The sequence below is a fragment of the Orbicella franksi genome, chromosome 8 (assembly GCF_964199315.1).
Source record: "Orbicella franksi chromosome 8, jaOrbFran1.1, whole genome shotgun sequence".
In the NCBI taxonomy this organism is placed as follows: Eukaryota; Metazoa; Cnidaria; class Anthozoa; order Scleractinia; family Merulinidae; genus Orbicella; species Orbicella franksi.
This window is the reverse complement of record NC_138152.1, coordinates 11,793,904-11,854,851: the sequence shown is the minus strand read 5'-3', so window position 1 is coordinate 11,854,851 and position 60,948 is coordinate 11,793,904. Positions and strand designations below refer to the sequence as shown.

At 39.4% G+C, this 60,948-nt stretch overlaps 6 protein-coding genes and 2 pseudogenes across 7 annotated transcripts; all 8 read left to right on the top strand.

Moving 5' to 3' along the window:
* Positions 1–3,810: 3,810 nt before the first annotated feature.
* Positions 3,811–5,403, top strand: LOC145495389 (protein CFDP2-like). Its single transcript, XM_081475007.1, has one exon. The coding sequence runs from the start codon at positions 4,808–4,810 to the stop codon at positions 5,390–5,392; it is 585 nt and encodes a 194-aa protein (XP_081331133.1). The 5' UTR covers positions 3,811–4,807; the 3' UTR covers positions 5,393–5,403.
* A 121-nt stretch (positions 5,404–5,524) lies between these two features.
* Positions 5,525–6,007, top strand: LOC145495397 (uncharacterized). Its single transcript, XM_081475012.1, has one exon. The coding sequence runs from the start codon at positions 5,525–5,527 to the stop codon at positions 6,005–6,007; it is 483 nt and encodes a 160-aa protein (XP_081331138.1).
* Positions 6,008–9,619: 3,612 nt separating this feature from the next.
* On the top strand, positions 9,620–25,095 carry LOC145494163 (uncharacterized). Its single transcript, XM_081473625.1, has 5 exons — positions 9,620–9,728; positions 10,615–10,895; positions 16,346–16,723; positions 23,354–23,468; positions 24,215–25,095. The coding sequence occupies exons 1-5, from the start codon at positions 9,620–9,622 to the stop codon at positions 24,376–24,378; spliced, it is 1,047 nt and encodes a 348-aa protein (XP_081329751.1). The 3' UTR covers positions 24,379–25,095.
* On the top strand, positions 19,192–20,400 carry LOC145495394 (protein CFDP2-like; annotated as a pseudogene).
* LOC145495386 (uncharacterized) lies at positions 20,470–21,125 on the top strand. The gene has a single exon (XM_081475005.1). The coding sequence runs from the start codon at positions 20,470–20,472 to the stop codon at positions 21,106–21,108; it is 639 nt and encodes a 212-aa protein (XP_081331131.1). The 3' UTR covers positions 21,109–21,125.
* Positions 25,096–33,113: 8,018 nt separating the features above from the next.
* On the top strand, positions 33,114–34,705 carry LOC145495390 (protein CFDP2-like). Its single transcript, XM_081475008.1, has one exon. It carries the CDS (start codon positions 34,110–34,112, stop codon positions 34,692–34,694), a length of 585 nt encoding a protein of 194 aa, XP_081331134.1. The 5' UTR covers positions 33,114–34,109; the 3' UTR covers positions 34,695–34,705.
* A 121-nt stretch (positions 34,706–34,826) lies between these two features.
* On the top strand, positions 34,827–35,309 carry LOC145495398 (uncharacterized). The gene has a single exon (XM_081475013.1). The coding sequence runs from the start codon at positions 34,827–34,829 to the stop codon at positions 35,307–35,309; it is 483 nt and encodes a 160-aa protein (XP_081331139.1).
* Positions 35,310–38,921: 3,612 nt separating this feature from the next.
* LOC145494162 (uncharacterized) lies at positions 38,922–53,850 on the top strand (annotated as a pseudogene). Its single transcript, XR_014050241.1, has 6 exons — positions 38,922–39,030; positions 39,917–40,197; positions 45,453–45,830; positions 49,901–50,015; positions 51,126–51,501; positions 53,177–53,850. The product of XR_014050241.1 is annotated as an uncharacterized LOC145494162 (transcript).
* Positions 53,851–60,948: the final 7,098 nt, after the last annotated feature.

The following is a 60,948-nucleotide window of genomic DNA, read 5'->3' as shown; positions in this document are numbered from 1 at the left end:
AAAACAATTATTTTGAGACTGAAAAATGTTGAATTTTTGAAAAAATTAATCTCATAAACATTTTGCTTATTGGATTTGTTAAACTCGAGGCAGAGCAATGGTTTCTCAAATTGAAATAATATTGAAACTCGTTTTGTGTTTGGTTCACGCTCGATTGAGACTGCTCCAGCATTTTTCCTCGTCAGTATCGAAAAAGAAACGTCTTTTTTTTGTCTTTCTTCCTTCCGCTTCTCGAACCTGTTCACAGGCTCGACAAGACGTTTTACATTTTTCCTTCCCCAGTTACGCAAAATATTATCTAAATTCTAAAACCCATCGGTATTTAAAAAAAAAATAACACACACACAGGGGGAAAATGTTTCTCCTCCCGTGAATCATAGATCGTAGATACCATCCAGTTTTTCTCCTTTCATTGCCATTGTCACGTGTTAAGTATTTTATTTTTACACTACAAGTCCTTTTCCTGCTCGTAATGGCACACTCGACCTTTTATTGAGATACTAACACTCACATCCCTTTGTTTTTAGATATCAACGAGTGCGCTGCGAAGGTCAACCCTTGTGTTGCTGTTGCTAACTCTGTGTGCAAGAATGAGGTTGGATCGTACAACTGCGAGTGCAAAGATGGATTTGTAAAGAACGGTCGTAATTGTGAAGGTGCAACATAGTTTTTATGATTAGTAGTTTTACTTCCGTTTCTCAGTTGGTGAGCGGACGAAATCTAACAAATCCTGCCATTTGATTGGTTCCGGCAGTGGACTGAATTTTCCGATCCGGCTGCTCACGGCGGGCGGAATCGTGGTTTTTTGCGTGAACGAATTAGCGATAATCATCAATCTTTTGCCTTTTTTACTCTTCTATCGACGATAAATCAACGCAAGTTTATCTCTACTAACTTTTAAATGGCAAGGAAAGTCACTGTAACTAAATTCAATTGAATGTCTTAAAGTTGTGCGGATTTGTTTGGTTGTTTTTAGTTTGGCGCTATAAGGGCGGGTAATCCAGTGTTATTCTCGCCGTACAATTTTAAGTAAAAAATGAGTGAATTCAGTAGAGTTTACTTCTCTGATCGTTGCTGTATTTAAGAGAATTTCTGTGGAATACACTTAAAAAAATTTCCCCGCTTTTTGTCTTTCAATTTACGGTAGAAAAGTTTGATTTCAAGTGATTCGCCACGACTGACAGAAATTGTTTTTGTAGTACAACTTCAAACTTTGCATGCGCTAAATTTAACAACGGAAAAAAAAAATTGCGAGAGCTTAACTGTTGAACTAAATGCAACTAACATAAAGTAGTTCGAAACAAATCTGTTTTTTCATAATATATCTTTTTTGCCTAATATGTGAATTACTCGCTTGTTGTGAAAATTTGTTTTCGAGAACTTGTTAGTAGACGGCACGTAAGCCGATTGAATGACAAAGTGGCAAACCGTGATTTGAAACTAAAACCAATTTACCGCAGAAAAACTCAAAACCTTGGGCACAGTTTTTCCCGATACCGATCACTTGGCCGGCAAATTTGCACTTGAGATTATGTCGGAGTGCGATAGATATAATAGGGAGCTTAAGAAACCACGACGGCGACGCCGAGGACAACGTCGGTTAAAAAAATGATTTTATATTTTACCTCCGAATCTCGCGGTACCCTAAAGTCATTTACTTTTTCTATCGCTGTCAAAGCTATCACGAAACTGAATTTAAGACACATCGGTAAATTCGAAATAAAAATTTAAAAAATTGGCCGTCGTGGTTCACGTTCTCCAGACAACGCAGAATTTGGTCATTTCACGTTGTTTTCTTGGAGAGAACGGCAGAGAAATGTACCAAGAATTATAACGCACACGCACAGCCATTGCTCCGCTCATTAAGGTAATTCCCCTGAAATAAAACTGTCGATAGATTTTTGTTCAAACTTTGTCCACTGAATATTTATCATATGAGAACTTTAATTATAAAATAAAAAGGGAGTGTCCATGCTCGTTAAGGAGCAGTGAGGCGTTGAAAACGTCCCATTTTAGCATTATTTAGTGCTGACTGCAAGAACGCATTCCAATTTATTGTAAAATCTTCGTGAACCTAGACTCACGAAAACACGCCTCAAACTACAGTCAATACTTAGGTCGGACACAAATAAACTTTTTAAGTTTGATTATGACAGACAGCTGAATCCTTGTTAAAATATTGGAACCAAATTGCTGGCCACGGCTATCAAACTGCAAATAGAAAAGACTACAGTGCAGTTGCTATTTTCCTTATTTAGCAGTTTTCAACAATAGGAATCAGATCAGTCTTTTCTGACGTAAAGCTAATGATTAGTTGATTAAAACGACTGAAAAAAAAAATTGGGGTGCCCGAGCTCGTTAGTGTGCTATAGCCATTTTTCAACTGACAGAACTCAATATCTAAGCAAATCCGCCATGTTTTCAATGTGCGCGTGCGCGAGCGCGCGCTAGTGACGTCATAAATTATGCGCAGTATGGATGCGCAATGAAAATGTAAGGAATCACCTTAAACCTTTTGTTTAGCGACGTTGTCGTTGCCGTTGCCGTTGCCGTCGTGGTTTTCTTAAGCTCCTAGTAAGACGGCCCTAAGCTGTAGTGAGCCACACTGTTGTGCCCTGGTTTCTGACCGGTCGGCCTGGCATAATTGGGAAGCATCCCATAGAAGGTATGTTAACAGGAGGAGAGAATTTGGCTCCTCAGCTAAGGATTAGTTCGACTTCATATTTTGGCCCGGAAAAAACGAAACTGTTTGAATGGCTATCAGTCCGCTTTGCATAAGCTAATAGAAGTATGTTTACCATTTCTTGTTCTCTGGATCGTCTGTCATAGCCTCAGTTTCCTCCAACTATGCTTTTGAACGAGCAGCAGACATCCATATTGAAAAAGACGTTACGGAAAGCAATATTGACAGTGTTTACAAGTCGTCTCGTATAATTAGTAAGATGCCAATTTAAAGCGAATTTCTATATTTGAAATAAATTGACAATTCGGAACGAATTAAAACGAGGAACACGGACAATTCCTGAAAATTCCTGAAAATTCCGGGACATCAGTCAATCAGTCATTGAATGATTACTCTAAGGGTTTCTTGAGCTTGTGATACGACAAAATGCTTTTATTACCGAAAACCATTTTAGACTACTAATAGGGAAAGATAAATGTGAATATGACAGCGCGCTACCTAGGCTGTGTACGAGTAGCTTTATAAGGGCGTTGCCTCTGGAGAAGAAGTAATATAAAAATAAATATCTGTTGAAGGTTGTTTTTGCTAAAACTCTCGGCTTCGCCAATCGTGGAAATAAAAGTGAATATTTTTCTGAGCGAAATCAAAACCTAAACTCTCACTTCCGACACAGTAACGGACCCATTAGTTCATCGTCGATAGAGGGTGCAAAGAGTTTATGAATGACACGTGACGAAGGCTAAAATTAGTGTGACATGTGAAAAACAACTAAAAGACACATGTGATTCGTGAATTTATGAAAAAGGTTTGGTTAAAAGCAGCTAAAAGTATGGGTGATGGGTGAATTTTGTCAAAATTCGTGCGTAAAACGCGAATACAAAACCCTCCCCGTCCACCCCTTCCCCCTACCTCCCCTCCAAAGTTTTTTTCCCGCAATTGTCGATTTCAGTTGACCACGTTTTGAATTAATTTTCATTCTTCCGCCAAACGAGGAAACAGGTGTCCTAATAACGACATTTTTGCCTGCATTTTTGCCTGCCTCTGATTCGCTGTAGGGTTGAATACTAAGATTTAAGCAAATGTTTATTACGTGAAGTAATAGCAGCCTCATATTTTCAACCAGATGGGAACAGAGAAACCTCAAATCAGACCAAATTAGAAAACGCGAAACTGGTACGCTTTGTAAACATAAGTCATGATCAGGAGGCGGCGCTACGCGTGAGAAGTGCAGCATTGCGGTTTATCACTATATCCTGACTAATTATCACTTAAAATATATCAAGAAATATCTTCTATGGTTCTTGTTAGCGATGTTGCTAATATCACGATTTATCACCGGTTTTATAAGGGATTCCACCCTTATGGGATCACTACCTTATCGTGGTAGGGTGGTTTGCGTGTCCCAATAACCCGGAGAGCTGTGCCGGCTGTAGTCTTGTACTCCTGGTAGGGCCACCCATGCCGGACAGGTCGAAGGGTAGGGGCCTGACAAAAAGTGATCCCCTGGCCCTCCAGATTGGGGGTTTGGCACGGGGCCAACAACCCTGTCCTGTAAAAAAAAAACGTTATGTTACGGAAACAGCAGCAGAGGATACAACCACAACTGTGTGCCGTGGCCTTTCAGAGTCAACTCAAATGACACGGATGAATGGCAGTGGTGAAATCCGCAAGGAAGCCACTGACAGGATTATGAAAGTCCTAGGCACCAAGACTAAGACCAGAATAGGTTTTTGGAATGTACGAACCCTGTATCAAACGGGAAAACTGGCTCAAGTTACAGCTGAAATGAGGCGCTATTGCTTGCATATTCCAGGAGTCAGTGAGAGCAAGTGAACAGGTTCTGGAAGAGTGAAAACATCAACTGGAGAAACTGTGCTGTATGCTGGCAGGGATGACAACTAACACCACGAGGGAGTTGCCATCATAGTCAAGAAAGGATTGGAAAAGTACCTCTTAGAGTGGAAACCAATCAACAGCAGACTTATGACAGCTAGAATGCAGGGGAAGCATGTTAACCTGTCCCTTGTCCAATGTTAAGCACCAACGAACGACAGTGATGACACCACGAAAGACAGCTTCTATGCACAACTGCAAGCTGAACTGGAGAAACTACCGCGTCATGACATGCTGGTTATAATGGGTGACCTTAATGCAAAGGTAGGAAGTGATAATTCGAGCTATGACAGAGCAATGGGAAAGGAAGGCTGTGGTACTATGAATGAAAATGGTGAACGTCTTGCAGAACTGTGTGCAGCATACAACCTGGTCATTGGCGGAACAATCTTCCCTCACCGTGATATTCACAAGCTTACATGGTGCTCTCCTAACGGTAGAGATCGGAACCAGATTGATCACTTGATGATTAATGGCACATGGCGACGCTCACTTCTGGATGTTAAGGTGAGAAGAGGAGCTGATGTTGGCAGTGACCATCATCTTGTCACGGCGTATGTTAAGCTGAAGCTAAGGAGCACTGGTCGAAAGCCATCTTGCAACCAGCGCTTCGACACAGACAACTTGAAAGAGCCATCAGTGAAGAATGCTTTCATCACTCAACTCAGAAATCGATTTCAATCCTTGGCGGTTCTGTTTGATGAGTCCGAACCTGATGAAGTCAACAATATATGGAAGCAAGTGTCATTCACTTTCACAGAGAGCAGCAAGGCGTGTCTAGGTTTTAAGAAGGCACTAAAGAAGAAGAAGAAGTAGATAAAGCCAGCAGCCTTAAGAGCCATCAAGGGCAGACGAAATCTGAAGAAGAAACTACTTGACACCAAATCAGAAAGGTTGCTAGAACGCTATAAGCTCTAGTACAGAGAGGCTGACCGAAGTGTTAAGAGAATGGCAAGAGCCGACAAACGCGCATATATTGATGAACTTGCTAGACAGGCAGAGAATGCAGCTAACAGAGGAGAGCAGGGAAAGGCTTACAAAATCACAAAACTGGTATGTGGCAAGTATGGGGGCAGAAAGGTAGCCCCTGTTAAGGATTTACAGGGTAGACTGCTTACCACCGGAAGAGAGCAGGAGGCTCGTTGGGCAGAGCACTTTAAGGATGTCCTCAACAGACCCCCACCCACAGTTGAAGCTGACATTCAAGAGGCTGAGACCGACCTGGATGTGAACACAGATCCTCCAAACAAGCAGGAAATCATTGCAGCCATAAAAACCTTAAAAAACAACAAAGCTCCTGGCCAAGACAACCTGAATGCGGAGCTTTTCAAGGCTGACCCTGAACTTTCAGTAAGATTCTACAGCCCCTGTTTACTGCAATGTGGGAGCAGGAGAGAGTGCCAGATGACTGGACCAAAGGTACCATCGTAAAGATCCACAAAAAAGGTCCACTAAGCGACTGCAATAACTGGCGCGGCGTCACCCTCCTATCCACCCCAAGTAAAATCCTGGCAAAGATTATCATCCAACGAATCTCCAGTGCAGTAGATCAGCAGCTCAGGCAAGAAGAGGCTGGATTCCGCAAGGGTAGGGGTTGTGCAGATCAGCTATTCACACTGCGTAACATCATTGAGCAATGTACCGAATGGCAGAGGCAGCTGTACATAAACTTTGTAGATTTCCAAAAGGTTTTCGACAGTATACACAGAAACAGCTTCTGGCACATACTTCGAGCCTATGGTGTTCCCCAGAAGACTGTCCAACTTATACAGAGCTTCTATGAAGCCTTCACTTGTAGCGCAGAGAACAGTGATATCATTTTTGAGGTAAAGACGGGCGTCAGACAGGTTTGCGTGATGTCTGCACTGCTATTCAACTTAGCCATTGATTGGGTGATGCGCCGTACTACGGAAGACCATCCCAGGGGCATCAGGTGGACCCTCTTCTCCACCTTAGAGGATCTAGATTTTGCGGATGATTTAGCTCTGCTTTCTCACACCCACAGCCACATGCAAGAGAAGACCAGCCTTTTAAGTAAATATGCACACCAGGTGGGACTAAACATCAGCCTTACCAAAACAGAGGTCACGACCCTTAACATCTCCAACCCTCAGCCCATCAAGGTAAATGGAAAAGACCTCCCGATGACCGATCAGTTTAAATACTTGGGCGGCATCGTCAGGCAAGATGGTGGTGCAGGCTTAGACATCCAGAGCTGGCTAAACAAAGCCAGAAACACCTACAGGATGCTGAACAATGTGTGGCGGTCGTCACAGTACAGTACACATACCAAGCTCAAGATCTATCAGAGCCATCTTCTGTCTACCCTTTTGTATGGGTCAGAATATTGGCGAATGTTAGAAAGTGATCTGGGAAAGCTGTCAACCTTTCACACCAAAAGTCTGCGAAAAATACTTGGCATCTTCTGGCCTCAGACCATTTCCAACAAGGATCTGCTTTCGCGGTGCAAACAGGAGGTCATGGGCACTATTAATATGCAACGACGCTTGAGGTGGATTGGCCGTGTAATTCGAAAGGATAATGAATCCATCACAAAGACAACACTATTCTGGACTCCCAAAGGCAGGCGCAAGCGTGGAAGGCCTAAGAATACATGGCGTCGTACTGTAGAGACAGAATTGAGGGGCTTAAAACAGAGCTGGAACAAGATCCAACAGCTGGCCAAAGACAGACAGAAGTGGAAGAACTTTGTTGCTGCCCTACGTGCCAGTGGGCACAATGGGCAGTGAGTGAGTGATAAGGGATTGATTTTTTGATATTCCACATTATGTTTTCATCATATAAGCATGTTATCATGATATTACCAGAATATTTAACTAAGTAAGAATTTCTTCTTCCCCCTGTGATAGAGTGATAAATCATGATATTATTAGAATATATTATTAAGAATGGCCTCTTTTCCTGGTGGTAAAGTGATAACGCATGATGCAGTACAATGCTGTCCCTTTACAACAAACAAAAGCTAATCGCAAGCAAACAGCAGTGAAATTAACTGATTTGATATTATCATGATATATGAAATAATCACTGTTAGCGTCTGTTCTTCTTTGTCACACGATAAAATCACTGGACGGAGATTTGAGGATGAGAGTGATACATGATATGATAGCTTACTATTCTGAACTATACTTTTCCATGCTATTCCCATGATATGAAAGTGATACTTTGATATCTCAAGTTACCACTTTTTCAGGTAAATTACTATGATAGTGACAATTACAGAATTTGCGAGAGAAAATTATTAGGCAACTATAATGATAATCTCATATAATAATGATATTTCGATATTTGACATGCACATAGTGATGAAAATGTTTTCTCGATATTATCATTTTATTATCACCAAAATATCAATAAAATATCATAATATCTATTATCAGACTAATAATATTGTATCAATATATTTTGATAAACCGCAATCCCGCACCTTAGTGCGCTGCACTCGGTATTCTGACAAGTTATATTGCTTTTATGTGAACGTTGCAAATATTTCAGGACTGCAGCCCTCTCCTTTAATGCAGCAACATGAGGGTAAGAGGATCATATGTTAAATAAATTGTAGATTTGACTTCAAATGCGAAACAATTGAGTTTGCGTGTGAATGTGTACATCCCCCCTTTCCCCCGTCGAATCGGTGCATTTTATCCAACTTTCAAATTTGATAATGTCGCGTTAAATCATTTCCCCCAAAAAAATCCTTTGGAGATCGAAAAGAAATACCAATCGCCTTCCAAAAGCCAGATTTTCACACATTTATTTTGTGTAGCACATAGTTAAATAACGCCTTTCTTTTGACTTATTTTTAGTCTCGTCAAAAGTAGGCCGGATAAATTTGATTAGATTTTGTAAATAAATCGACGAGAATTGCTCAAATTGCTCTCAACATATGTTTTGATGTTGGCTTTCAAGCTTTGATAGTGTTTATTGGTCTAGGTTGTTCCATTTTGCGACGCGAAGCTTCGAGATTCGTCTTAAATTTTGAGCTACAAAAACGACATTTTGACGAAATTCGGTTATTCGAAATTCCGTTATTATCAATTTTCTCGTAAATAAATCGATATTCAGCCAAACGAATTGAAGTCTGTTGTGATTTGTTTCACAACCTAACCTAACCTGAGAATATGAGCCAAATGCGGATTTTTTGGCTGTTGCCGCCATATTTTGAAAATGCTCGATTTTTGCACACATTCGCTCTTAACTGGTGAACTAAATGCAACTAAATAACATAAAGTAGTGCAAATTAAATCTTTTCTTTTCATAATATATCTTTCTTTGTCTAGTCATATCTGAATTACTTGCTTGTTGCGAAGATTTTTTTTAAGTGGAATCGTTAATAGACGGCATATAAGCCGATTGAATGACGAAATTGCGTAAACAAACATTTTTGTAATTAAAACCAATCTACCGCAGGAGAAAAATAACCATGTTATTTGCCAGGCTAGGGCGGTCCATATTGGGAAAAACTGTACCTGAGGTCTTGAGTAGACGGCCGTAAGCTGTAGTGTGCTATAATTTGCTCGCTGTTGTCCCCTGAAACGAACTGGAACATCCGCGTTGGAAAGCAAACTTGTGTGTTTATTTTAAGAAGAGGTGTTGTGATGTTTCTTTCCTGACTCCAATCTGTGTAAAAACAATTATTTTAAGACGGAAGAAAGATGAATTTTTCAAATAAATTAATCCCATAAACGTTTTGCTTATTGGGTTTGTCAAATTTCAGGCAATGGTTTCTTATCTTGAAATAATTTTAAGACCCATTTTGTGCTTGGTTTAGTCTCGTTAGTTAGCTACAGTTAGTACATTTATCAGTTTCTCGTTATGCGAGGACTGTTAACAGGAAAATACATGATAAATAACCCATATGAAGTTCGAACCACCACGATGTTGGTTAAAATATCCCGCATGATAACCATCTAGCGGTTTATTGTACTTAGAACCAATAAATATCATCCCCTGAAGGACAAATCTATTCACCCAGGGATAACCTCTGTAAACATGGAGATCTCGGTTAAATAGACAAAAAAGATGGTAAAAATAAAGTACCTATTGCAGAAGCTATTTTTGGGTGGCGAGATCCTTTTACAACCTTGCTCCTTTAAGAAAGATGGAGACGAAGTCCAAATCATTTACAAATGTTTGCCGATACATATCCATAAGTGATAAACCAATATAAGATGGAAAAAAATGCATAAAGTAACCAAATTCAAACTACAACACACACCACGAAAGAGGCTTCCAAAGACGGAATAATTAATAAAGTGTATTATCGTTTGTCTCACGATGTAGTCACTTGAGATGTAGATGGCGACGTTTCGACTGCTTACTGCTAGTCTTCTTCAGGCGATAAGGTCGACTGATTGCACGGTATCATTTATATCACAAAGGTCAGCTGTGATTGGTGCATTTCGATCCTCCCATTGTTCCATTGTTCCGGCGAGTACCTGTTCCCTCAGTGGTCCGCTGTTGTACCGTTCTCCTGTTGATGTGTTCTTTTATCGTGGGCATCCATGCTTCAGGAATTTCAGTTCCACTATCCCGGTTGATGCTATTAGGGTGAAGTCTTATGTGAATAGCTTCCTTGACCCTACGTGTGTACCAGTGATATAACCGCCAAGCAAAGAACATGTGATATAACCCCAACAAAGATTTCACCCTAATAACATCAACAGGGATGGTGGAATTGAAATTCCTGAAGCATGGATGCCCACGATAAAAAAACACAACAACAGGAGAACGGTACAACAGCGGACCACTGAGGGAACAGCTACTCGCCGGAACAATGGAACAAATACACCAATCACAGTCGACCTTTGTGATATAAATGATACCGTGCAATCAGTCGACCTTATCGTCTGAAGAAGACTAGCAGTAAGCAGTCGAAACGTCGCCATCTACATCTCAAGTGACTACATCGTGAGACAAACGATAATATACTTTGATATTGCATCTACCACGATGAATAACAACAACCTTTTCCTCGACGGAATAATTATTTACGCATCTCTTTGTTTAATTTTTAGCTGACATATGCAAGAATTACAAAACTTTAAACGATAAAACAAGAAAATATAACTACGTAGCAAGAAACAAAAGATGTGACTACAACCTCAATGGCTGGTATCGCTTCAAAGGAGCCGCAGGAACAAAAATGGTGAGAAAATGTCCACGGCGGAGCAGATGTGATACAAACTTTCCGGCCTGGTTGAAGGAAGGTCATCCTACAGTGGCTCAGGGTACAGTCGCAAGAAAAGTCTGCATTAATAGGGAAGACGACTGTTGCTACAAATCCGTGTTCATTAAAGTAAAAAATTGTGGCTCCTACTATATCTACAAGTTGAATTCCCCACCCTTTTGTAATGTCCGTTATTGTGGGTACTGACTAATCCGACAATAGCACGTGAGATTTCATGGTGTTTCAGCTAGCTTCAGCTGAATAATAGTGGATACCTCCAGACATGATTACTTACAGTTCAACTTAACAAGGGCCTAGTTGTTCAAAGCACAACTAAGGTAGTCCAAAATTAGTGTTACTTAGTTTAATTTCAGTTTAATAATATTTTATCAATATTTAGTTTTCACTTTTATTTGTGAAAAAGTGGCGGAAAAAAACTTTGAACAGTTCCGTTTCTCATGGCGAGAGACTTTTCAAAGAAATCTGATTAGAAAGCGGAAGTTGCAATGTTTCTTGATTGCACGAAACAACCATAGCTTTGTTTTCTGTTGAGAACAGCTATTCCTATCGGTTTTGGCTGATTTGATTAAAAGTTATTAAACACTGTTTTCACCAATTTTGATTGAAATTGTCGATAAGACGTATGCAATAGGGATAACTCATTTTTCCCCAGTGTAGCTAAAGTTTTGTTTTCTATGTTTGTTTATTTGTTTGTTTTCGTTAGATTTGGTTTTATTAAAATGTATCCAGTTTAATTGCCAATCAGAAATGCCGAAAGTTCTTTAGTTAATTTTGTTGGCTATTATCCTCTTCAGTTAAACAACAATAACAAAATTAGAAATTTGCTGACATCCTAGACACGATAGAAGGGAAACAGCAAATGTAATCGGCAATTTTGTATAAAATAATAACTTCTCGTAAATTTAGCTGAGTAGCATAGCCTAGTCTCTATGGTATAAGCAGACAAAGGTGGCTTAACAAACCGGTTTAGAAAGAGAAGCTTAATAATTTGTTTTTGTTAATTTACAACTTTTCGTTTCTTTTTAAATTTGTCTTGATTTTTTAAATTTAAAATTAAATACTAAACCAGTAGTAGACTTCTTCAGAGTGTTTTACAAAAACGGACTAAGCACCTGTATTTAAGCCACACTAGCCGCTATTTCGAAGACACAAGCCAGTAAGGTTTGGTCGGATTTACGAAAGGGAACACGCGAAGCTATGAAATATTTACGAAAGGCGTGGCAAAGTTTTGGGGGCCACAGTTTTAGCCGTAGTACCTGTGAAGGCGATCCCGCAGGCGCCTGTATAGGGTGGGTAGAGAAGAGAGAATCAATTCCTTGCACGGCTGAAAATGTCAGCTGATATGGAATGAAGGTGGTGGAACTCTCTAGGTACAATATTATTAAATTACATTACGTACAATACAACGTTCACTGAAAGTGAAGTATGATCATCGCAGTAAATTTTCCAATTTAAGCAACTGGAAGAAGAAGCCTGAAAAAAAAATCAGGGCTTCAACGGGATTCGAACCCGTGACCTCCGCGATACCGGTGCGATGCTCTACCAACTGAGCTATGAAGCCACACATTGGGAGCGAGGTCAATTAATTGAGTTCATATCTTCCCGTGAGTGAAATGATGTGAAGTATATATGAAATAATTCATATTTGAACTGCGGTAGTAGATGAAAGTGAAGTATGATCATCGCAGTAAATTTTCCAATTTAAGCAACTGGAAAGAAGAAGCCTGAAAAAAAATCAGGGCTTCAACGGGATTCGAACCCGTGACCTCCGCGATACCGGTGCGATGCTCTACCAACTGAGCTATGAAGCCACACATTGGGAGCGAGGTCAATTAATTGAGTTCATATCTTCCCGTGAGTGAAATGATGTGAAGTATATATGAAATAATTCATATTTGAACTGCGGTAGTAGATGAAAGTGAAGTATGATCATCGCAGTAAATTTTCCAATTTAAGCAACTGGAAAGAAGAAGCCTGAAAAAAAAATCAGGGCTTCAACGGGATTCGAACCCGTGACTTCCGCGATACCGGTGCGATGCTCTACCAACTGAGCTATGAAGCCACACATTGGGAGCGAGGTCAATTAATTGAGTTCATATCTTCCCGTGAGTGAAATGATGTGAAGTATATATGAAATAATTCATATTTGAACTGCGGTAGTAGATGAAAGTGAAGTATGATCATCGCAGTAAATTTTCCAATTTAAGCAACTGGAAAGAAGAAGCCTGAAAAAAAAAAAACAATTAGGGCTTCAACGGGATTCGAACCCGTGACCTCCGTATATGAAGCCCTGATTTTATCATCTTATCATATCATCTTAGCGGAGTGCTAAATGAAATTACGTAAAATACAACGTTCAGTAATGACTTATCCAACAAAATATTATTAATATTTAACACATAGAGAAGCTTTTAACTAACTGTCGTAAAACCAGAACCAAGGTAGTCACCCTGACCATGCAATCAAAAAGGAAACAGACAATCCACTGAGCCAATATTGCACTCGCGGCAAGTACATGCCGACGGCATGAAACTCGAGAAAACATGACTGTACGTGCGAGCGAGTCTTAACTAGGGGCCGGTTTGAGAATGAAGCGCTAGGCTTTTAATCCTAGCAGTAAGCATAGCAAGGCGAATTCTAAGCAAATTAATCTGAATTAACTTAGGATTTTAGACAAAAAAAACCTCTGCGTTAGTAAAGGCATTCTTCCTGAATGCGTGATATAGTTACGACCTGTCGGTGTAAATACTGTTTTGTTGTTTAAATGTGCCAGCAGTCTGGATGGAACGTATGATGTTAACTCGAAAAGGATCGGGTAAGGTGTTTCTGTTGGGAAATCAAAACATGCCGCTTAATCATGGTTCGGTTTAAACGGATTGACTTGACGTCCCTGTTAAACATATAAGAAATACGGTGAAGAATAACTTCTCTTCATTTAAATTTTTCCAGTCTACCTATAGAGATGTGCATGGAAAACTTTGTGAGCTGCATGCTACTTGAGGGCGGATAAACACATGATTCGATTGATTAAATTAAAAGTACACACTGTAAACTCGATAGTTTAGAGAGTTGTTCCATACAGACATGAGTGCCGTATATCTGTTATTACTATAAATCTACTAGCGTTCTATCACGAATGCCGTTCTCTGATTGGCTACGCTACTCACTATCTATTCTGTGATAGATAGTGAGTAGCGTAGCAGTGTGCCCTTGTTAACAAAATGACGGCCGCTTCTTGGCGTTTTCGAAGTATCTGTGAAGAGGATTTAAATTAAGTTTTGAACGACTAGTAGATTTATACTAAAACAATTAGATTATTCGCTCTCGATTTCTATCACGCTATAGTTGACTCGGGCTGCGCCCTCGTCAACTGTCACGCGATAGAAATCTGGAGCCCACAATCTAATTGTTTAATATATGCTAATGCATTATGTGCAAATAATTTTTTACATATTATTTACATATGACGGCTTTCGACATTGCTAGTCCTAGCAACAGTCAGTGAGGTTTGACACAAAACTTGCGTGAGGAGCATGAGGAGCGTGAGGAGCGTGAGGAGCGTGAGGAGCGTGAGGAGCGTGAAGAGCGTGAGGAGCGTGAGGAGCGTGACGAGCGTCTGTGTAGGAGGCTACTACAGAAGCTATCGTGATTATTGCATTTTGAAACCATATAAGCTTAAGACCAACGGTATTCCTCTCTGCGCCTCGCCATCTTCTAACTTTGCGGAGTAGTCTTTTCCATATAACCCGGACACGAGGGAAGAATACGTTGGATATGATTATTCTGATGAAAATAAATAAATGAATAAATAAATAAATAAATAAATAAATAAATAAAAAGTAGTGTTTTACAGAAAACCAATATTCTCCACCAATATAGCCGCAAGAGAATGGGTTGGAATCTTTATTTCGTGTTAGGGGCCCTGTAGATACTACAAGACAACGCTGGAGTGCCACGAGATGCTTATTTTTTATATTTCACGTCAATTTTGACGGTGTTTCGTTGAAATGCAACCCCTGCCTGAATCAGAATCGGTGAGGAAAATTAATGGATGCCAAGTAATGTTTACTTCTTTGAAAAGCAGATGCGAACCAACGTGGGGAAATAACTCTCGCAAACGGCGGACAAAACACAAGAAGTCAATCTTGCTGGTCTTGCACCTCTGGTGCATCATTTTCACACAACAATTAAAACCAAGAGACCAAACAACAAAAAGAATAACAGGGAGAAAAATTTAACTTGACTCGATCTTGACTCGTGGTTCGAATTGACCTGTACTACATTTGATTGGATACCAAGAATCAGAAAGTTTCGTGTACTTCGATTCGAGGAAGATGTGGATAAAACTTATTTGTAAAACATGTAATTAATAAATAATTTCTTTTAATGCACTGAAGATAATGCGATTCGAGCAGCAACATTCACTAGAGGCTAACAAAACAACTAATGAAGCCAACTAACCAGGTGGTTTTGTGTTCAAATTACATGTATAAACAAAATACATTATTTATTGCCACGAAACGGAACACGCACGTTTATATTCGCTCAAAACAGATATCCCAACTAGGGAACATTTCTCTGACGAAAAATGTCCACTGAAAAACAGATTTTACTTCGTTTCTCCTCCATGACCATCAGTAAGGTTACAGAAAATAACAACTTTTTTTATTTTTTGGAAAATATTTATTCATTCCTCATGGCAACTTGGTCGATAGCGACCTAACAAAAGCCATTAGCATCGAAATAATACATTAATTTCGTTCAGAAAGTATGTAGTATGCCTAGTATAGAGCAAAGGAAAATGATTTAGATTGTGCTATCATAGGGAAAATAATAATACCAACGATGTTATTCTCTTCCCTTATCATTACAATTTTAATGGCAGCTGATGATTTTGTTTTCCTAACATAAGCATCAATTACTGCTTCTTATTCAAAGTAGCCTCCTTCGCAGACATTTTTTTGTCTCATCAGACGTTCCTTCCCAACGAACGTAGGTCTGCACTTTGCGACTTGAAAAATGATCCCGAGACACCAAAATACTAACAAGGTGGGCTTTAAACAGATGTGTGAAACTGTAAAAATAGTCCGTTTAATCTTCAGCGGGAAGCATACACAACAGTTGGGGTCATATTGATCGCCCCGAGGGAGCCTGTTTGGCTTTTAAATTGGCTTTTTATTACGCAATGATCTCGGCCGATTAGTTAATTCTTTAGTGATCTCCCCGCGATCTCCTGCTGTCCTTTACGGATAATTAGAATATCGCGCCCTAAAGTCTTGAAAAATCTACATTGAAAGTGATTCTTCTCAATCTCGCATAAACAGACGTTCCGGAAAAATATTCATATTCCTTGTAAACAACTTCGAGCGGCGCATTATTCGTCGTAATTTATAAGTAGTAAGCTGCGGAACTTGGCGACCCTGATCCATGTTTCCGATGGATCTTTTTCAATGTTCTACCATGTTTTTGGCTTTGACGATATCGTTCAGCGCTATACCAACTTCAAAAGGTAACGTTCCATTTGTATACTTTCTTTCACAAAAATGCTTATTCTTTAGACGATTCAGAACTTAGTGAAAACCTTTGAGAGACTCGGTAATCATGTCTTTGCGGATGAAATCAACACAGGTTCACCTAACGTCATTGATGCACGCGCTCAAAGTATCAGCCGGGGAGTTCACAATGGCGTCGCCTTTGCCAACTTCAAGGCCCACAAGTTCTCGTACTTAAACATCACAAGTCTTGGTACTGATTACGTCCTCAATGAAAAAGAATGTGGCTTTGCATGTGTTAACATACCGTCATGTTTCTCCTTCAACGTGGCTGCACGTTACGACATCAACGGAAGAATCTTATGTGAACTACTTCCATCTGACAAGTACAACAACTCGGGCAAGTTCATCAGCAGCCAACTTTTCCATCACTTCAGTATTGGGGTAAGTACTTAATGACAAACTCTTTGAAATGCATTTTGATAAGTTCGTTTTAGCAAACTACTTTCTTCAAGAGCTAGAGAGAAAACGGATCAAACGTTTTCTTCAACAATGTACAATTTCAATATAGATGTCACCAATGTAAACTGAATCAGACATGTGAATTAAGAGGCCTAATTTTGTTCAGTTGACAGTTACAAGTAAACTCAAGAGTAAGCTCAGCTCTTGAACTAAGTAAGCTCGACCTTGAAACTCGCGCAACAGAACCTAATAAGCTGTTTAACTCATTGCCTCATTCATGTTTATATTTTATGCCGCAAAAAACATCCACAAAGCGGAAGATCTCGTCTGGTCAAATTTTCCGGCACAAACTGCGACTCATTTTTTCATACAAAAATTGCCTGTTAAAATTGCTTTCAACCGACAATTACAAGTAAACACAAGCACAAACTTTAAGACTCAGATTGAGTAGGTTAGAACTTGAAGCTCCCATAAAGCGGTGGCGAATGGCAACTGCGGGACTTTGGGAGAAGGCGAAAATAGCGCGCCCGAGACATTTGCTACTTTCTAAAGTGCGAAATTAAACCGGACTTCAAAGTGTATTGAAAAAACTGAACTGGAAGTACAGTAAAATTCGACGAACATTTTGCGAGACACATGGTTTTTGAAGGGCCATTCACCACCCTTTGATTTGGAAATTCAAGGTTTGGCGTGGAAGTTTGCTTCAAAATCTCCAGAAAATTACGTGCTCGTGCACATTTTGTCCTGCAAAAATTGGCAGTTAAAGGCGGGGAAAACGGTATAGTTGACTTTGAGAACCCTAATTTCGTTCAACCGACAATTAGAAGTGAACACACTCAATCACAATTTCAAGACTAAAATCGAACTGGGTTAGACCTTGGAGCTCGTTCAACAAAAACCTCAAAGCCGCTTATCTTCCTCTCTCATTTATTTTTTCATCAAACAAGAAAACTCGGCACAGAAAGATCTCGTCGCTTCAAACTTTGCGTAAAAAATTACACGGTCAATATTTTCTACAAAAATTTTCTGTAAAAAAATACATAGAAGAAATAACAGGGCGGCGCGCAGAGATACAAGTTTATTTTTGAGTAATAAAAACAAGATTTTACGAACGAGCGCAGCCTGTAAAAAGAAATAAAAGATAAATATAACGGTATAGATGACTTGAGAGGCCTAACTTCGCTCAACCGACAATTACGAGCGAACACAAGCACAAAGCTGAAACTAAAGACGAACTGAGAAGGTTCGACCTTGAAGCTCGCACAACAAAACATAACAAGCAGGTCTCATTTATTTTTCATGAAGCAAAACACATCCACACAGGAAGATCTCTCCGACAAAAATTAAGCACTCACTTTCCCCTAAAAAACATACATACATACATACTTTATTTGCAACTCCCCAAAGGGGCTTTTCAGTTACAAAAGGAATAAAAATGATAAAAATACGTCAATTAAAATGAATAAACAAAATGGGAAAGGAGTCTAAAATTAATTACAGTATTAAAGATTTAAAAATTTACAAAGTTTAGAATTGAATATTAAGAATTTACATTATTAACATTTAAAATATGTTTGATCAAGTGTCCCTTAAAAGCTTTCACAGAAGGTAAACTTTTCAAATCATTACTCAGCTCATTCCAGATTTTTGCTCCGCGATATGCAAATGATCTTTGTCCGGTAGCCAGTCGGCAACGTGGAATGTTTAAGTCATTACTCTGTCTGGTGTTTCTTGTAGCGATTTGAGATCGGAAAATGAATTTATCAATCAAGTAGTCTGGAACAAGATTATGAATACATTTGAAAGTCATCACAGCGTCATTTATGTGGAGTCTATCGCTGACCTGCGGCAAATTCAAGGATTTGATGCCTTGTGAGATATGGTCGTACTTTCGGAGTCCCAATACAATACGTGCAGCAAAATTTTGCACCAACTGTAATTTCTCGATGTTAGACTTGCTTGTGTTCGACCAGACAGTAGAACAGTAGAACAGCTTACTGAAGATAAAAGAATCCATAAGTAGAAGCAATGTCTTCTTATCCAATAAATGCTTTATCCTGTTTATTTCCTGTTAAACGAGCCTCAGGTAAAAAGACAACATGTAGAAGATATAACAGGACGGCGGTGAAAAATGAATATATCGAGGACGTGTTTTGCAAATTAGCGCCGCCTGTTACAGAAACGGGTGAAAATTAAATATAACGGAATACTTGACTTAAGCGGACTAATTTCGTTCAGTACGAGTAAACACAACCAAAAACTATGATCGGAATTGAACTAGGTGGGTTCGAACTTGAAGCTCGCACAACTAAACCTAACAAGCAGGTTAACTCACTGTCTCATACATAAACGAAGTAAAAAGGATCTCGTCACTTCAAAATTTCCGGCCAAAACTGTGCACCCGTATTTTCTTTCAAACGAAATTGCCTGTTAATTAAACGGGGTGAAAAATGAATATACAGAGGATGTGACAGGGCGGCTCAGGATATAAATAAAAAGATGTTTTTTTGAGTAGTAAAAACAATATTTTACAAAAGAGCGCAGCCTAATGAAAGCAGTAAAATATAAATATGACAGAAGAGCGGGCGAGCCTAGTTTTGCTCAAACGACAATTAACACAAACACAACCTAGAGACTCGACTGAGTAGGTAAAACCTGGAAGCTCGCAAAACAAAACCTAACACGCAGTCTAACTCCATGTCCTATTTATTATTCATGGAGCAAAAGAGAAAAAAAAAAACTCGACACAGGAATTAGATCTCGTCACTTGAAATTTGCGGCCAAAATTGTACAAAAAATTGCGGGTTAAATGTGGTAAAAATAAATATATAGAGGATATGGCAGGGCGGCCATATCTTCCTTGTCGTGGTGGAGGAGCTTGCGTGCCTCAATGACCCTGAGAGCTATACCGACGGGGGGTCTTCCTCCAGCATGTCTAACCTTGGCGGGCAGGTCAAAGGGTAGAGGCCAGGCGTAATGGTAGTCACTGGCCCTCCAGTTTGGGGGTTGGGCGTGCGGCTAATCACTGCATCCCATAAAGATACTTGATTACGCAAACCGAAAAGACGATTGACGAACTGGAACCCTGTCAACGAGAGAATCATGAGCGCACGCTGCAGCTCACGCTATGCAAAACTCATTGTTATCCAAGTGTACGCGCCCACCAGTGACGCAGATGACGAATCTAGGGGAGAATTTTATGAACAACTGCAGCGGGAGGTTGAAACAACACCCAGCCATGATGTACTAATTGTGATGGGGACCTGAATGCCAAAATCGGAGAGGGCAATGAAGGATGGGAGAAGGTGATGGGACGACATGGACTTGGAGGAATGAACGAGAACGGAGAGAGGCTAGCGACGTTCTATGGCAACAACGACTTGGTGATTGGAGGCTCTCTATCCAAGCATAGAGACATTCATAAGATTACGTGGACCTCCCCGAATGCAAGAGATGGGAATCAAATCGACCATATCACTATCAATGGTAGACACAGAGGTTCGCTGATGGACACCCGAGCAATGAGAGGGGCTGATGCCAACTCGGACCATCACATGGTGATAGAAAAGGTTATCCTGAAACTATGCACCACAAAGAGGAAGAGGAAGGAGAGGATCATCTTTGACATCAAGAAGCTTCGAGATTCCTGTGTCAAATAGGTATTTCGGCTGCAAGTGAGCAAGCGATGCCAGGTGTTGGGGACGAATGACGCAGCTGATATCGAAGAGATGTGGGGACGATTCAAGGAGGTCTACAACGAGAGTGCCAAGAAGGTGCTGGGAGAGAAGAAGAGAGTGAAGAAAGACTGGATCAGGGGGAAGACCTACAGGAAGATTGAAAAGAGACGAGGGTTAAAGGAGAAGATGGGATGTACACGGTCTGCCCGCATGAAGGAAAGAACCGCTGCTGCATATGCTGTGAAGGACAAGGAAGTGAAAGCCAGCGCTCGGGCAGACAAGCGGAGATGGTTGAACGACTTAGAAGAAGACGCTGAGACAGCAGCCAGAAACAACTGCAGTGGTGACCTGTACCAGATCTCTAGAAAGATAGCTGGACAAGGAAGGAAAATGACTACCATCAAAGATAAAGAGGGCAGGCATCTTGTAAATGAAGACGAAGTCTTTCAAAGGTGGAGGGAGCACTTTAAGGAAGTTTTGAATGTACAACGACCTGACATACCCCTACCAGTAATAGATCAAGCACCTGAGGTTATCACAAGCATCGACACTGGTGACATCTCAATTGCTGAAGTTAGGAAAGCGATCCACCGTCTGAAGAATGGCAAGAGTTCAGGGATAGATGGCATCAGTGCCGAGTTGCTCAAGTGCTCCGAGAAGGATGCTGTGAAACAACTCCACTTACTTTAACACAATCTGGAAAGACCAATGTGTACCACAGGACTGGAAGAAGTCGCTCATAGTGAAAGTGCCGAGGAAGGGTGACCTCACTCAGTGTGATAACTATCGCGGTATATCCCTACTCTCCGTACCAAGCAAAATCCTATGCAGGGTCCTTATTGACAGAGTGAAGAGTGGCGTGGACGAGATGATTAGGCAGGAGCAGGCAGGATTTCGATCTTGAAGGGGAACCTCTGAGCAAATCTTTGCTCTTCGGAATATCCTTGAGCAGTGCCAGGAATGGCAACCACCAGTGTACATTAACTTCGTTGACTTTTCGAAGGCTTTCGATTGCATTATCCGAGAGAGACTTTGGGACATTATGGGGCAGTATGGCATCCCTGACATCTTTATCAGGACTATTAAGGAACTACATCATCCGAGCTCAAGCTGCGTCACAGAAGGCGGAAGGTATTCTAGCTGGTTCGAAGTGAAGAGTGGCGTGCGGCGAGGGTGTGTGTTGTCTGGCTTCAACTTGGTGTTGATCATGGACTGGGTCATGCGGCACACAAATGATAAGAGACGCGGCTTGAGATGGAAATTCATATCAGTTCTAGAAGACCTGGACTATGCTGACGATGTTGCTCTGATCTCAAGCAGATTTGCTGATCTCCAGGAGAAGACCGATAGGCTAGCAGCCACTGGCAGCATTGTTGGGCTTAAGATCAACCCGCGCAAAACAAAGACGCTTAGGATGAACCACAGATGTACGGACTACATCAGGATAGAAGGAGAGGAGATGGAAGATGTAAAATCCTCCGTGTACTTAGGTTCAGTACTTGACAAACTTGGCGGCGCAGAAGCAGACATCTAGAGACAACTAGCACTAGCGAGAACTGCATTCACCAGACTCCAGAACATCTGGAGGTCAGGCAGATTCAGCCAGAAGACCAAGTTGCGCATCCTGAGCTCGAACATGCTGTCCGTGCTGTTGTATGGAGCCGAAATGTGAAGGGTGACAGCAACTGATCTCATCAAACTGGATGTGTTTCACTGCACATGCTTGAGGAGGGTGTTGAGGAGATTCTGGCCCAACTATCTGAGCAACGAAGAGCTGTACGAAGCCATAGGTAGTACGCCGAGGTCAGGCCTTATACGGGTGAGAAGATGCCGATGGTTAAGACATGTATTGAGGAAAAGTCCTGACAACATTTTGAGGACTGTATTGCGTGGGCACCTGAAGGTAAGAGGAGACGAGGTCGACCGAGAAAGACGCGGAAAAGAACCGTGGAGATGGAAAAGAACAAGCTCGGATGGCATACATGGGGAGCTGCTGTTGCATCGGCCTCAGACCGGGGTGGATGGCGTGATCTTCTGGCCGGCTTCAAGAGTCCTCATAGGCGCCATGAGGATGAGTGAGTGTGAGTGATGGCAGTGCGAGTGATAAAAAAATATATATATTTTCGACTTGTAAAATATTGTTTTTAACCCGAGAAAATAAAATCTATATTCTTCAGGCCACCATGTAATTTTCTTTTTGAACACGATTTACCTCATGTTATTTCTCCAAAATGTCAGCACGTCGGCTAATATTGCATTTACGCTGCTCTGTATCATACAGCCCGCAGAAAATAGCTTTCGTCACTGTCACTGAAAATAGTTCGCTGTCTTTTAAACTCTTTTTGTTCAAACTCTTAGCTTTTCAGAACCGAGCAGTTGTGAAAACATTCACTTGTCCTTCTTGGCACTAGTAAAAATAGATTAAGGTCCTGTACTTGTGTTGGGCTGAACTGTCGATGTTGCCGTAATTTCATCCATTCTTATTTTCGGTGAAGACGGAATCATTACACAACCAGAAGGTTTCTGTCCCTTGTATCCGGATAAATCGGCCGAGATGTGCTGTTGAAAAAGAGCCGAATAGTTATTTAGCGAATTAATTTATATTTTTGTGTCCAGTTATCAGCACAATTTCAGTAGGTGAAATATTATACAATCACAAAGATTCTGGAAGAGATGCTTTCTTGCGTTATGGTTAACCAATTTCTGGTCCGACTGAGGTTGGGAGGCCGCTATCATGTTTTTCATCATCGATCGAAGTGAATTCCCAGCGAGAAAGCTTTCAACTTTTTCTCTCTGCCATTGAGCTTCTGTGTTGATTAGCGATATATACAAGAAGTAGAATGGTCATTCATCACCTGATGGTCTCTACGGGGTTTGTCTTAGCTTAGTTTAGCTTAGCCTACCTTCAGTTACTAAATTTCAGGTTATTTCTTAGTCTCCATGTATGAGTGGACCGTGCCAGAACGGTGGAACTTGCGTTTCAATTTATGAGAAAAACAGCTTTGTGTGCCTTTGTGCAAAAGGATACACAGGACGTATTTGCCAAACAGGTAAGACGACGATAAAACTTAAAAGATGATAGAGTTACTTGATATGACATGTTATAATATGCTCTTCATAAAGAAGAAGTCGCCCAGCGGAATCTAAATAAAGTTACTTTTTCTTACCTTACCTCACTGCTATAAAAAACATTGGTTTGTTTCACTACCTCACACTGCGTACGTTGTATATACTAAGACAGATATTTTTTTTTAATTTTATGTCATAGCGACATCGAAATATTGTGTTAAACGTTTCTCGGTAACTCAGTTTTATTGTATTTTTAAAAAATATATTTCAAATTTTATTTTTAAATTTGAAGTTTAAACTTATACCCTAGTCTTAAAAGTATACGAAAGTGGAAAATCCCTCTATAAATGACAAGGCCAAGACCAATAACATTTATGTATGCCTTGAGGCAACACGATCGCATTGTTCAAGAGCTCGTGTAAAGATTGGGGTCTGGTCTGCTCTCTCTCTCTTTCTTCCCCGTGCATTTTACGCCGAGAAATCAAGAAATCGTCTCTCCATGGAACAGTATTTCAAGGAGCAGATCCCTTGCAATCTTCTGACTGAATTATGATATTGATGGACATCTGATAAAGATGTTTCCTATTTCTGTATATATATATATATATATATATATATATATATATATATATATATAATATATACCTACTTTCTGGCGCGTTGTGATCCGTTTGATCCATAATGTAGTGAATAAGAATGGCTGTCCTGTCTGTCTTGTCTTAAACAGATATCGATGACTGTGCAAGGCATCCCTGTAAGAACAACGGGACCTGCACAGACCGAGTGAACGGATTCAACTGCAGCTGCGCATCAGGCTTTAATGGAACACAGTGTGAAACAGGTATAACCGTAACCGAAAACATCACCAGCCTTAATATTTCGTGGAAATAATTTACTGGAAAAGGGCAAGCAACGCGAGCAATTCGTTTTTGACTATTATGGTCTCGTAGAAACCAGTTGCTGGGAAACATTAATCTGTTCTTCTTTCCAGCATGTATTTCCTTGTGAAAGTTTGCCTGTGAGCGGACACATGACCCAGATTTACTCATGCTAAACACACTTGGGGGTGTAGTTCCAGGGTCATAACTTCATAACATAACTTCACCTCCAGTATGGGAGAGAGGGGAGGGGGGTTGGGGGGGAGGAGAAGGAGGACAGAGAGGCTATTGACCGGATTAACGTGGCTCCAGGACCTAATTTACACCTTCCGTGGGGGAGAAGAAATGAAGTGAGAAGTTTTTTGAAAGTTAAGACAGAATTTACTCTGACAAGTAAACGAATTCCACTGCTACTGCGTACAGCGCTGCAACGCAACGTGAAACTAGATAACACCAGGTTAAATGTTGTGTAAGTAATAGGGTTGAAATGTCGACAATCGATCGACATAGAGCAGAATTGCATGGTTAATTACATTGACAATTTCCTGTTAGCTAGCCACACGATTACTCTAACAAAACGTATCTGTTAAAGGCGTTTCTATATTCCTTGCAAACGTTTTAGAATTTGTAGTGTATTCAGGTGCCATTTCTAGTGGTTTCGTTTGTTACAAGGTTCTATTGAAGTTTGTTTGATTTCCTTTTTGTTATTTTCACTTTATAAGTAGCTTATTTCAACCACAAGTTTTTCCACCACAATTCCTTTTTATGCTCGTAATGGGACACTAGACCCTCTATTGAGATACTAACACTTACATCCCTTTGTTTTTAGACATCGACGAGTGCGCTGCACAGGTCGACCCATGTGATGCTGTTGCCAACTCTGAGTGCAAGAATACGGATGGATCGTACAATTGCCAGTGCAAAGATGGATTTGTAAGGAACGGACGTAATTGTGAAGGTGCAACATAGTTTTTATGAATAGTAGTTTTTCTTCCTTTTCTCAGTTGGTGAGCGGAAGGAATCCAATAAAATTCCGCAATCCCATTGGTTCCGGCAGAGGAGGGAATTTTCCCACCCAGCTGCGGGCGGAATCGCCGTGTTGATCTATTTTCGTAAACAAATTAGCCCTAATCGTCAATCTTTTGCCTTTTTTACACTTCCATCGACGATTCATCAACGCAAGTTTATCTCTGTTCACTTTTAACTGATAAGTAAAGTCATTGTAAGTAAATTCAATTGATTGTTTTGAAGTTGTGCAAGTTTGGCTAGTTCTGTGTAGTTTGGCGGCGCTATAAGGGCGCCTACTCCAGTGTTTCTCTCGCCGTACAATTTTAAGTAAAAAATGAGTCAATTCCAGTTGAGTTAACTTCTCTGATCGTTGCTGTGTTTAAGAGAATTTCTGTGGAATAATCTTAACGAATTTTCTCGCTTTCTGAAAGTCAGTTTACGGTAGAAAAGTCTGATTTCAAGTGATTCGCAACGACTGACAGAAATTGTTTTTGTAGTACAACTCCAAACTTTGCACGAAATTTCACACCGGAAAAAAAAAATTGGACAACGTAACTGGTGAACTAAATGCAACTAACATAAAGTTGTTCGAAATAAATCTGTTCTTTTAGTAATACCTCTTTCATGTCTAGTATCTGAATTACTCGCTCGTTACGAAGATTTGTTGCGCGAACTCGTTAGTAGACAGCACGTAAGTATCGAAGAAAGGTCTTTTTTTCTGCTTTCTTCCTCTTGCTTCTCGTACCTGTTCACAGGCTTGACAAGACGTTTTACATTTTCCTTCGACCAGTTCAGCAAAATATTATGGGCAATTTAAAAAAAAAAGACAAACGAACCACAACAACTAAAAAACAGAGGGACATGTTTGTCGTCCCGTAAATCATAGACCGTAGATACCATCCAGTTTTTCTGCTTTTTATTGCCATTTTTATGTGTTAAGTAGTTTAGTTCCACCACAAGTCCTTTTTCTGCTCGTATTGGCACACTCGACCTTCTATTGAGATACTAATACTTACATCCCTTTGTTTTTAGACATCGACGAGTGCGCTGCGCAGGTCAACCCTTGTGTTGCTGTTGCTAACTCTGTGTGTAAGAATAAGGTTGGATCGTACAACTGCCAGTGCAAAGATGGATTTGTAAGGAAAGGTCCCAATTGTAAAGGTGCAACACAGGTTTTATGATCAGTAGTTTTTCTTCTTTTTCTCACTTGGTGAGCGGGGGGAATTCAACAAACTCCTGCAATCTGATTGGTTCCGGCAGAGGGCGGAATTTCCCAATCCGGTTGGTCACAGCGGGCGGAATCGTCGTGTTGATCTATTTTCGTAAACAAATTAGTCCTAATCGTCAATCCTTTGCGTTTTTTACACTTCCATCGACGATTCATCAACGCAAGTATATCTCTATTCACTTTTAAATGATAAGTAGAGTCATTATGAGTAAATTCAATGGAGTGTTTTGAAGGTGTGCGAGTTTGGTTAGTTCTTTGTAGTTTGGCGGCGCTATAAGGGCGCTTACTCCAGTGTTTCTCTCGCCGTACAATTTTAAGTAAAAAATGAGTCAATTCCAGTTGAGTTAACTTCTCTGATCGTTGCGGTATTTAAGAGAATTTCTGTGGAATACACTTAACGAATTTTCTCGCTTTCTGAAATTCAGTTTACGGTAGAAAAGTCTGATTTCAAGTGATTCGCAACGACTGACAGAAATTGTTTTTGTAGTACAACTTCAAACTTTGCATGCACTAAATTTAACACCGGAAAAAAAATGCGAGAGTTTAACTGTTGAACTAAATGCAACTAACATAAAGTAGTTCGAAATAAATCTGTTCTTTTAGTAATACCACTTTTTTGTCTACTATCTGAATTACTTGCTCGTTTCGAAGATTTGTTACGCAAACTCGTTAGTAGACAGCGGGTAAGCCGATTGAATGACAAAGTTGGGTAAGCAAACCGTGATTTGAAATTAAAATCAATTTAATTACCGCAGGAAAAATCAAGACCTCGGGCACAGTTTTAAGTTCCCAATACGGAACTCCTGAGCGGGAAATTTGCATTTGAAATTTTGTCGTAAACACTCTCTAGCTGCGATAGGTATAATAAAACGGCCGTAAGCTGTAGTGAGCTATACTTTCTTCGCTGTTGTGCTCTGAAACGAACTGGAAGATTCGAGTCGAAAAACAAGGTTATGTGTTTATTTTAAAAAGTGATGTTGTGATGTCTCTTTCCTGACACCAATCTATGTAAAAACAATTATTTTGAGACGGAAAAAGTTGGAATTTTTGAAAAAATTAACCTCATAAACATTTTGCTCATTGGATTCGTTAAACTCGAGGCAAAGTAATGGTTTCTCAAACTGAAATAATTTTCAGACCTATTTTCTGTTTGGTTCACGCTCGACTGACACTACTCCAGTATATTTTCCATGTCAGTTTCGAAAAAGAAATGTCTTTTTTTTCTTCCTCCCTCCTGCTTCTCGTACCTGTTCTCAGGCTCGACAAGACTTTTTACATTTTCTCTCGCCCAGTTAAGCAAAATATTATCGGCAATAAAAAACAACAACAACAACAAAACAAAAAAACAGGGGGAAAATGTTTGTCCTCCCGTAAATCATAGATCGTAGATACCATCCAGTTTTTCTGCTTTTACTGCCATTTTCACGTGTTAAGTAGTTTAGTTCCACCACAAGTCCTTTTTCTGCTCGTATTGGCACACTCGACCTTTTATTGAGATACTAATACTTACATCCCTTTGTTTTTAGACATCAACGAGTGCGCTGCACAGGTCAACCCTTGTGTTGCTGTTGCTAACTCTGTGTGCAGGAATAAGGTTGGATCGTACAACTGCCAGTGCAAAAGTGGATTTGTAAGGAAAGGTCCTAATTGTAAAGGTGCAGCATAGTTTTTATGATTAGCAGTTTTTCTTTCTTTTCTCAGTTGTTGAGCAGACGGAATTCGACAAGTCCTGCAATCTGATTGATTCCGCAGCAGGCGGAATTTTCCCACCCAGCTGCTCACGGCGGGCGGAATCGTCGTGTTGATCTATTTTCGTAAACAAATTAGCCCTAATCGTCAATCTTTTGCCTTTTTTACACTTCCATTGACGATTAATCAACGCAAGTTTATCTCTATTCACTTTTAAATGACAAGGAAAGTCACTGTAATTAAATTCAGTTGAGTGTTTTGAAGTTGTGCGAGTTTGGTTGGTCCTTTGTAGTTCGGCGCCATAGGGGCGCATACTCCACTGTTTCTCTTGCCATACAATTTTAAGTAAAAAATGAGTCAATTTCAGTTGAGTTTACCTCTCTCATCGTTGCTGTATTTAAAAGAATTTCTGTGGGATACACTTAATGAATTTTCTCGCTTTCTGCTATTCAATTTACGGTAGAAAAGTTTGATTTCAAGTGATTCGGAACGACTAACAGAAATTGTTTTTGTAGTACAACTTCAAACTTTGCACGAAATTTCACACCGGAAAAAAAAAAAAAAAAAGGAGAACTTAACTGGTGAACCAAATGTAGCTAACATAAAGTAGTTCGAAATAAATCTGTTCTTTTAGTAATACCTCTTTTTCGTTTACTATCTGAATTACTCGCTCGTTGCGAAGATTTGTTACGCAAACTCGTTAGTAGACGTCACGTAAGCCGATTGGATGACAAAGTTGCGTGAACAAACCGTGATTTCAAACTAAAACCAATTTTAACACCTCAAGCACAGTTTTTCCCAATACGGATCTCCTGAGCAGCAAATTTGTATTTGAGATTGTGTCGTAGACACTCTCTAGCTGCGATAGATATAATAAGACGGCCGTAAGCTGTAGTGAGCTATACTTTGCTCGCTGTTGTTCCCTGAAACGAACTGGAAGATTCGAGTTGAAAAGCAAAGTTATGTGTTTATTCTAAAAGGTGATGTTTCTTTCCTGACACCAATCTATGTAAAAACAATTATTTTGAGACTGAAAAATGTTGAATTTTTGAAAAAATTAATCTCATAAACATTTTGCTTATTGGATTTGTTAAACTCGAGGCAGAGCAATGGTTTCTCAAATTGAAATAATATTGAAACTCGTTTTGTGTTTGGTTCACGCTCGATTGAGACTGCTCCAGCATTTTTCCTCGTCAGTATCGAAAAAGAAACGTCTTTTTTTTGTCTTTCTTCCTTCCGCTTCTCGAACCTGTTCACAGGCTCGACAAGACGTTTTACATTTTTCCTTCCCCAGTTACGCAAAATATTATCTAAATTCTAAAACCCATCGGTATTTAAAAAAAAAATAACACACACACAGGGGGAAAATGTTTCTCCTCCCGTGAATCATAGATCGTAGATACCATCCAGTTTTTCTCCTTTCATTGCCATTGTCACGTGTTAAGTATTTTATTTTTACACTACAAGTCCTTTTCCTGCTCGTAATGGCACACTCGACCTTTTATTGAGATACTAACACTCACATCCCTTTGTTTTTAGATATCAACGAGTGCGCTGCGAAGGTCAACCCTTGTGTTGCTGTTGCTAACTCTGTGTGCAAGAATGAGGTTGGATCGTACAACTGCGAGTGCAAAGATGGATTTGTAAAGAACGGTCGTAATTGTGAAGGTGCAACATAGTTTTTATGATTAGTAGTTTTACTTCCGTTTCTCAGTTGGTGAGCGGACGAAATCTAACAAATCCTGCCATTTGATTGGTTCCGGCAGTGGACTGAATTTTCCGATCCGGCTGCTCACGGCGGGCGGAATCGTGGTTTTTTGCGTGAACGAATTAGCGATAATCATCAATCTTTTGCCTTTTTTACTCTTCTATCGACGATAAATCAACGCAAGTTTATCTCTACTAACTTTTAAATGGCAAGGAAAGTCACTGTAACTAAATTCAATTGAATGTCTTAAAGTTGTGCGGATTTGTTTGGTTGTTTTTAGTTTGGCGCTATAAGGGCGGGTAATCCAGTGTTATTCTCGCCGTACAATTTTAAGTAAAAAATGAGTGAATTCAGTAGAGTTTACTTCTCTGATCGTTGCTGTATTTAAGAGAATTTCTGTGGAATACACTTAAAAAAATTTCCCCGCTTTTTGTCTTTCAATTTACGGTAGAAAAGTTTGATTTCAAGTGATTCGCCACGACTGACAGAAATTGTTTTTGTAGTACAACTTCAAACTTTGCATGCGCTAAATTTAACAACGGAAAAAAAAAATTGCGAGAGCTTAACTGTTGAACTAAATGCAACTAACATAAAGTAGTTCGAAACAAATCTGTTTTTTCATAATATATCTTTTTTGCCTAATATGTGAATTACTCGCTTGTTGTGAAAATTTGTTTTCGAGAACTTGTTAGTAGACGGCACGTAAGCCGATTGAATGACAAAGTGGCAAACCGTGATTTGAAACTAAAACCAATTTACCGCAGAAAAACTCAAAACCTTGGGCACAGTTTTTCCCGATACCGATCACTTGGCCGGCAAATTTGCACTTGAGATTATGTCGGAGTGCGATAGATATAATAGGGAGCTTAAGAAACCACGACGGCGACGCCGAGGACAACGTCGGTTAAAAAAATGATTTTATATTTTACCTCCGAATCTCGCGGTACCCTAAAGTCATTTACTTTTTCTATCGCTGTCAAAGCTATCACGAAACTGAATTTAAGACACATCGGTAAATTCGAAATAAAAATTTAAAAAATTGGCCGTCGTGGTTCACGTTCTCCAGACAACGCAGAATTTGGTCATTTCACGTTGTTTTCTTGGAGAGAACGGCAGAGAAATGTACCAAGAATTATAACGCACACGCACAGCCATTGCTCCGCTCATTAAGGTAATTCCCCTGAAATAAAACTGTCGATAGATTTTTGTTCAAACTTTGTCCACTGAATATTTATCATATGAGAACTTTAATTATAAAATAAAAAGGGAGTGTCCATGCTCGTTAAGGAGCAGTGAGGCGTTGAAAACGTCCCATTTTAGCATTATTTAGTGCTGACTGCAAGAACGCATTCCAATTTATTGTAAAATCTTCGTGAACCTAGACTCACGAAAACACGCCTCAAACTACAGTCAATACTTAGGTCGGACACAAATAAACTTTTTAAGTTTGATTATGACAGACAGCTGAATCCTTGTTAAAATATTGGAACCAAATTGCTGGCCACGGCTATCAAACTGCAAATAGAAAAGACTACAGTGCAGTTGCTATTTTCCTTATTTAGCAGTTTTCAACAATAGGAATCAGATCAGTCTTTTCTGACGTAAAGCTAATGATTAGTTGATTAAAACGACTGAAAAAAAAAATTGGGGTGCCCGAGCTCGTTAGTGTGCTATAGCCATTTTTCAACTGACAGAACTCAATATCTAAGCAAATCCGCCATGTTTTCAATGTGCGCGTGCGCGAGCGCGCGCTAGTGACGTCATAAATTATGCGCAGTATGGATGCGCAATGAAAATGTAAGGAATCACCTTAAACCTTTTGTTTAGCGACGTTGTCGTTGCCGTTGCCGTTGCCGTCGTGGTTTTCTTAAGCTCCTAGTAAGACGGCCCTAAGCTGTAGTGAGCCACACTGTTGTGCCCTGGTTTCTGACCGGTCGGCCTGGCATAATTGGGAAGCATCCCATAGAAGGTATGTTAACAGGAGGAGAGAATTTGGCTCCTCAGCTAAGGATTAGTTCGACTTCATATTTTGGCCCGGAAAAAACGAAACTGTTTGAATGGCTATCAGTCCGCTTTGCATAAGCTAATAGAAGTATGTTTACCATTTCTTGTTCTCTGGATCGTCTGTCATAGCCTCAGTTTCCTCCAACTATGCTTTTGAACGAGCAGCAGACATCCATATTGAAAAAGACGTTACGGAAAGCAATATTGACAGTGTTTACAAGTCGTCTCGTATAATTAGTAAGATGCCAATTTAAAGCGAATTTCTATATTTGAAATAAATTGACAATTCGGAACGAATTAAAACGAGGAACACGGACAATTCCTGAAAATTCCTGAAAATTCCGGGACATCAGTCAATCAGTCATTGAATGATTACTCTAAGGGTTTCTTGAGCTTGTGATACGACAAAATGCTTTTATTACCGAAAACCATTTTAGACTACTAATAGGGAAAGATAAATGTGAATATGACAGCGCGCTACCTAGGCTGTGTACGAGTAGCTTTATAAGGGCGTTGCCTCTGGAGAAGAAGTAATATAAAAATAAATATCTGTTGAAGGTTGTTTTTGCTAAAACTCTCGGCTTCGCCAATCGTGGAAATAAAAGTGAATATTTTTCTGAGCGAAATCAAAACCTAAACTCTCACTTCCGACACAGTAACGGACCCATTAGTTCATCGTCGATAGAGGGTGCAAAGAGTTTATGAATGACACGTGACGAAGGCTAAAATTAGTGTGACATGTGAAAAACAACTAAAAGACACATGTGATTCGTGAATTTATGAAAAAGGTTTGGTTAAAAGCAGCTAAAAGTATGGGTGATGGGTGAATTTTGTCAAAATTCGTGCGTAAAACGCGAATACAAAACCCTCCCCGTCCACCCCTTCCCCCTACCTCCCCTCCAAAGTTTTTTTCCCGCAATTGTCGATTTCAGTTGACCACGTTTTGAATTAATTTTCATTCTTCCGCCAAACGAGGAAACAGGTGTCCTAATAACGACATTTTTGCCTGCATTTTTGCCTGCCTCTGATTCGCTGTAGGGTTGAATACTAAGATTTAAGCAAATGTTTATTACGTGAAGTAATAGCAGCCTCATATTTTCAACCAGATGGGAACAGAGAAACCTCAAATCAGACCAAATTAGAAAACGCGAAACTGGTACGCTTTGTAAACATAAGTCATGATCAGGAGGCGGCGCTACGCGTGAGAAGTGCAGCATTGCGGTTTATCACTATATCCTGACTAATTATCACTTAAAATATATCAAGAAATATCTTCTATGGTTCTTGTTAGCGATGTTGCTAATATCACGATTTATCACCGGTTTTATAAGGGATTCCACCCTTATGGGATCACTACCTTATCGTGGTAGGGTGGTTTGCGTGTCCCAATAACCCGGAGAGCTGTGCCGGCTGTAGTCTTGTACTCCTGGTAGGGCCACCCATGCCGGACAGGTCGAAGGGTAGGGGCCTGACAAAAAGTGATCCCCTGGCCCTCCAGATTGGGGGTTTGGCACGGGGCCAACAACCCTGTCCTGTAAAAAAAAAACGTTATGTTACGGAAACAGCAGCAGAGGATACAACCACAACTGTGTGCCGTGGCCTTTCAGAGTCAACTCAAATGACACGGATGAATGGCAGTGGTGAAATCCGCAAGGAAGCCACTGACAGGATTATGAAAGTCCTAGGCACCAAGACTAAGACCAGAATAGGTTTTTGGAATGTACGAACCCTGTATCAAACGGGAAAACTGGCTCAAGTTACAGCTGAAATGAGGCGCTATTGCTTGCATATTCCAGGAGTCAGTGAGAGCAAGTGAACAGGTTCTGGAAGAGTGAAAACATCAACTGGAGAAACTGTGCTGTATGCTGGCAGGGATGACAACTAACACCACGAGGGAGTTGCCATCATAGTCAAGAAAGGATTGGAAAAGTACCTCTTAGAGTGGAAACCAATCAACAGCAGACTTATGACAGCTAGAATGCAGGGGAAGCATGTTAACCTGTCCCTTGTCCAATGTTAAGCACCAACGAACGACAGTGATGACACCACGAAAGACAGCTTCTATGCACAACTGCAAGCTGAACTGGAGAAACTACCGCGTCATGACATGCTGGTTATAATGGGTGACCTTAATGCAAAGGTAGGAAGTGATAATTCGAGCTATGACAGAGCAATGGGAAAGGAAGGCTGTGGTACTATGAATGAAAATGGTGAACGTCTTGCAGAACTGTGTGCAGCATACAACCTGGTCATTGGCGGAACAATCTTCCCTCACCGTGATATTCACAAGCTTACATGGTGCTCTCCTAACGGTAGAGATCGGAACCAGATTGATCACTTGATGATTAATGGCACATGGCGACGCTCACTTCTGGATGTTAAGGTGAGAAGAGGAGCTGATGTTGGCAGTGACCATCATCTTGTCACGGCGTATGTTAAGCTGAAGCTAAGGAGCACTGGTCGAAAGCCATCTTGCAACCAGCGCTTCGACACAGACAACTTGAAAGAGCCATCAGTGAAGAATGCTTTCATCACTCAACTCAGAAATCGATTTCAATCCTTGGCGGTTCTGTTTGATGAGTCCGAACCTGATGAAGTCAACAATATATGGAAGCAAGTGTCATTCACTTTCACAGAGAGCAGCAAGGCGTGTCTAGGTTTTAAGAAGGCACTAAAGAAGAAGAAGAAGTAGATAAAGCCAGCAGCCTTAAGAGCCATCAAGGGCAGACGAAATCTGAAGAAGAAACTACTTGACACCAAATCAGAAAGGTTGCTAGAACGCTATAAGCTCTAGTACAGAGAGGCTGACCGAAGTGTTAAGAGAATGGCAAGAGCCGACAAACGCGCATATATTGATGAACTTGCTAGACAGGCAGAGAATGCAGCTAACAGAGGAGAGCAGGGAAAGGCTTACAAAATCACAAAACTGGTATGTGGCAAGTATGGGGGCAGAAAGGTAGCCCCTGTTAAGGATTTACAGGGTAGACTGCTTACCACCGGAAGAGAGCAGGAGGCTCGTTGGGCAGAGCACTTTAAGGATGTCCTCAACAGACCCCCACCCACAGTTGAAGCTGACATTCAAGAGGCTGAGACCGACCTGGATGTGAACACAGATCCTCCAAACAAGCAGGAAATCATTGCAGCCATAAAAACCTTAAAAAACAACAAAGCTCCTGGCCAAGACAACCTGAATGCGGAGCTTTTCAAGGCTGACCCTGAACTTTCAGTAAGATTCTACAGCCCCTGTTTACTGCAATGTGGGAGCAGGAGAGAGTGCCAGATGACTGGACCAAAGGTACCATCGTAAAGATCCACAAAAAAGGTCCACTAAGCGACTGCAATAACTGGCGCGGCGTCACCCTCCTATCCACCCCAAGTAAAATCCTGGCAAAGATTATCATCCAACGAATCTCCAGTGCAGTAGATCAGCAGCTCAGGCAAGAAGAGGCTGGATTCCGCAAGGGTAGGGGTTGTGCAGATCAGCTATTCACACTGCGTAACATCATTGAGCAATGTACCGAATGGCAGAGGCAGCTGTACATAAACTTTGTAGATTTCCAAAAGGTTTTCGACAGTATACACAGAAACAGCTTCTGGCACATACTTCGAGCCTATGGTGTTCCCCAGAAGACTGTCCAACTTATACAGAGCTTCTATGAAGCCTTCACTTGTAGCGCAGAGAACAGTGATATCATTTTTGAGGTAAAGACGGGCGTCAGACAGGTTTGCGTGATGTCTGCACTGCTATTCAACTTAGCCATTGATTGGGTGATGCGCCGTACTACGGAAGACCATCCCAGGGGCATCAGGTGGACCCTCTTCTCCACCTTAGAGGATCTAGATTTTGCGGATGATTTAGCTCTGCTTTCTCACACCCACAGCCACATGCAAGAGAAGACCAGCCTTTTAAGTAAATATGCACACCAGGTGGGACTAAACATCAGCCTTACCAAAACAGAGGTCACGACCCTTAACATCTCCAACCCTCAGCCCATCAAGGTAAATGGAAAAGACCTCCCGATGACCGATCAGTTTAAATACTTGGGCGGCATCGTCAGGCAAGATGGTGGTGCAGGCTTAGACATCCAGAGCTGGCTAAACAAAGCCAGAAACACCTACAGGATGCTGAACAATGTGTGGCGGTCGTCACAGTACAGTACACATACCAAGCTCAAGATCTATCAGAGCCATCTTCTGTCTACCCTTTTGTATGGGTCAGAATATTGGCGAATGTTAGAAAGTGATCTGGGAAAGCTGTCAACCTTTCACACCAAAAGTCTGCGAAAAATACTTGGCATCTTCTGGCCTCAGACCATTTCCAACAAGGATCTGCTTTCGCGGTGCAAACAGGAGGTCATGGGCACTATTAATATGCAACGACGCTTGAGGTGGATTGGCCGTGTAATTCGAAAGGATAATGAATCCATCACAAAGACAACACTATTCTGGACTCCCAAAGGCAGGCGCAAGCGTGGAAGGCCTAAGAATACATGGCGTCGTACTGTAGAGACAGAATTGAGGGGCTTAAAACAGAGCTGGAACAAGATCCAACAGCTGGCCAAAGACAGACAGAAGTGGAAGAACTTTGTTGCTGCCCTACGTGCCAGTGGGCACAATGGGCAGTGAGTGAGTGATAAGGGATTGATTTTTTGATATTCCACATTATGTTTTCATCATATAAGCATGTTATCATGATATTACCAGAATATTTAACTAAGTAAGAATTTCTTCTTCCCCCTGTGATAGAGTGATAAATCATGATATTATTAGAATATATTATTAAGAATGGCCTCTTTTCCTGGTGGTAAAGTGATAACGCATGATGCAGTACAATGCTGTCCCTTTACAACAAACAAAAGCTAATCGCAAGCAAACAGCAGTGAAATTAACTGATTTGATATTATCATGATATATGAAATAATCACTGTTAGCGTCTGTTCTTCTTTGTCACACGATAAAATCACTGGACGGAGATTTGAGGATGAGAGTGATACATGATATGATAGCTTACTATTCTGAACTATACTTTTCCATGCTATTCCCATGATATGAAAGTGATACTTTGATATCTCAAGTTACCACTTTTTCAGGTAAATTACTATGATAGTGACAATTACAGAATTTGCGAGAGAAAATTATTAGGCAACTATAATGATAATCTCATATAATAATGATATTTCGATATTTGACATGCACATAGTGATGAAAATGTTTTCTCGATATTATCATTTTATTATCACCAAAATATCAATAAAATATCATAATATCTATTATCAGACTAATAATATTGTATCAATATATTTTGATAAACCGCAATCCCGCACCTTAGTGCGCTGCACTCGGTATTCTGACAAGTTATATTGCTTTTATGTGAACGTTGCAAATATTTCAGGACTGCAGCCCTCTCCTTTAATGCAGCAACATGAGGGTAAGAGGATCATATGTTAAATAAATTGTAGATTTGACTTCAAATGCGAAACAATTGAGTTTGCGTGTGAATGTGTACATCCCCCCTTTCCCCCGTCGAATCGGTGCATTTTATCCAACTTTCAAATTTGATAATGTCGCGTTAAATCATTTCCCCCAAAAAAATCCTTTGGAGATCGAAAAGAAATACCAATCGCCTTCCAAAAGCCAGATTTTCACACATTTATTTTGTGTAGCACATAGTTAAATAACGCCTTTCTTTTGACTTATTTTTAGTCTCGTCAAAAGTAGGCCGGATAAATTTGATTAGATTTTGTAAATAAATCGACGAGAATTGCTCAAATTGCTCTCAACATATGTTTTGATGTTGGCTTTCAAGCTTTGATAGTGTTTATTGGTCTAGGTTGTTCCATTTTGCGACGCGAAGCTTCGAGATTCGTCTTAAATTTTGAGCTACAAAAACGACATTTTGACGAAATTCGGTTATTCGAAATTCCGTTATTATCAATTTTCTCGTAAATAAATCGATATTCAGCCAAACGAATTGAAGTCTGTTGTGATTTGTTTCACAACCTAACCTAACCTGAGAATATGAGCCAAATGCGGATTTTTTGGCTGTTGCCGCCATATTTTGAAAATGCTCGATTTTTGCACACATTCGCTCTTAACTGGTGAACTAAATGCAACTAAATAACATAAAGTAGTGCAAATTAAATCTTTTCTTTTCATAATATATCTTTCTTTGTCTAGTCATATCTGAATTACTTGCTTGTTGCGAAGATTTTTTTTAAGTTGAATCGTTAATAGACGGCATATAAGCCGATTGAATGACGAAATTGCGTAAACAAACATTTTTGTAATTAAAACCAATCTACCGCAGGAGAAAAATAACCATGTTATTTGCCAGGCTAGGGCGGTCCATATTGGGAAAAACTGTACCTGAGGTCTTGAGTAGACGGCCGTAAGCTGTAGTGTGCTATAATTTGCTCGCTGTTGTCCCCTGAAACGAACTGGAACATCCGCGTTGGAAAGCAAACTTGTGTGTTTATTTTAAGAAGAGGTGTTGTGATGTTTCTTTCCTGACTCCAATCTGTGTAAAAACAATTATTTTAAGACGGAAGAAAGATGAATTTTTCAAATAAATTAATCCCATAAACGTTTTGCTTATTGGGTTTGTCAAATTTTAGGCAATGGTTTCTTATCTTGAAATAATTTTAAGACCCATTTTGTGCTTGGTTTAGTCTCGTTAGTTAGCTACAGTTAGTACATTTATCAGTTTCTCGTTATGCGAGGACTGTTAACAGGAAAATACATGATAAATAACCCATATGAAGTTCGAACCACCACGATGTTGGTTAAAATATCCCGCATGATAACCATCTAGCGGTTTATTGTACTTAGAACCAATAAATATCATCCCCTGAAGGACAAATCTATTCACCCAGGGATAACCTCTGTAAACATGGAGATCTCGGTTAAATAGACAAAAAAGATGGTAAAAATAAAGTACCTATTGCAGAAGCTATTTTTGGGTGGCGAGATCCTTTTACAACCTTGCTCCTTTAAGAAAGATGGAGACGAAGTCCAAATCATTTACAAATGTTTGCCGATACATATCCATAAGTGATAAACCAATATAAGATGGAAAAAAATGCATAAAGTAACCAAATTCAAACTACAACACACACCACGAAAGAGGCTTCCAAAGACGGAATAATTAATAAAGTGTATTATCGTTTGTCTCACGATGTAGTCACTTGAGATGTAGATGGCGACGTTTCGACTGCTTACTGCTAGTCTTCTTCAGGCGATAAGGTCGACTGATTGCACGGTATCATTTATATCACAAAGGTCAGCTGTGATTGGTACATTTCGATCCTCCCATTGTTCCATTGTTCCGGCGAGTACCTGTTCCCTCAGTGGTCCGCTGTTGTACCGTTCTCCTGTTGATGTGTTCTTTTATCGTGGGCATCCATGCTTCAGGAATTTCAGTTCCACTATCCCGGTTGATGCTATTAGGGTGAAGTCTTATGTGAATAGCTTCCTTGACCCTACGTGTGTACCAGTGATATAACCGCCAAGCAAAGAACATGTGATATAACCCCAACAAAGATTTCACCCTAATAACATCAACAGGGATGGTGGAATTGAAATTCCTGAAGCATGGATGCCCACGATAAAAAAACACAACAACAGGAGAACGGTACAACAGCGGACCACTGAGGGAACAGCTACTCGCCGGAACAATGGAACAAATACACCAATCACAGTCGACCTTTGTGATATAAATGATACCGTGCAATCAGTCGACCTTATCGTCTGAAGAAGACTAGCAGTAAGCAGTCGAAACGTCGCCATCTACATCTCAAGTGACTACATCGTGAGACAAACGATAATATACTTTGATATTGCATCTACCACGATGAATAACAACAACCTTTTCCTCGACGGAATAATTATTTACGCATCTCTTTGTTTAATTTTTAGCTGACATATGCAAGAATTACAAAACTTTAAACGATAAAACAAGAAAATATAACTACGTAGCAAGAAACAAAAGATGTGACTACAACCTCAATGGCTGGTATCGCTTCAAAGGAGCCGCAGGAACAAAAATGGTGAGAAAATGTCCACGGCGGAGCAGATGTGATACAAACTTTCCGGCCTGGTTGAAGGAAGGTCATCCTACAGTGGCTCAGGGTACAGTCACAAGAAAAGTCTGCATTAATAGGGAAGACGACTGTTGCTACAAATCCGTGTTCATTAAAGTAAAAAATTGTGGCTCCTACTATATCTACAAGTTGAATTCCCCACCCTTTTGTAATGTCCGTTATTGTGGGTACTGACTAATCCGACAATAGCACGTGAGATTTCATGGTGTTTCAGCTAGCTTCAGCTGAATAATAGTGGATACCTCCAGACATGATTACTTACAGTTCAACTTAACAAGGGCCTAGTTGTTCAAAGCACAACTAAGGTAGTCCAAAATTAGTGTTACTTAGTTTAATTTCAGTTTAATAATATTTTATCAATATTTAGTTTTCACTTTTATTTGTGAAAAAGTGGCGGAAAAAAACTTTGAACAGTTCCGTTTCTCATGGCGAGAGACTTTTCAAAGAAATCTGATTAGAAAGCGGAAGTTGCAATGTTTCTTGATTGCACGAAACAACCATAGCTTTGTTTTCTGTTGAGAACAGCTATTCCTATCGGTTTTGGCTGATTTGATTAAAAGTTATTAAACACTGTTTTCACCAATTTTGATTGAAATTGTCGATAAGACGTATGCAATAGGGATAACTCATTTTTCCCCAGTGTAGCTAAAGTTTTGTTTTCTATGTTTGTTTATTTGTTTGTTTTCGTTAGATTTGGTTTTATTAAAATGTATCCAGTTTAATTGCCAATCAGAAATGCCGAAAGTTCTTTAGTTAATTTTGTTGGCTATTATCCTCTTCAGTTAAACAACAATAACAAAATTAGAAATTTGCTGACATCCTAGACACGATAGAAGGGAAACAGCAAATGTAATCGGCAATTTTGTATAAAATAATAACTTCTCGTAAATTTAGCTGAGTAGCATAGCCTAGTCTCTATGGTATAAGCAGACAAAGGTGGCTTAACAAACCGGTTTAGAAAGAGAAGCTTAATAATTTGTTTTTGTTAATTTACAACTTTTCGTTTCTTTTTAAATTTGTCTTGATTTTTTAAATTTAAAATTAAATACTAAACCAGTAGTAGACTTCTTCAGAGTGTTTTACAAAAACGGACTAAGCACCTGTATTTAAGCCACACTAGCCGCTATTTCGAAGACACAAGCCAGTAAGGTTTGGTCGGATTTACGAAAGGGAACACGCGAAGCTATGAAATATTTACGAAAGGCGTGGCAAAGTTTTGGGGGCCACAGTTTTAGCCGTAGTACCTGTGAAGGCGATCCCGCAGGCGCCTGTATAGGGTGGGTAGAGAAGAGAGAAATAATTCCTTGCACGGCTGAAAATGTCAGCTGATATGGAATGAAGGTGGTGGAACTCTCTAGGTACAATATTATTAAATTACATTACGTACAATACAACGTTCACTGAAAGTGAAGTATGATCATCGCAGTAAATTTTCCAATTTAAGCAACTGGAAAGAAGAAGCCTGAAAAAAGAATCAGGGCTTCAACGGGATTCGAACCCGTGACTTCCGCGATACCGGTGCGATGCTCTACCAACTGAGCTATGAAGCCACACATTGGGAGCGAGGTCAATTAATTGAGTTCATATCTTCCCGTGAGTGAAATGATGTGAAGTATATATGAAATAATTCATATTTGAACTGCGGTAGTAGATGAAAGTGAAGTATGATCATCGCAGTAAATTTTCCAATTTAAGCAACTGGAAAGAAGAAGCCTGAAAAAAAAAATCAGGGCTTCAACGGGATTCGAACCCGTGACTTCCGCGATACCGGTGCGATGCTCTACCAACTGAGCTATGAAGCCACACATTGGGAGCGAGGTCAATTAATTGAGTTCATATCTTCCCGTGAGTGAAATGATGTGAAGTATATATGAAATAATTCATATTTGAACTGCGGTAGTAGATGAAAGTGAAGTATGATCATCGCAGTAAATTTTCCAATTTAAGCAACTGGAAAGAAGAAGCCTGAAAAAAAAAACAATTAGGGCTTCAACGGGATTCGAACCCGTGACCTCCGTATATGAAGCCCTGATTTTATCATCTTATCATATCATCTTAGCGGAGTGCTAAATGAAATTACGTAAAATACAACGTTCAGTAATGACTTATCCAACAAAATATTATTAATATTTAACACATAGAGAAGCTTTTAACTAACTGTCGTAAAACCAGAACCAAGGTAGTCACCCTGACCATGCAATCAAAAAGGAAACAGACAATCCACTGAGCCAATATTGCACTCGCGGCAAGTACATGCCGACGGCATGAAACTCGAGAAAACATGACTGTACGTGCGAGCGAGTCTTAACTAGGGGCCGGTTTGAGAATGAAGCGCTAGGCTTTTAATCCTAGCAGTAAGCATAGCAAGGCGAATTCTAAGCAAATTAATCTGAATTACCTTAGGATTTTAGACAAAAAAAACCTCTGCGTTAGTAAAGGCATTCTTCCTGAATGCGTGATATAGTTACGACCTGTCGGTGTAAATACTGTTTTGTTGTTTAAATGTGCCAGCAGTCTGGATGGAACGTATGATGTTAACTCGAAAAGGATCGGGTAAGGTGTTTCTGTTGGGAAATCAAAACATGCCGCTTAATCATGGTTCGGTTTAAACGGATTGACTTGACGTCCCTGTTAAACATATAAGAAATACGGTGAAGAATAACTTCTCTTCATTTAAATTTTTCCAGTCTACCTATAGAGATTTGCATGGAAAACTTTGTGAGCTGCATGCTACTTGAGGGCGGATAAACACATGATTCGATTGATTAAATTAAAAGTACACACTGTAAACTCGATAGTTTAGAGAGTTGTTCCATACAGACATGAGTGCCGTATATCTGTTATTACTATAAATCTACTAGCGTTCTATCACGAATGCCGTTCTCTGATTGGCTACGCTACTCACTATCTATTCTGTGATAGATAGTGAGTAGCGTAGCAGTGTGCCCTTGTTAACAAAATGACGGCCGCTTCTTGGCGTTTTCGAAGTATCTGTGAAGAGGATTTAAATTAAGTTTTGAACGACTAGTAGATTTATACTAAAACAATTAGATTATTCGCTCTCGATTTCTATCACGCTATAGTTGACTCGGGCTGCGCCCTCGTCAACTGTCACGCGATAGAAATCTGGAGCCCACAATCTAATTGTTTAATATATGCTAATGCATTATGTGCAAATAATTTTTTACATATTATTTACACATGACGGCTTTCGACATTGCTAGTCCTAGCAACAGTCAGTGAGGTTTGACACAAAACTTGCGTGAGGAGCATGAGGAGCGTGAGGAGCGTGAGGAGCGTGAGGAGCGTGAGGAGCGTGAGGAGCGTGAGGAGCGTGAGGAGCGTGAGGAGCGTGAGGAGCGTGAGGAGCGTGAGGAGCGTGAAGAGCGTGAGGAGCGTGACGAGCGTGACGAGCGTCTGTGTAGGAGGCTACTACAGAAGCTATCGTGATTATTGCATTTTGAAACCATATAAGCTTAAGACCAACGGTATTCCTCTCTGCGCCTCGCCATCTTCTAACTTTGCGGAGTAGTCTTTTCCATATAACCCGGACACGAGGGAAGAATACGTTGGATATGATTATTCTGATGAAAATAAATAAATGAATAAATAAATAAATAAATAAATAAAAAGTAGTGTTTTACAGAAAACCAATATTCTCCACCAATATAGCCGCAAGAGAATGGGTTGGAATCTTTATTTCGTGTTAGGGGCCCTGTAGATACTACAAGACAACGCTGGAGTGCCACGAGATGCTTATTTTTTATATTTCACGTCAATTTTGACGGTGTTTCGTTGAAATGCAACCCCTGCCTGAATCAGAATCGGTGAGGAAAATTAATGGATGCCAAGTAATGTTTACTTCTTTGAAAAGCAGATGCGAACCAACGTGGGGAAATAACTCTCGCAAACGGCGGACAAAACACAAGAAGTCAATCTTGCTGGTCTTGCACCTCTGGTGCATCATTTTCACACAACAATTAAAACTAAGAGACCAAACAACAAAAAGAATAACAGGGAGAAAAATTTAACTTGACTCGATCTTGACTCGTGGTTCGAATTGACCTGTACTACATTTGATTGGATACCAAGAATCAGAAAGTTTCGTGTACTTCGATTCGAGGAAGATGTGGATAAAACTTATTTGTAAAACATGTAATTAATAAATAATTTCTTTTAATGCACTGAAGATAATGCGATTCGAGCAGCAACATTCACTAGAGGCTAACAAAACAACTAATGAAGCCAACTAACCAGGTGGTTTTGTGTTCAAATTACATGTATAAACAAAATACATTATTTATTGCCACGAAACGGAACACGCACGTTTATATTCGCTCAAAACAGATATCCCAACTAGGGAACATTTCTCTGACGAAAAATGTCCACTGAAAAACAGATTTTACTTCGTTTCTCCTCCATGACCATCAGTAAGGTTACAGAAAATAACAACTTTTTTTATTTTTTGGAAAATATTTATTCATTCCTCATGGCAACTTGGTCGATAGCGACCTAACAAAAGCCATTAGCATCGAAATAATACATTAATTTCGTTCAGAAAGTATGTAGTATGCCTAGTATAGAGCAAAGGAAAATGATTTAGATTGTGCTATCATAGGGAAAATAATAATACCAACGATGTTATTCTCTTCCCTTATCATTACAATTTTAATGGCAGCTGATGATTTTGTTTTCCTAACATAAGCATCAATTACTGCTTCTTATTCAAAGTAGCCTCCTTCGCAGACATTTTTTTGTCTCATCAGACGTTCCTTCCCAACGAACGTAGGTCTGCACTTTGCGACTTGAAAAATGATCCCGAGACACCAAAATACTAACAAGGTGGGCTTTAAACAGATGTGTGAAACTGTAAAAATAGTCCGTTTAATCTTCAGCGGGAAGCAAACACAACAGTTGGGGTCATATTGATCGCCCCGAGGGAGCCTGTTTGGCTTTTAAATTGGCTTTTTATTACGCAATGATCTCGGCCGATTAGTTAATTCTTTAGTGATCTCCCCGCGATCTCCTGCTGTCCTTTACGGATAATTAGAATATCGCGCCCTAAAGTCTTGAAAAATCTACATTGAAAGTGATTCTTCTCAATCTCGCATAAACAGACGTTCCGGAAAAATATTCATATTCCTTGTAAACAACTTCGAGCGGCGCATTATTCGTCGTAATTTATAAGTAGTAAGCTGCGGAACTTGGCGACCCTGATCCATGTTTCCGATGGATCTTTTTCAATGTTCTACCATGTTTTTGGCTTTGACGATATCGTTCAGCGCTATACCAACTTCAAAAGGTAACGTTCCATTTGTATACTTTCTTTCACAAAAATGCTTATTCTTTAGACGATTCAGAACTTAGTGAAAACCTTTGAGAGACTCGGTAATCATGTCTTTGCGGATGAAATCAACACAGGTTCACCTAACGTCATTGATGCACGCGCTCAAAGTATCAGCCGGGGAGTTCACAATGGCGTCGCCTTTGCCAACTTCAAGGCCCACAAGTTCTCGTACTTAAACATCACAAGTCTTGGTACTGATTACGTCCTCAATGAAAAAGAATGTGGCTTTGCATGTGTTAACATACCGTCATGTTTCTCCTTCAACGTGGCTGGACGTTACGACATCAACGGAAGAATCTTATGTGAACTACTCCCATCTGACAAGTACAACGACTCGGACAAGTTCATCAGCAGCCAACTTTTCCATCACTTCAGTATTGGGGTAAGTACTTAACTGACAAACTCTTTGAAATGCATTTTGATAAGACTGTTTTAATAGTTAACTACTATCTCCAAGAGCTAGAAAAGTTTTCTGCAACAATGTACAATTTAAACATAGATGTCATCAATGTAAACGGAATCAGATATATGAATTGAGAGGCCTAATTTTGTTCAGTTGACAGTTACAAGTAAACTCAAGTGTAAGCTCAGCTCTTGAACTAAGTAAGTTCGACCTTGAAATTCGCGCAACAGAACCTAATAAGCTGTTTAACTCATTGCCTCATTCATGTTTATATTTTATGCGGCAAAAAACATCCACAAAGCGGAAGATCTCATCTGGTCAAATTTTCCGGCACAAACTGCAACTCATTTTTTCCTACTTAAATTGCCTGTTAAAATTGCTTTCAACCGACAATTACAAGTAAACACAAGCACAAACTTTAAGATTCAGACTAAGTAGGTTAAAACTTGAAACTCCCACAAAGGGGTGGTGGGTGGTAACTGCGGGACTTTGCGAGAATTGCTCGCCCGAGACATTTTTTACTTTCTAAATTGCGAAATTGGACTGGACTTCAAAGTGTTTTGAAAAACTAAACTGAAAGTCCAGTAGAATTCGACGAAAATTTTGCGAGACACATGGTTTTTGAAGGGCCATTCACCACCCTTTGATTTGGAAGTTCAAGGTTTGGCGTGGAAATTTGCTTAAAAGTCTCCGGAAAAGTTCCTGCTCGTGCACATTTTATTCTACAAAAATTGGCAGTTAAAGGCGGGGAAAAAGGTATAGTTGACTTTGAGAACCCTAATTTCGTTCAACCGACTATTAGAAGTAAACACATTCAATCACAATTTGAAGACTAGAATCAAACTGGGTGGGTTAGACCTTGGAACTCGTTCAACAAAAACCTCATAACCGCTTATCTCCCTCTCTCATTTATCATTTTTCATCAAGCAAGAAAACTCGGCACACGCAGATCTCGTCGCTTCAATGAAACTTTGCGGAAAAAAAATACACAGTCATTTGCACATACATAGAAGATATGACAGGGAGGCGCGCAGACATAAAAGTTTATTTTCGAGTAGTAAAAACAATATTTTACAAACGAGCGCAGCCTGTTAAAAGAAACAAAAGATAAATATAACGGTATAGTTGACTTGAGAGGCCTAACTTCGCTCAACCGACAATTACGAGCAAACACAAGCACGAAGTTGAAACTAAAGACTTGAGCTGAGTAGGTTCGATCTTTAACCTCGCGCAACAGAACCTAACAAGCTGTTTAACTCATTGCCTCATTTATGTTTATATTTTATTCCGTCAAAAACATCCACAAAGCGGAAAACCTCGTCTGGTCAAATTTTCCGGCACAAACTGCGACTCATTTTTTCCTACAAAACTTGCCTGTTAACATTGCTTTTAACCGACAATTACAAGTAAACACAAGCACAAACTTAAGAATCAGACTGAGTAGGTTAGAACTTGGTGATTGCGGTACTTTGCAAGAAGGCGAGAATAGCCTGCCTGAGACATTTGTCAGTACTTTCTAAAGTGCGAAATTAAACCGGACTTCAAAGTGTTTTGAAAAACTAGAATGGGAGTCCAGTAGAATTCGACGAAAATTTTGCGAGTCACGTGGTTTTTGAAGGGCCATTCACAACCCTTTGATTTTAGAATTCAAGATTTGGCCTGCCAAATATTGGCTAGAAAAACTCTGCACAGGAAGTTCGCTTCAAAATATCAGGAAAAACTTCGCGCTCGTGCGCATTTTGTTCTACAAAAACTGGCTGTTAAAAGCGGGGAAAGCGGTATAGTTGACTTTGAGAGCCCTAATTTCGTTCAAACGACAATTAGATGTAAACACACTCAATCATAATTTCAAGACTAGAATCGAACTGGGTGGGTTAGACCGTTGAGCTCGTTAAACAAAAACCTCAAAGCCTCTTATCTCCCTTTCTCGTTTATTTTTCATCAAGCAAGAAAACTCGGCACGGGAAGATCTCGTCGCTTCCGGCAAACTTTGCGGAAAAAAATTACACAGTCAATTTTTCTACAAAAATTGCCTGTGAAAAAAACACATGGAAGATGTAAAAAGACAGCGCGAAGGCATGAAAGTTTATTTTCGAGTAGTAAGAACAATATTTTTCGAACAAGCGCAGCCTGTTAGTTAAAAGAAATAAAAGATAAATATAACGGTATAGTTGACTTGAGAGTCCTAACTTCGCTCAACCGACAATTACGAGTAAACACAAGCACAAAGTTGAAACTAAAGACTCGAACTGAGTAGGTTCGATCTTAAAGCTCGCTCAAGAAAACATAACAAGCAGGTCACTCCCGGTCTCATTTATTTTTCATGAAGCAAAAAACATCCACACAGGAAGATCTCTCCGACAAAAACTGAGCACTCAATTTTCACCCTAAAAATTGCCTGTTAAACGAGGTTAAAAGAAAATATATAGAAGATATGACAAGATGATGGTGAAAAATAAATATATCGAGGACATGTTTTACGAACTAGCGCCGCCTGTTACAAAAACGGGTAAAAATTAAATATAACGGAATACTTGACTTTAGCGAACTAATTTCGTTCAGTACGTGTAAACACAACCAAAAACTATGATCGGAATTGAACTGGGTGAGTTCGAGCTTGAAGCTCGCACAACAAAACCTAACAAGCAGGTTAACTCACTGTCTCATTTATTTTCACGAAGTAAAAAGCATAGACCCATGAAGATGTCGTCATTTCAAATTTTCCGGCCAAAACTGCGCACTAGCATTTTCTTTTTAACAAATAAATTGCCTGTTAATTAAACGGAGTGAAAAATGAATATACAGAGGAAGTGACAGGGCGACTCAGGGATATACATAAAAAATGTTTTTTGAGTAGTAAAAACAATATTTTACGAAACAGCGCAACCTAATGAAAGCAGTAAAAATATAAATATAACGGAAGAGCGGGCGAGCCTAATTTCGTTCAAACGACAATTAACACAAAGCCAACCTAAAGACTCGACTGAGTAGGTAAAACCTGGGAGCTCGCAAAACAAAACCTAACACGCAGGCTAACTCTATGTCGTATTTATTGTTCATGGAGCAAAAAAGAAAAAAAAATCGGCACAGGAAGATCTCGGTCGTCACTTCACATTTTGCGGCAAAAATTGTGACCAAAAATTGCGGGTTAAACGGACTGAAAAATAAATATATAGAGGATATGGCAGGGCGGCGCAAAGAAAAAAAATATATTTCTGAGGAGTAAAATATTGTTTGTAACCCGAGAAAACAAAATTTATATTCTTCAGGCCACCGTGCAATTTTCTTTTTGTTATAGGGACAAAACAACACGAGTTACCTCATTTTATTTCTCTGTAATGTCAGCCCGACGGCTAATATTGCATTTACGCTGCTCTATATCATACAGCCTGCAGAAAATGGCTTTCGTCACTATCACTGAAAATAATTCGCTGTCTTTTAAACTCTTTTTGTTCAAACTCGGGGCCTTTCTGAACCGAGCAGCTGTGAAAACATTCACTTGTCCCTCTTGGCGCTAGTAAAAATAGGCTAGGTTACTGTACTTGTGCTGGGCTGAACTGTCGATGTTGCCGTAATTTCATCCATTCTTATTTTCGGTGAAGACGGAATCAGTCATTACACCACCAAAAGGTTCCTGTCCCTGGGATCCGGATAAATCGACCGAGATGTGTTGTTGACAGTTTTCTCTGAAACAGCCGAATAGTTATTTAGCGAATTAATTTATTTTTTTGTGTCCAGTCATTAGCACAATTTCAGTGGGTGAAATATTATACAATACCAAAGATTCTGGAAGAGATGCTTTCTTGCGTTATGGTTTACTAATTTCTGGTCCTACTGACTGGGTTGGGAGGTTTTTCATCATCGAGCGATGTGAATTCCCAGCGGGAAAGCTTTCAACCTTTTTTCTCTGCCTTTGAACTTCTGTGTTGATTAGCGAGATATACAAGACGTAGAATGGCCATTCATCACCTGATGATCTCTATTGGGTTTTTCTTAGCTTAGTTTAGCGTAGCTTACCTTCAGTTACTAAATTTCAGTTTATTTCTTAGTCTCCATGTATGAGTGGACCGTGCCAGAACGGTGGAACTTGCGTTTCAATTTATGAGAAAAACAGTTTTGTGTGCCTTTGTACAAAAGGATACACAGGAAGTATTTGCCAAACAGGTAAGACGACGATAACACTTGCACGATGACAGAGTCACATGATACGAGATGTTATAACCCCGGGAGGAGTACTCCCTTATATGGGTTATATAGGTATGTGCGGCCCCAAAGGGTAGGGTTTTTCAGCCGTTTTGGTCATAAATAGGGTATCAATTTTAGCTGATTTTGGTCATAAACAGGGTATGGTTTTTGAACTCTAGCCTTCATATGGGTACGTTTGTAAGAAGAAGCCACTTTTTCATCATTATCGAAAAGAAAACATCAAAAGCCCTTCACAAATTATGTTTATGGTAACTTAACATTGGTCTGAACTAAGGAACCAATCATAACGCAGGTCTGAAACAGGGTTTTGATTTAAGGGACAGGTCATAAAGCACCCCCCCCCCTCCCCCGGGGTTATAAGGTTATAACATGCTCTTCATAAAGAAGAAAAAGTCCAGCCATCTCCATATAAAGTTACCTTACCTTACCGTACCTTACCTCACTGCTATAAAATACGTTGGTTTGTTTCATTACTTCACTCTGAATACATTTTATATCTGTCTGGATTCGCAAAAACATAGCCGGCCACAGATTTGATTTGCGATAAATGATTTAAAAAATAGATAAATAAATGAAATATGCAGTAAGAAATTCTCTACATCCCATGCTAGGTAAGATTTACAAGCTGCTGCCATAGCGAAAGCAAAACAAAAAATAATAAAATAAATAAAAAAAATAAAATAAAATAAATATATAAAAATCGCTTGATTCAGTCTTTAATACTGTTTTTATAAATCCAGACCAAGAGCCCCGATTATGGCTTCTGTTATCAGTAAATTTCATTTCATTGCATTTTGTTATTATTGATTTATTTTATATTTTATTTTTTCTTCGCATACATGGAACGTTTATCCACTTGGGTAGAAATTCAACCAGACTTACCCCCTCCACCTACCTTAAATAATGTCAAGTGTAGACTAGGCAAATTAACAAAGAAATTTTTTTCAAACCTCTATAAGGTTGTCATGTTTCAGATATGATTACATAAAATACTGATAAGAGGATTTTCCAAAATCATCACCACAGTAAAGCTTACGACGATGAACCTTGACATATTTTGATCCACAGTTTCCAAAGGCTGTGCTGACAGTTACAAATCTGGAGAAAAGACAAACGGTGTTTATACGATCAACCCAGATAGTACAGGGATCATTAAAGTGTTCTGTGACCAAACAACAGCCGGAGGAGGGTGGTTAGTATTCCAGAAGAGACGGTTCGGTGGATTTCTACCGAGGCTGGAACCAGTACAAACGTGGCTTTGGATCTCCGACTGGTGAATTTTGGCTCGGGCTTGACAACATACATCGTCTGACTAGCAGTGGAAGTTACAAGCTTCGCGTTGATCTGGAAGACTTCGCAGGGAACACCTATTACGCCGAATACGATTTCTTTAAAGTGGCGAGTGAGGGAGAGAAATACAAACTGAGCGTGGGAAGCTACTCAGGTTTGAATTTTTACGTTCTTTGATAACTATGATCTCAGTTAGATCGAATTCTGTTGACATTAAGTACCAACAGACCCAATAAGCTCCTTGATTTCTTTCATCTCGTACTAAGTTGTGGAAAATGTTTTTCTTGGTAGGACCAAACTGAAGTTTGTCATAGTATTTATAATTACTAACTAAATGGGGCGGTGTATGAAGCAAGCAACTAAATGATTATCATTTTAGTGGCACGCATGAGTGGAAATTTGTGTCTGAGCAAAGTCAGGTTATGGACAAAGCCAAGATTTCAATTTCGGGGATGAAGGAAGGTCAAGAGGGGGAAGGCAGAATTTAAGCTAGTAAACTCCATAAGTTTCCTTTTGCTGGTTATCACAGCTTTTGGTAGCCTGAGTCTATTTTATTTTCCGAGAGGTGTATTATTAAGCTGGGAGGGGGCGTGGGGATGCGAACAGCTTAACGAGCGAAGGTACTCAGTATTTGTTCGTCTCTTTTAAAACCAGTATTCTTGTCCTCTCCAAGAATCTTCTTCAAATACAGTCACTTTTCAAATTCCGAAAAGACATTCTGAACGTTTTAAAAATACCTTTTCTTTTAAAAAAGACTTAGTTTTAAATAAAAATTAGCAACTGAGGCTTTTCAATTTCTTGTCTATTTAATGATTTTAATTTAGCACTTTTTGTCAATTTTTGATATTGTAAGTGCCTATTAAATATTCCAGCTAATTCTACTTTGTAACATTTGATATGTTTTTGTATCAAATGAATAAAGACATTATCACTATCATTATCATCACATGTAACTATTTTACCGGAGAATCAAACCTAAGTTTAAAAAAAAAAAAATCAACATACCGTAAAATCCTCCGTAAAATCATTACTTAACTGTTCTACGAAAATGTAAACAAGAGACAGCGCCTAGCTCGACAAGCCATGGTACATCATAACTTCATAACTACAGGATACATCATAACTTTACTTTCTTGAGATCTCCAGGTAATGCATTTTCTGGCAATTGGAGGACCATCTAAAAGAATATTTATAACTATAAATTAAATATTAAGACAGAGCCACGATGTCCCAGGATGGACGCAACAAAATATATCAGTTCCATTCTCAGTAACTAAGGATCAAGAAGATGATCATGGAACTTTGTTTCTCATTCAAAGATCGTCGGCTGTAACCAGACGCAAGTGAAATACGTAATCTGCTTAAATGGGCGCTGACTATGCCTCGGTCTAGCTGTTTCAAAAACCGTGATTGCTTTTAAAGTTAATTACATTTTAAATTGATTAACAATAGGTCATTTCCGAGTTTCCTTGTGCCTCTGTTTCAAAACGAGTCTTCCTGTAAAACCTTCCTTATGAAAATGAGTTTGATTTGCATGAAAATGAACATGTAGGGGGAACACATTTTGATATGAATGCTTTCGCACGTAGACTCGTTTTGATACAGAGGCACGAGGCAACTAGGAAATGGCCTATTAGCACTATGTTATCTTTGCAGTAACGTTTGTCACAGTTTATAATTATAAAAGTTTCTAAAACGTTATGTTACTAATTGCCGCAACTTTAAAGGCTCATTTTATTATTTTCTCGTTTTGTAAATAATAGGCGCAAATCATCTTTGAGACACAGGAATACTTAATCTTATTTTTGTTTCTGTAATGCTAAGTTTAGGAACCGCTGGAAATTTTCTGGCTGATCATAATGGGCATAAATTCTCTACAAAAGATCAGGATAACGACGTATCTTCAGTTAACTGTGCCACACATCGGGCAATTCAAGGAGCCTGGTGGTACGTTGACTATAGACAGAGCAACCTAAATGGTGTCTATCGGAACGGAGCGGACGATGGCACTATGATGTGGGATAACATTCACCCCATTAAGAGAGCAGAAATGAAGATCAGCCCGATGGATTTTTAGAATAAGCACTTTAGGTGAAACCCTTTTCCTTAATCCCCTGTTCTTAGTCTTAGCAAGACTCATTGTCCCTGACCGTATTTAGCTAGTCCTAGTCCTAGACAAATAGGCGGAAAATGCCGGAACTGTTTTGTCTAGGAAGAAGATAAAGACGTCGTATTGCTCGCGCTATTTATGCAGAAGTTTCATGCACTTCATTAATATCAACTAAGTTAGTCCAAGGGGCAAATACTTGTAACAAAAAGCATTCAATCGGATTGCTTCGTGCAAGGGACTGTGACGCAACGGATCCGTTGACACGAATTTTAGGATATGTTTGGGATCTTTTTGGTATACGTATTTGTTCATTTGGCACTGTTTTCATTTGACATTTACTCAAGCGACTTTTATTCATACTTTATCAACACGGCATTTCCTTTATTCAGGAATGTCTCCCGTTATCGATATAACTAATTATGACGGGACATAATGTATTCCCTGATATTCTTTTTAGTATGTCGGTTTGTTTGTGGGAGAGGATTTTCCTATTTTTTATTATTTTGGGTTCGTTTTTTGAGGGATTGAATACATTAAGGGCGTTTATCAAATCTTGATATGGGGTAAACAATTGACAAGGGATCGTTTTAGGGACTTATCGCAAAAAAATGCCAAAGGGTTAATAAACCACCTGGAAACGAAATATGTTCTTTTACGAAAAGTTCAAGCCCTGTTCATTGCTAATTGAACCGGCAATCGAATGTTAAAGGTAAAGGAAACATCAAAAGATGCTAATATATGGCTTTGGGAAGAAGTTTGTTTTTTTGTGGTTTATTTACTTTTGGATAACTGATAACATTTATTTAGCATACTTTTATAGATACTTTGAGAGCCCGATGTGTTTATGGTAGCTGACTGTGTTTCAATAGCTTTTCAATATATATATATATCTGTTTTGGCTTACAAAAGAGCCCCCTTCGGCCCCGTAACTATAGAAATCTGGACATTCGTAAAACATATCGACTGCGTTTGGATGATTCTTTCTCACCCATTGAAAGATAAAAGAGGTTCTGCTAAGAAGGGATTTGAAACCTTTCCTAAATGATAATGTTAGCAGCAAAAAGCTTTATCTTTATTAGTTTGATTGTTTTTAATATGCAAATATTTCAGCTTCTGCTATTCTTATTTTTCCTCAAGTGTATTGATTAGTTACTTATATTGATTTTTATTTTAGTTTGTTACCTCGATTCTTTCTTTGTCATGGCAACCGTGATTTGACTTGCGAGTTTGCCAAGAATTCTTCTTATTAGGAGTACAGCGTAATTCTTTCTAGTGATATATCTGTTTTCAAGTTTTGTTCAGTAATTTTGCAGTATTAGTTAATTTTAGTGTGCCATTTGAATTGTTTCGGGTTGTTTGTTTAGCTCCCTTATTGTAAGTAATCTAAGTATTGTTCTGTAAGTAGAGTATTGTGATATTAGTGTAGGAGACCTGTATTGTAAGTAATGTAGGTAATTCACTGTGCATTGTAAATAATCTAAGTGACTTATGTGAACGAAAATTAAAGAAAAGAAAACAAAAAGCTCGGATAAGATAGAAACGAATACCGAGGGGAGTTCTGTAAATTTTACTCCCCTTTGAACGGCCGTAGGCGTTAGCAAGAATTGATTGCATGATTTGTAGTTTAATCGGTCAGTTTAATCAGTCACTAAGTAAAACTGACCAGAGCAAACAACGTTCTAAACTGTAAGTCAACACCTTGACCAAATATTTATTCAAGCAGTTTTAATTAATGCTTTAAAAATGCTAGAAGCGTTTTATGTAAGTGTAGTGTACGTCCAACCATTTGATGCTTTTAGTGGAAGCATGATAGTAAGGTGTTCCCAATTAGAAACCTTTAGGGTAATTGGTTTTACTAGTAGGGATATTTATGACCAAGATTACATATAACAGAGCAACAAAGAGACAGCCAAAGCTGGCATGGTAGTTACGTTCAAAGTAACATCTAAAAAACATAATAATAGTCATTACTGTTAGCTACAATCAGTTACAGCTGAGTCTTGATAACCCTATAAAGCTTCAAAAGAAATTGAGAAATGTTCGATTTCAAGAGGAACAAATGACCGGGAATTAGTTATTAAAATGGTGTATGTTTCAATCAGGCTTATTACGGTTGAGTAAAACTGGAATAATAACGTGCCAACACGAAAACAAAGCACACAACAGAAGAGAACAAACTAAACAAAGGATATCCGGTCAGTTCCAACGAGTCACTCTCTCAGTTCTTTTTTTTTTTTAAGGACGTTCAGTCTATTCACATATTATATCAATCAGAAAACGCCTCAGTTGCAGTACCATTCAACAGATATTCACGTAATACATGTGACTACAAAACTAGTTTCGTCCTTAACCTCTTGAGATTCAACTCTCGGCTGACTTCATGTAACCATGCACGAGAAATGAACCTAGATGCCAGGTTTTTCCAGTTATTGTTTCGTTACTGTATTGGTTGGTAGTCTGGTCAGTCTACTAGGTTTATTGAAAACGCGTAAAAAGACAAGAGATCCAAATCACAAGAGGTTCAAGTTATAACTAGTTTCAATGGCCTACCACTAAAATAACGAAACATATATTACAAATAAAATGTTATAATCAATGTAAAGAAGAGATGGAGTGTCATTTTCTTGAATAAATAACTTACTAAATATAGGAAAGTCATCCCGGCTTAACATAGTTTTAAACAAAGGTGTTTTTCAGTTGAGTTTCGTAAACCAAAACCAAAGTAATCACTCTGGCCAATAACACAAGGACACAGACAATCCAATGAACCAATCACAACTCGAAGCAAATACGTGTAGCTGACGCGAAGCGCGGGAAAACGTGTGTGAGAGATTGATATCCTCACGTCATGTGACCACGTGTTGATGGTAGTCGATAATTACCCGCCAATTCCGAAAGGGGGGAAGGAGGAATGCCATGCTACAGGGACGGGAATTCTCGTCGGAAAATTTAAAGGGCGGAAAGGAAGTAGTTTTCTGGTTTCCGCCTGCTTCGGGCTTTGCGCTTTTCACGCCTTCCGGTCGCGCGGAAATTGGGGCGAGAGCAAAATATCGACGGAGTGGGTGCTTGTAGGGTGAGTGAGGGCAGGAATGCAAGCAGTCCGACATGTTTGTCTGATCAATGTTTGGGAGTCTAGGGCCATACTCTCCAAAAATCGGCCTCAAATGGCAATGGTCTGTAGCCTGCAACGTCCTCTCTCCAGGTAAGAAGTGTTTAAAGTCCTTGAAACCAGAATCTTAACAAAGTTAGATGTCGAGGCTGTTATTTAACGGCCTGAGAGATAACGAGCCTCATCAAACAACAATTTATACCAAAGTAAGTTAAGCTCGTGTAGCTCAGATCTGCTCGCTGCAGATGAATTTGTTCTTTTCCCTGCACAGTCACCACCCCGGGTATTTACATAACTTATTTAGTGTTCTACCTTATATTATGTATTGTTTCCTTTGTGCACACATGAAGCTAAAACTGAAATATTTACCGAGAGCTGATCCACACTGAGAACAATACTGTTTGTTTTAAAGTTGAACTGAAAACCTGTTAACAGATAATTTTCATCAGCCTAGGCGGTTTGTCTAGCAAAGACAAAATTGTTCGTCTGGTGTAGGGGTGGGAATGGGGTTGAGGGGGGCGGCGAGGTGGTTGAAAAACTTTTTGTCCGCATTACTTTCTTTTGTTTTCATGGCGGGTGTCGCTGTAGATATTGAGCACGGATTTCTTTTTTTTTTTATTGTAACTTGAATCCCAGCAAACTCAGTAATGCATAAATATGTGAGAGCTTGTTATTCAAGCAAATAGTGCAGTGCAGATGCGTTAGAACCAAGTTCTGTCAGCTGCTGTCTCTAGGTTAACTTTGAACATGTTGTTGAAGGGCAGAAAGAACCACAGGGAAGCCAAGGTGGCTGGTTATGAGTCAGATATGAGGCAGTGACAGTGGCTGGGTGGTTGGAGTGTCAGACTTGAAATCTGGAGGAGTGGGTTCAAGTCCTGCTCTGACCGCTAGCTGGAGTTGTTTCTCTTTAGACCTGAGTTTAACTCTTTCATGGCAGTTGTAAATAGCCAACAGATAAAATTTATAATCAAAAAGTAATATGACTGAAATGACTGTAATTTGATAATCTAGGACTGTGATAATTAGACAGACACTAAAGGATAGAGATATTAGCGTTTGTTGATTTTTTGTCTTATTTGCCCTTCACCCGCCAACAGATGTATAAGTACCAATTGTAAAAATTCCTTGATTTTATTTCTTATAGCAGCCGGACCTTTCCTTACATTGTAGTTGATTGTCTACAGTTTACACATCAAATTGACCTGTTATTGGTTTTCGTAGAGCAATTCTGATCACAAACGTGATGAGCATTAATTTGCAGAAGTGTAACAGCTCTCATAAGCTTTTTTATAATTCTGTTTGTCGTTATAGTGTATAGCTGTTATTGTTGTAGGGCTAGGGGCATTGTTTCTGTTGTTTGATTATTGTTCTCTCGAAGGGTATCGAGATATTCATGTGAGACCTTACGAAAGCTGCTACATGACGGTCCCATATTTGATCATGGCTAACTTCAAGCAAATCACAGATGTCCTACCTAACGGAAGCAGAATCACATCGAAACAGCTTACTTAAAAGTCTTTACTTCCAAATTATTGTTTCACACATAGCATTCTCCTGCTGAGACATTCAAGAAATGTCCATTATTTGTTTTGTTGCCATCCACAAATAAAAAAGAAACAACCATTAATTATTCATCAATACATTTGCGTATTATAGTTGTGATACGTAGTGGAAAATCACTTACCCATATGTCAAATGAATGTCTCGGAATCTTGGTATTTATAAGATATTTCTGTCGTGAAAACTGATAGGAAATATGTCAGAAAATTCTTTATTAAGAGTGTGCAGCTGAAACTGAATTTCTCTATCTTTCATTTTTTGTTAAAAAATTTACTCCTAATGTTTCAAGCATAGTACCAGTGACTGTGGGTAACCTAACATGGCTTGGTATTGAATATTGCTTAAAGTACTCTCCCATCTGTGGGGCAGGGGGGGGGGGGGGGGATGGTTTGAGGTGGGGTTGGTTCATTGTAGCAATATTTTTTGCTACTTTTTTTTTTTTTTAGTTTGTGGCTGTTAAAGCTCACCCGTACACGTAACTTCAGATTTATGTAGCCATTAATGGGAGAAGTGTTAAATCACTACTCAAATAATGGCTCTTGATGTTAATTTGGAGATCCAGAATGTATTTTTGAGGACATAATTTCACAGGCCCTCTGACATTATGCAGTGGTGCGATTTCACACAATGGACTTCAAATCGCATCCAATTGCACAATTCATGAAAAACTGCATAATTCACAAAAAAATTGCACAATGGCAACAAAATAAACCATTACTTATTGCTTTATCTGTAAAAATGGTGCATCTTCGTGATGTTTCAAGATGATTTGCCTTCGAAAAAGCTTCGAAAACCTCTGACAACCTTCGATTTTGTAAACAATTGAAGTTCAAGATGTTTCTTGGACATCAGGGAACTGGCACTAGTTTTCAATCTCAAAAAATTGCTTATTAATGTAACGCTAACAATCCCTAGATCTTTGCTTGAACCAATCACAAGTTCTGATAGATATGGCAACATATGATCCAAGTGATGTTTATTTCAACGGTAAAATGTTACTTCTTTTGTGGAATTCAAAATAAACGTCCCTCGTGGATAAGTTTGTAGTGAAAACACCAGTTTGTTTGAACCAAAAGACTAAATCACACCTTCTACCAAATTTAACTGCGAAAGATAGAGCAAGATAATATTCCTGCTATGTGGATGATAGGCTGAAGACGCAACATTTCGATCAATCATCGTCAATACAGTATTTGCGGAAGTCCATGGTGGACAAGGACCGCAAGTCGTGTTTATCGTGAGCAGCCTAAAAGTGTTTTTTTTTTGTTTTTTTTTCAGCAGCTCTTTTAGATTTCATAATTGATACAACCTTCAATGAGCATCATTGACTTACAATGCATTTGTGAAGTTTCGAAAGAAGTTTTAAAGAAGCATAAGAGTTACTTGAGGTACAGTGTATGGCTGAGAGTAAACCTAGCTTGATGAGTGCTCTCCAAACCTATTCTCAAGTTTATCTGTTCAACCAATTGTTTTATAACATTCCCAGTGGGAATTAGGAGCAAGTTAGACTTTGCTCGTGCCATGAACGTGCATTGTACATGTATTTTGATGCACCCAGGTTACATTTACTGAGTCTGATAGCACAGCTTTCCTGTATGTACATGTACTGTAGCTAGCTATATTATAAAATGGCTAGCTTAATTATATAGAAACAACTGTTTTACTGGAAAATACACCACTCATAAAATTCATACGAAACCACATCTGAGTCTTGTTTGGCATATTTTCCATATCCTCGCTAGTGAAGATATCAGTGATTTTGCTGATATCAAGTTTGTCTCTTAAATTGTACTTAAACTTGTTGGTGTATGATCAAAACATCTTTGGCAATCTTCGGTAATCTTCGGTAATCTTTGGAAATTTTCTTCGGAAATATTTGTGTGACCTTCGGACAAGTTTTGGAGAATCTTCGGAAATCTTCGGAAAGTGGTCGGAAATCTTTGGAAAATGGTCAAAATGCCGTCATCAGTATGTCTTTATCATATTACATGTAACTTGAAGATATGGATTTTATGTTCCTGTGATATTGTTCTTGCCACTCGAACATAAAATTCATATCTTCTCGCCACCTTGTATTATCCTCAATACATATCTTATACAGGGAAATGTATGAACTTTGTTCATGACAGGCCAAAATATAAGCAGAGGTAATGACAACCTGAAGGTGGTCATAATGACGGGGTTGTTGGAGTTACATTGTTGTCAACTTGTAACTTGCTTACTTAGGCCCTTCACTCCAAGTGAAGCATACATGTAGGCCATCAATGACTCTTTTTTTTTTTTCTAACATTTTATCTCAGCTCAGGTGGTGCCACTTCTCTTTACTTCAACAGTTAGCTGCAAACATAATTTAGGCAGCCAATCTGCACTGGTGTTTTCATTGACGAGTTCGGACATAATCATTGAATAAGACGTGAGATTTATGAGCATACAACTTTTGTCGTTCAAGCTTAAAAACAAGCAATGAAATAATGTGATCAGTTGGTGTCATTCTCTTTTCAAAAATATACAGAAGGGATTTTTTAAATTAATTTTTACTGGAAATTACAGAATGGATCATTTGTATTGAGGGATGGAATTTATTCCTTTGGCAGTAGCCATGAATTTTACAATTAGGTAATAAATATAGAGAGTACACACTGTTTCATTGATTCTATTTCTAGGTGAAATACAATTGCAGTTGTACAGCTTCTTATCCTGAGGAACACATCTGCAGTTGTTTTGTCATTTTGAAGCTTGTACTGCTCAATGAGTGAAGTCAGGAGAAGACTGCTCCCAAACTATGAAGTATACTGTAGTACTATTAGGTGATTTCTCATGGT

What these genes read in the sequence shown, in the direction of transcription:
- LOC145495389 (XM_081475007.1), top strand. Translation starts at nt 4,808, where the DNA reads ATGCTGGTTATAATGGGTGACCTTAATGCAAAGGTAGGAAGTGATAAT.
- LOC145495397 (XM_081475012.1), top strand. Translation starts at nt 5,525, where the DNA reads ATGGCAAGAGCCGACAAACGCGCATATATTGATGAACTTGCTAGACAG.
- LOC145494163 (XM_081473625.1), top strand. Translation starts at nt 9,620, where the DNA reads ATGGTAAAAATAAAGTACCTATTGCAGAAGCTATTTTTGGGTGGCGAG. An exon ending in AGTCCAAATCATTTACAAAT is followed by an intron (nt 9,729 to 10,614) that starts GTTTGCCGATAC and finishes TTTAATTTTTAG; the next exon opens with CTGACATATGCAAGAATTAC. An exon ending in TCCATCACTTCAGTATTGGG is followed by an intron (nt 16,724 to 23,353) that starts GTAAGTACTTAA and finishes GTTATTTCTTAG; the next exon opens with TCTCCATGTATGAGTGGACC.
- LOC145495386 (XM_081475005.1), top strand. Translation starts at nt 20,470, where the DNA reads ATGTGGGGACGATTCAAGGAGGTCTACAACGAGAGTGCCAAGAAGGTG.
- LOC145495390 (XM_081475008.1), top strand. Translation starts at nt 34,110, where the DNA reads ATGCTGGTTATAATGGGTGACCTTAATGCAAAGGTAGGAAGTGATAAT.
- LOC145495398 (XM_081475013.1), top strand. Translation starts at nt 34,827, where the DNA reads ATGGCAAGAGCCGACAAACGCGCATATATTGATGAACTTGCTAGACAG.